The sequence below is a fragment of the Manihot esculenta genome, chromosome 10 (assembly GCF_001659605.2).
Source record: "Manihot esculenta cultivar AM560-2 chromosome 10, M.esculenta_v8, whole genome shotgun sequence".
Classification (NCBI taxonomy): domain Eukaryota; kingdom Viridiplantae; phylum Streptophyta; class Magnoliopsida; order Malpighiales; family Euphorbiaceae; genus Manihot; species Manihot esculenta.
This window is the reverse complement of record NC_035170.2, coordinates 12,440,640-12,512,728: the sequence shown is the minus strand read 5'-3', so window position 1 is coordinate 12,512,728 and position 72,089 is coordinate 12,440,640. Positions and strand designations below refer to the sequence as shown.

Here is a 72,089-nt window from a genome sequence, read left to right as displayed (position 1 = left end):
GAGAAAACTCGAAAGCACGCCAGGACTGAAAAATGCCCAGAAGCTCAACAAGGCTAGAAAAGGCCAAGGAGATCGCAAAGGCTAAAAAAGAAAAGGCTTGAAGAATGCATCCTGATTTTATAACATAACTATAAATGTAATACCCGGCTAGATTCTGGCATCGGAATCCCTACTTTCCTGGGGAATCTCCGTCAAAATCCGTAATTCAAAGATTTCAGAGCCTTCTAGAAGGGTAAAATGTGTTTTCTAAAATGTTTTCACATGATTTTATGGTTTTAATGCAAAAGAAATTGAGTTTTGAAAAGAAAAGACCAAGGAGGGAAGAACCCAGGTTCGGCCGCCGAACATGGGGCTGTTTAGGAGGCACGTTAGGCTTCCAAAAGTGGCTTTCTTTCGGCCACCGAACCCTATGTTCGGCCGCCGAACGTGGTGAGGTTTTGGAAGCAGCTTTGGCCGCCGAAGGAGGTTTGGCCGGCCACCTATAAAAGGCCTTTTGTCCGGAAAATGGGCGAGTTTTCTCTCTCTTTTCGGGCATAGGTGAGTTCATGCTCTCCTTTGATTGTTTTGATGTTCTTTCTTCAAATCCCTCAAGTTTTCATGAGTTTCATCTTTGTTTTGAAGAGTTTTGAGCTTAAGATTAAGTTTTGGAGCTTGGAGACCCAAGGAGCTAGATTTCTCCCATCTCCAAGTTAGGGATCACACCAACCCTCGATCTTCAAGAGGTAAGTGTAGATCCACACCCTTTTCTTTGTTTTAAGTAAGTTTTAAGGAGTTTTGATGCTTGTGTGTGAGTAGATGTGCATGTTAAGGTTTATGTGAGTTTTATGCCCAATGTATGTTTATGTGATGTTATGTTGGGAGGTTTAAGTTAGTTTATGCTCTATATACATGTGGGAGTGTGTATGCATGTTTGGGAGAGAGCATGTGAGGTTTTGGGTTGCTTTGGAGGGTTTGGAGGCTGTTTGTGCATGAGGAGGCTGAGTTCTGCCATTCTAGAAGAACTCAGGTTCGGCCGCCGAACCTGCCTGTAGAGGCAAGCTTTTGGCTGTCGAACCCTACCCCTGAAAGTTGGACTTTTGGCTCTAGAGGGGAGTTTCGGCCGCCGAAGGAGCCGCCAAATATGCATGAGTTTCGAATCTGGAAGGAACCTTCGGCCGCCGAAGGTGCCGCCGAAGGTGCATGGCTTTCGGCTCTAGAAGGGACTTTCGGCCGCCTAACCTGCCACCGAAAGTGCCCTGTCCAGCCTTCCTTTGCATGATTTCTATGATTGTTTTAGGATGTTTTAGGGGTTTTTGGGGAGTTGTTTAGAGTCTTGCTAGAGTGTGTTTGGTCCCTCATTTGAGTCCACCTGTGTAGGATCAGACCCGAGGAACCGAGGAGGCCAGCAGTGTTAGCTGTTGCAGAGTCAGTCCAGCATCTGCCAGAGGTGAGTAGAACTAACTCAAATGTTTTAAGCATGTTCACGCATCATGAATACCATGTATATGTATTAGGCTGTTGCATTAGATTTCACGAAGATGTTGCATTGCATAATTTGCTGTTGATGTGGATGAACCAAGGCGACCCCAATAGCCCTAGATATGATATGTTACAGAAGTCCTGAGGAGCCCCTTCGAGGGCCGGGCACTATGTTATGTTACAGAAGTTCTGAGGACCCCCTTCGAGGGCCGGGCACCATGTTATGTTACAGAAGTCCTGAGGACCTCCTTCGAGGGCCGGGCACAGACAGAGGGAGTTTTGGTGGTCATGTCCATCCGTGATGTGAAATGTTTGTGATGTGACGCATTCCATGATAGCATATGATTTATTAAACTGTTTTTTCCTGTTCTACTCACTGGGCTTTTTAGCTCACCCCTTTTCCCTAACCCCCAGGTTTGCAGGTCTGAGGTAGTGCGGGAAGTCGGCAAGGATTAAGGTTATGTTTATGTAATAGATTAGCATGTTAGCGTGGACATGTAATGTAAATTGATTTAATGTATTGATGTAATGTAAGGTAGAGTTATGTTTATGGATTAGAATGGTGCTTGGCCCTAAGGTCTGGTTAATCCCTTTTTGTACATGATGTATGTTATGTTTTTATTGATGTCATATGAGGAACCAGGCTTGACATATGTAATGTGGACCACACTAGGGCATTTGATGAGGGCTTTGGTGTGGGTTATATGTTTATAGTATGTTGTATGTTCAGGTCAAGCTTGGTATAGTAAATGTTTTAAAGTTTTATGGAATGTTTTAAAGTTTTATGGAATGTTTGATCATGTATGGGACTATACCAGTTCTACAGGATGTATGTTAGGCTTGCTATGTGTAACAGCCCGGAAATCGGACCGCTACCGGCGCTAGGATCCAGATCGGCTTAAGGCCGCCGGGACCTGTAGCAAGCCTAACATACATCCTGTGAACCTGTTTAATCCCATACATGATCAACAACATACATAAAAATTAAAACTTTTCTTTTCATTCATGAACCAAACTCAACCTGTGCATACATTAACGTAGACATTAACATTAACTCCACCATGGAGTCCTCATCAATACTCCAATGGGGTACCATAATCATGCATTAAGTTTGGTAAAACATAAACATCAATAAAAGATCATGCATTCATAAAGGGATTACACAGCTAGGGTCAAGCACACTTCTAAACCTCAATACCGTCATTACATTACATATCCATCATGTCCACTACTAGCTATTACATAACCAAAACTTTACTCTATCCGACCTCCTGCTCTATCCTGTACCTGCAAACATGGGGGTTAAGGGAACGGGGTGAGCTAAAAAGCCCAGTGAGCAGAACCATAAAATATTTTAATTATTCATGCTTTCATGAAATGCATCATAGCACAGACATTTCACATCAAGGACGGACTTGTCACCAATAACTCTCATTTCCTTAAACAATCATGCATTTGCCCGGACGCGTGCCATGGGCAGCCCGGGACTTCATAACATGGTGCCAGGACGCGTGGCATGGGCAGCCCTAGACTTCATAGGTTACATACTGAGAGCTAGTGGGTCATCCAACATCCATCCACATCAACAGTAAAAATGCAATGCATCATATTCGTGATTACTAATGCAATACAACCTACGTAAACATAGCATTTATGATGCATGGATCATGCTAAACATTTTATTAAATTTTAAAGCATAGTTCTGTTCCACTCACCTCTGGCTGATGCTCTAAGGACTCTGAAGCAGCTAGCACTGCTGACCTCCTCGGTTCCTCGGGTCCGAACCTACACAGGTGGACTCAGATGAGGGACCAAACATACATAAACATAACTCTAAAACATCCCCCAAAAACCCCCTAAAACACCTCAAAACAATCATAGAAAATATGCAAGAAATGGCTGGACAGGGCACTTTCGGCGGCAGGTTCGGCGGCCGAAAGTCCCTCCAGAGCCGAAAGTCAGGCAAGTTCGGCGGCACCTTCGGCGGCCGAAACTCCCAGACAGAGACGAAACTCATGCATGTTTGGCGGCACTTTCGGCGGCCGAAATTGCCCTCCAGAGACGAAAGTCCTCTTTCGGGGGCAGGCTTCGGCAGCCGAAGGCTGCCTCCACAAGCGGGTTCGGCGGCCGAAAGTCCATTCGGCGGCCGAACCTGAGTTTCTCCAAAGTGGCAGAAACTCAACTCCAACATGCTCAAACACCTCCCAAACCTTTCAAACATGCACAAACCTGATCTACAAACATGCACAAACCTGATCTACAACATGCATACTCAAGCATACAAGCTCCTAGGGCCTTCAAACTATCTTAAACCCCAACTACAACACATCAAGCAACCACAAACATCATACATTGCTCAAAAACTTAACATAACCCATAAAACCAACCAAAACCTAAACATGCATTTCTACCCCATAGATCAACTTAAAACTTGTTTAAAACATACAGTGAGCTCAAGATCAGCCCTTACCTGTTGAAGATCGAGAGGAAAACGACCCTAGCTCGGAGATGGGAGAGATTGAGTTTCTTGAACTTCAAAAGCTCCAAAACTTGCTTTATACTCGAAAATCTTCAAAACAAAGTGAAAACTTGTGAAAATCGTGAAAGATTTGAAGGAAGAACTCAAAAATTGGTGAGGGACAGCGAAGAGCTCACCTTGGCCGAAAATGGGGAGAAAAGCTCGCCCATTTCGGCTAAGGGACCCCTTTATAGGTGGCTGGCCAGGCCATATTCGGGAGCCGAACGTGCCCCCGCATGCATGCCATGTTCGGCGGCCGAACCTGGACTTCCCTCACACATGGTTTCGAGAGCCTAAAGTACACCCGAAACGCATGCACGTTCGGCGATCGAACCTGGGTCTTCCTCCAAGATTATTTTCATGCAAAAACTCATTTCTTACTTGATTAAAACCATAAAATACATTAAAACATTTTATGAAAACATGACTTTACCCTTCTAGAGGTTTCCGACATCCGAGATCCCACCGGATGGTAGGGATTCCGATACCAGAGTCTAGCCGGGTATTACATTCTTCCCCCCTTAAGAACATTCATCCCCGAATGTTCACCAACAAACCTGGCATGGCATAAAACATAAAACATTTTAATTATTCATGCTTTCATGGAATGCATCATAGCACAGACATTTCACATCAAGGACGAACTTGTCACCAATAACTCTCATTTCCTTAAACAATCGTGCATTTGCCCGGACGCGTGGCATGGGCAGCCCGGGACTTCATAACATGGTGCCAGGACGCGTGGCATGGGCAGCTCTGGACTTCATAGGTTACATACTGAGAGCTAGTGGGTCATCCAACATCCATCCACATCAACAGTAAAAATGCAATGCATCATATTCGTGATTACTAATGCAATACAACCTACGTAAACCATTTATGATGCATGGATCATGCTAAACATTTTATTAAATTTTAAAGCATAGTTCTGTTCCACTCACCTCTGGCTGATGCTCTAAGGACTCTGAAGCAGCTAGCACTGCTGACCTCCTCAGTTCCTCGGGTCCGAACCTACACAGGTGGACTCAGATGAGGAACCAAACATACATAAACATAACTCTAAAACATCCCCCCAAAACCCCCTAAAATACCTCAAAACAATCATAGAAAACATGCAAGAAATGGCTGGACAGGGCACTTTCGGCGGCAGGTTCGGCGGCCGAAAGTCCCTCCAGAGCCGAAAGTCAGGCAAGTTCGGCGGCACCTTCGGCGGCCGAAACTCCCAGACAGAGACGAAACTCATGCATGTTTGGCGGCACTTTCGGCGGCCGAAATTGCCCTCCAGAGACGAAAGTCCTCTTTCGGGGGCAGGCTTCGGCAGCCGAAGGCTGCCTCCACAAGCGGGTTCGGCGGCCGAAAGTCCATTCGGCGGCCGAACCTGAGTTTCTCCAAAGTGGCAGAAACTCAACTCCAACATGCACAAACGCCTCCCAAACCTTTCAAACATGCACAAACCTGATCTACAACATGCATACTCAAGCGTACAAGCTCCTAGGGGCTTCAAAATATCTTAAACCCCAACTACAACACATCAAGCAACCACAAACATCATACATTGCTCAAAAACTTAACATAACCCATAAAACCAACCAAAACCTAAACATGCATTTCTACCCCATAGATCAACTTAAAACTTGTTTAAAACATACAGTGAGCTCAAGATCGGCCCTTACCTCTTGAAGATCGAGAGGAAAATGACCCTAGCTCGGAGATGGGAGAGATTGAGTTTCTTGAACTTCAAAAGCTCCAAAACTTGCTTTACACTCGAAAATCTTCAAAACAAAGTGAAAACTTGTGAAAATCGTGAAATATTTGAAGGAAGAACTCAAAAATTGGTGAGGGACGGCGGAGAGCTCACCTTGGCCGAAAATGGGTAGAAAAGCTCGCCCATTTCGGCTAAGGGACCCCTTTATAGGTGGCTGGCCAGGCCACATTCGGGAGCCGAACGTGCCCCCGCATGCATGCCATGTTCTACGGCCGAACATAAGGTTCGGCGGCCGAACCTGGACTTCCCTCACTCATGGTTTCGGGGGCCTAAAGTACACCCGAAGCGCATGCACGTTCGGCGGCCGAACTTGAGGTTCGGCGGCCGAACCTGGGTCTTCCTCCAAGATTATTTTCATGCAAAAACTCATTTCTTACTTGATTAAAACCATAAAATACATTAAAACATTTTATGAAAACATGACTTTACCCTTCTAGAGGTTTCCGACATCCGAGATCCCACCGGAGTCTAGCCGGGTATTACATTCTTCCCCCCTTAAGAACATTCGTCCCCCAATGTTCACCAACAAACCTGGCATGGCATAAAACATAAAACATTTTAATTATTCATGCTTTCATGGAATGCATCATAGCACAGACATTTCACATCAAGGATGTAACCACCCGAAAATCGGACCGCTACCGGCGCTAGGATCCGGGTCGACTTAAGGCCGTCGGGACCCGTAGCAAGCCTAACATACATCCTGTGAACCTGATTAATCCCATACATGATCAACAATCATACATAAAAATTAAAACTTTTCTTTCAATCATTCTCTCATACACCAAACTCAACCTGTGCATGCACTGAACATAGCCATAATCATAAACTTGACCCCTCTATGGGATCTCATCAATGCTCCCAATGGGTGGCATAACATGTGTTGAGTTGGTTTACATAAGCAGTATAAAACATCTAAGATCATGTATTAAAAAGGGATTACAATAAACTATGGTCAAGCACACTTCTAACATCCTTAAACATCATTTCATAATATATCTATACTGTACTTTTACATTACATCATTCTACAATTTGTCATGTCCACATTCTAGCTATTACATGCATAAGACTTCATTACTCTTGCTGACCTCCTGGTCTACCCTGTACCTGCAAGCCTGGGGGTTAAGGGAAAGGGGTGAGCTATAACGCCCAGTGAGCAGAATAATAAAACATTTAAAATATATGATAACATGAAATGCATCACATCACAGCTAATCACATCAAGGATGAATTTGTCACCAATAGTCCTCTACATGGTCCAACTGTACCAGGGGAGTAGAATGGGCCTCACTGGTCTTTCTCTTACATAACGTAACATAACATAACATTCCATAATGCCAGGGGCGTAGAATGGGCCTCACTGGTCTTTCTCTTACATAGTGCCAGGGGCGTAGAATGGGCCTCACTGGTCTTCCGTACTGTATCATCATCATATCATAACCTATGAGGACTAAAGGATCATTCAACATTCATCCGCATCATCAATATATTATGCAATGCAGCATATTCGTGAGTTCTAATGCAAGCACCCTATTATTTCTCATGGCATTCATGATGCGTGAATCATGCTAAAATTGGTTTATTTATTTAAAAGCATAAGAGTTATTCCACTCACCTCTGGCTGAAGCTCTACTGACTCAGAAGCAGCTGAACTCACTGCTGGGGTCCTCGGTTCCTCGAGTCCGAACCTACACAGGTGGACTCAAATGAGGGACCAACCATACATGAACATAACTCTAAACTACTCCCCAAAAACCCCCTAGAACATCATGAAACAATCATGCAAAACATGCGAAAGAAGGCTGAACATGGCACTTTCGGCGGCAGGTTCGGCGGCCGAAAGTCCCTCCAGAGCCGAAAGTCAGGCAGGTTCGGCGGCACCTTCGGCGGTCGAAACTCCCAGACAGAGACGATTGTCTCCTTTTGGGGGCAAGCTTCGGCAGCCGAAGGCTGCCTCCACAAGAGGGTTCGGCAGCCGAAAGTCCCTTCGGCTGCCGAACCTGGTTTCTCCCAAAGGGCAGAAACTTGGTTCAAACATGCACAAATGCCTCCAAACTCAAACCAACATGCATTTAGCTCAACCAAAACATGCATACAAGCTCCTAGGGGTCTCAAACTACCTTAAACCCCAACTAGAACACATCAAGCAACACAAATCCAACATACATTGCTCAAGACATAACATAAACTCAAAAACCTAACTATAAGCTAAACATGCATTCTACCCCAAAGATCTTCATAAAACTAACTTTACACATGCAATGAGCTTAAGATCGGCTCTTACCTCTTGAAGATCGAGAGAGACGACCTAAAACTCGGAGGTGGGAGAGAGTGGGTTCTTGAACCTCTAAGCTCCAAAACTTTGCTCAAAAGCTCAAATCTTCAAAACAAAGTTAAAACAGGTGAAAATCTTGAAAGATTTGAAGGAAAAACTCAAGGATTGGTGAGGAACGGCGGAGAGCTCACCTTGGCCGACAATGGGGAGAAAAACTCGCCCGTTTTCGGCTAAGGGACCCTTTTATAGTGGCTGGCCAGGCCACGTTCGGGGGCCGAACGTGCCTCCGCATGCATGCTATGTTCGGCGGCCGAACCTGGACTTCCCTCACTTATGCCTTCGGGGGCCTAAGGCACACCCGAAATGCCTGCATGTTCGGCGGCCGAACTTGAGGTTCGGCGGCCGAACCTGGGTTTTCCTCCAAGATTATTTTCATTCAAAAACTCATTTTCTCTTTACTTAAAATCATCAAAAACATTAAAACATTTCATGAAAACATGGTTTTACCCTTCTAGAGGTCTCCGACATCCGAGATTCCACCGGACGGTAGGAATTCCGATACCGGAGTCTAGCCAGGTATTACATTCTCCCCCCTTAAGAACATTCGTCCCTGAATGTTCCTCAACTAACACATAGCATGGCATACACATATCATACACATAAAAAAAAACATGAAACATATAAGAAACTAACCTTAGAAAAGATAAGGGTATTGCTGGAGCATGGACTCCCGTGTCTCCCAAGTGCATTCTTCTATATTGTGGTGGTTCCACAGGACTTTCACCATCGGGATTTCCTTGTTTCTTAGCTTTCTGATCTGGGTGTCTAGGATCCGTACTGGCTGTTCAACATAGGTGAGATCCTCTTGGATCTCCACATCAGGCTCACTAAGAACCTTACTAGGATCTGACACGAACTTCCTCAACATTGAAACATGGAAAACCGGATGGATTCTTGCCATTGAAGCAGGTAAATCCAGCTTGTACGATACATTCCCAATCTTTTGCAAGACTTCAAAGGGTCCGATGTATCGTGGGGCTAGTTTACCCTTCTTCCCAAAGCGAACCACTCCTTTCATTGGAGACACCTTGAGCAATACCAGATCCTCCTCCTGAAACTCTACCTGTCTTCTGCGGACGTCTGCATAACTCTTCTGTCTGCTTGCAGCAGTCTTGATTCTCTCTCTGATTATGGGTACTACCCTGCTGGTGATCTCTACTAGCTCAGGCCCTGCCAAGGCCTTTTCTCCATCTTCCTCCCAGCAAACAGGTGACCTGCACTTCCTCCCATACAAAGCTTCATATGGAGCCATCCCGATGCTAGCATGATGGCTGTTATTGTAGGCAAACTCCACCAAAGGTAGATGCTGCCTCCAAGAACCGCCAAAGTCCAGCACACACATTCTAAGCATATCCTCGATAGTCTGGATGGTCCTTTCGGACTGTCCGTCCGTCTGGGGGTGGAAGGCAGTACTGAAATCCAACCTGGTACCCATGGCATTCTGCAGACTCCGCCAAAACCTGGAGGTGAACTGGGGCCCTCTATCGGACACTATTGAAACAGGAACCCCATGCAGCCTGACGATCTCATCAACATATACCTGCGCCAACTTATCCACAGAATAGCCACTCCTGACAGGGATGAAATGAGCAGATTTGGTGAGTCTGTCCACAATCACCCATATGGAGTCCAATCTATTGGACGTCGCCGGTAACCCCACTATGAAGTCCATAGCTATATTCTCCCATTTCCACTCTGGAATAGGTAGCGGGTTAAGCATTCCAGCCGGCTTCTGATGTTCCAGCTTCACCCTCTGACACACTTCGCAGGCTGACACAAACTGTGCCACTTCTTTCTTCATCGCTGGCCACCAATAAACTTTCTTCAAATCTTGATACATCTTGGTGGCTCCGGGGTGAACACTGTATCTTGCATTATGAGCCTCCCTCATAATGTCTCCTTTTAGCCCTATGTCATCTGGTACACACAATCGACTCCCATAGCGGAGGATCCCCTTATTGTCAAATCTGAACTCACTGTCTTTGCCTGACTGAACAGTCCTGGCAATCTTCACTAACTCTGGGTCCTCATGCTGTTTCTGAGCCACCTGCTCCAGAAACACGGGTGCCATTCTCATCTGGGCCACTAAAGCGCCTGTACCAGACAACTCCAACTGTAGACCTTTATCAATGAGCTTGTAAAACTCCTTCACCACTGGTCTCCTCTCTGCCGTGATGTGGGATAGACTGCCTAGTGACTTCCGGCTTAGGGCGTCTGCCACAACATTCGCCTTACCCGGATGATACTGAATCTTGCAATCATAGTCACTCAGCAGCTCTACCCATCTCCTTTGGCTCAAATTCAAATCTCTTTGACTCAGGATGTACTGCAGGCTCTTATGATCTATAAAGATCTCACATTTAACCCCATAGAGGTAGTGCCTCCACATCTTGAGTGCAAAGATTACTGCTGCCATCTCAAGGTCATATGTGGGGTAATTCAATTCATGCTTCTTCAGTTGCCTAGAAGCATAAGCAATCACCCTCTCATTCTGCATTAGTACACAACCCAGTCCCACACGGGATGCATCACAAAAGACTGTAAAGTCCTCATCACTAGATGGCAGAGCTAACACTGGTGCTGAAGTCAACCTCTTCTTAAGCTCTTCAAAACTCTCTTCGCACTGGTCGGTCCACACAAACTTCTGATTCTTCCTGGTCAACCTGGTCAGAGGAGCTGCTATTTTCGAGAAGTCCTGAACGAACCTCCTGTAGTAACCTGCTAAACCCAAGAAACTCCGGATCTCCGTCACTGAAGTGGGTCTAGGCCAGTTAGCCACAGTTTCTGTCTTCTTGGGGTCCACCTCTATCCCATTCTCTGACACTACATGCCCCAAGAACGAAATGCTCCTCAGCTAGAACTCACACTTAGAGAACTTGGCATACAAGCCATGCTCCCTCAAGGTCTGCAAAACCAACCGCAGATGATGGGCATGCTCCTCTGCATTCCTGGAATACACCAAGATATCATCTATGAAGACAATAACAAAGTGATCCAGGTATTGACTAAACACTCTGTTCATGAGATCCATGAATGCTGCAGGGGCGTTGGTTAACCCGAACGGCATTACAAGGAACTCAAAATGCCCATATCTGGTCCTGAAAGCTGTCTTCGGCACATCCTCCTCCCTTATCCTTAGCTGATGGTACCTCGATCTCAGATCTATCTTGGAGAAACAACCTGCTCCGGCTAGCTGGTCAAATAGATCGTCGATCCTAGGCAACGGGTACTTATTCTTAGTAGTGACTTTGTTCAACTGCCTGTAGTCGATACAAAGCCTAAGGGATCCATCCTTCTTTCTCACAAACAAAACTGGTGCACCCCAAGGTGAGGTGCTCGGTCGGATGAAGCCCTTTTCTACCAGCTCTTACAACTGTTCCTTCAACTCTTTCAACTCGGCTGGAGCCATCCTGTAGGGAGGAATAGAGATCGGTCGGGTTCCAGGCATCAATTCTATCTCGAACTCTATCTCCCTAGCAGGTGGTAAACCTGGCAGCTCGTCTGGGAAGACGTCTAGAAACTCTCTAACCACTGGCACCGAGGCGGGTTCTCTAACCTGACTGCTAAGCTCTCTCACATGAGCCAAATACCCCTGACATCCCTTCCTAAGCAACCTACGAGCCTGAAGAGCTGATATCATACCTCTAGGTGTACCCCTCCTGTCTCCCCTGAAGACAACCTCTGACCCATCCTGACCTCTGAACCTGACTACCTTGTCCCTGCAGTCCAAGGTAGCACCATGGGTAGATAACCAGTCCATCCCTAGAATGACGTCAAAATCTGTCAAATCTAGAACCACCAGGTCGGCGGACAAGCATCTTCCCTCAACAAACACAGGACTACACTGGCAGACTGACTCTGCCACTGATGGATCACACTTGGGTCCACTGACCCAGAGAGGACACTCTAACTCAGAGATCATCAACCCCAACCTCTGAACGGCTCTCGGAGCAATAAAAGAATGAGATGCACCAGGGTCCATCAAGGCATACACATCTGAACAACCAATGACTAAGTTACCTGCCACCACGGTGTTAGATGCATCTGCCTCCTGTTGAGTCATCGTGAAGATCCGTGTTGGAGCTGATGGACCTTCACCTCTGAAACCCGCTGAAGAAGAGGCTGACCCTCTCCCTCTACCTCTGCCACTGGCCTGAGTCGTGGTTGGAGCTGCTGGCTGCGCTACACTACCAGAAGCCGTCTTCTGAGACTGTGCTCCAAAAGCTGCCCTAGGACACTCCCGAGCCATGTGTCCCTCCTGCCCACATCTGAAGCAGGCTGTCGTCCCAACCAGACATACTCCCTTGTGCGGTCTCCCACACTTCTTGCATACTGCATTATCCGCACCAGAACTCGCGCCACTCCCCAGTCCCAGACTGGACTTGACCTTGTTCCAAAACTTATTCTTCCTCGAATTCTTGGTGGTACTGCTCCACCTCTTGCTGCCTGAAGCTGCTGCACTAAAAGAAGAAGAGCCTGGGGTCTTAGAACCAGAAGGCTGTGCCACAGATTACTTAACTGTCCCCTGAACGATGGCACTGGCCTCCATTTTCCGGGCCTGGAAGCTCTCCCTATCTGCTGACTGGATCAAGGAGGAATATCTGGAGTGGAGTTTCATGATATACCTCCTTGACCTTTTCTGATCCGAGTCAAGATTTTGCCCTGCAAAAGGCAACAGCTCCAAGAATCTGTCTGTGAACTCCTCTACACTCATCTCATCAGTCTGCCTTAACTGCTCAAACTCTATCATCTTCAGCTCCCTTGAACTATCTGGGAAAGCCCATCCTGCAAACTCGTTTGCGAACTCTTCCCAAGACATGCTGTCCACTCTCGGGTTCACATAATTCTTGAACCACTCTCGTGCCTTCTTGCACTTGAGTGTGAACCCAGCCATTTGTATGGCTCTACTGTCATTAGCCCCAATCTCATCTGTGATCACCTTAACCCTTTCAAGATACACAAATGGGTCATCCCCTTTTTCATACTGGGGAGCACCCAACTTCATGTAGTCTGTCATTTTGACCTTGCTCCCACTGGCTGAGCTAGGTCTAGGAGGTTGAGTAGCTGGGGCTGCTGGTTCTGCTGGGGGAGGAGGTGGTGCAACATTTTCTGAGGTAGGGTTTGCTGGATTTGGATAGTAAGGTGGGGGTGGATACATTGGGTATTGTGAATATGGTGGGTAGTAGGGTGGGTATGGCATCTGTGTGGGGTAAGGGGTGAAGCTAGGGTAATCCGATGTACCTCCCATCGAATACCGGGATCTTGTGAGAAGGGTGGGTAGTAAGGTGGCTGAACAAATCCCGAGGCCTGAGTGCCTCCTTGGGATTCCCCCATTCCCTCTTCTGACATGCTAACTCCCAAACTGCCATCCTTCCTCTGCTCTACATCCATATCATCCCCCATGTCCTCTGACGCTCCTTCCTGAACTGTTCCTCTGACTGATCTGCTTCTACCCAGATCCAAAGACCTTCTAGGGTCTCTTACTGCTCTTTCTCTGTTAGACCTACTAGACATTGCCCTAGGCAACGTAGGAGGACGGGCGCTCATGCCCTCATCCTCAGGTGGCACTCCAGTCAATCGTGCAGATCGACGAGTTCCTCTCATCCTGTTTTCTGAAAGGCAGCACACGTCACATAAACATTAGCATCATATGGTTCATGTGGGCACACATGAACCCTCATCACATACCTCACATATCATTAATGCACATGCATATAATCATGGCATTTCACATCATCATGCAAGACAGGACTCCACATCCTATCCTAGTGGACATGATCTTCCTATTGTGCTTGACCTTTTATAACATCTATGAGCCCGACACTCTAGGTCCGACCATATGAACCTAGGGCTCTGATACCATTCTGTAACGACCCGAAAATCGGACCGCTACCGGCGCTAGGATCCGGGTCGACTTAAGGCCGCCGGGACCCGTAGCAAGCCTAACATACATCCTGTGAACCTGATTAATCCCATACATGATCAACAATCATACATAAAAATTAAAACTTTTCTTTCAATCATTCTCTCATACACCAAACTCAACCTGTGCATGCACTGAACATAGCCATAATCATAAACTTGACCCCTCTATGGGATCTCATCAATGCCCCCAATGGGTGGCATAACATGTGTTGAGTTGGTTTACATAAGCAGTATAAAACATCTAAGATCATGTATTAAAAAGGGATTACAATAAACTATGGTCAAGCACACTTCTAACATCCTTAAACATCATTTCATAATATATCTATACTGTACTTTTACATTACATCATTCTACAATTTGTCATGTCCACATTCTAGCTATTACATGCATAAGACTTCATTACTCTTGCTGACCTCCTGGTCTACCCTGTACCTGCAAGCCTGGGGGTTAAGGGAGAGGGGTGAGCTATAACGCCCAGTGAGCAGAATAATAAAACATTTAAAATATATGATAACATGAAATGCATCACATCACAGCTAATCACATCAAGGATGAATTTGTCACCAATAGTCCTCTACATGGTCCAACTGTGCCAGGGGTGTAGAATGGGCCTCACTGGTCTTTCTCTTACATAACATAACATAACATAACATTCCATAATGCCAGGGGCGTAGAATGGGCCTCACTGGTCTTTCTCTTACATAGTGCCAGGGGCGTAGAATGGGCCTCACTGGTCTTCCGTATTGTATCATCATCATATCAAAACCTATGAGGACTAAAGGATCATTCAACATTCATCCGCATCATCAACATATTATGCAATGCAGCATATTCGTGAGTTCTAATGCAAGCACCCTATTATTTCTCATGGCATTCATGATGAGTGAATCATGCTAAAATTGGTTTATTTATTTAAAAGCATAAGAGTTATTCCACTCACCTCTGGCTGAAGCTCTACTGACTCAGAAGCAGCTGAACTCACTGCTGGGGTCCTCGGTTCCTCGGGTCCGAACCTACACAGATGGACTCAAATGAGGGACCAACCATACATGAACATAACTCTAAACTACTCCCCCAAAACCCCCTAGAACATCATGAAACAATCATGCAAAACATGCAAAAGAAGGCTGAACATGGCACTTTCGGCGGCAGGTTCGGTGGCCGAAAGTCCCTCCAGAGCCGAAAGTCAGGCAGGTTCAGCGGCATTTTCGGCGGCCGAAACTCCTAGACAGAGGCGAAACTCATGCATGTTCGGCGGCACCTTCGGCGGCCGAAACTCCCAGACAGAGATGAAAGTCTCCTTTCGGGGGCAAGCTTTGGCAGCCGAAGGCTGCCTCCACAAGAGGGTTCGGCGGCCGAAAGTCCCTTCGGCTGCCGAACCTGGTTTCTCCCAAAGGGCAGAAACTTGGTTCAAACATGCACAAATGCCTCCAAACTCAAACCAACATGCATTTAGCTCAACCAAAACATGCATACAAGCTCCTAGGGGTCTCAAACTACCTTAAACCCCAACTACAACACATCAAGCAACACAAATCCAACATACATTGCTCAAGACATAACATAAACTCAAAAACCTAACAATAAGCTAAACATGCATTCTACCCCAAAGATCTTCATAAAACTAACTTTAAACATGCAATGAGCTTAAGATCGGCTCTTACCTCTTGAAGATCGAGAGAGACGACCTAAAACTCGGAGGTGGGAGAGAGTGGGTTCTTGAACCTCTAAGCTCCAAAACTTTGCTCAAAAGCTCAAATCTTCAAAACAAAGTTAAAATAGGTGAAAATCTTGAAAGATTTGAAGGAAAAACTCAAGGATTGGTGAGGAACGGCGGAGAGCTCACCTTGGCCGACAATGGGGAGAAAAACTCGCCCGTTTTCGGCTAAGGGACCCTTTTATAGTGGCTGGCCAGGCCACGTTTGGGGGCCGAACGTGCCTACGCATGCATGCCATGTTCGGCGGCCGAACCTGGACTTCCCTCACTTATGCCTTCGGGGGCCTAAGGCACACCCGAAATGCCTGCATGTTCGGCGGCCGAACTTGAGGTTCGGCGGCCGAACCTGGGTTTTCCTCCAAGATTATTTTCATTCAAAAACTCATTTCCTCTTTACTTAAAATCATCAAAAACATTAAAATATTTCATGAAAACATGGTTACTCTTCTAGAGGTCTCCGACATCCGAGATTCCACCGGACGGTAGGAATTCTGATACCGGAGTCCAGCCGGGTATTACAAAGGACGAACTTGTCACCAATAACTCTCATTTCCTTAAACAATCATGCATTTGCCCGGACGCGTGCCATGGGCAGCCCGGGACTTCATAACATGGTGCCAGGACGCGTGGCATGGGCAGCCCTGGACTTCATAGGTTACATACTGAGAGCTAGTGGGTCATCCAACATCCATCCACATCAACAGTAAAAATGCAATGCATCATATTCGTGATTACTAATGCAATACAACCTACATAAACATAGCATTTATGATGCATGGATCATGCTAAACATTTTATTAAATTTTAAAGCATAGTTCTGTTCCACTCACCTCTGGCTGATGCTCTAAGGACTCTGAAGCAGCTAGCACTGCTGACCTCCTCGGTTCCTCGGGTCCGAACCTACACAAGTGGACTCAGATGAGGGACCAAACATACATAAACATAACTCTAAAACATCCCCCAAAAACCCCCTAAAACACCTCAAAACAATCATAGAAAACATGCAAGAAATGGCTGGACAGGGCACTTTCGGCGGCAGGTTCGGCGGCCGAAAGTCCCTCCAAAGCCGAAAGTCAGGCAGGTTCGGCGGCCGAAACTCCCAGACAGAGACGAAACTCATGCATGTTTGGTGGCACTTTCGGCGGCCGAAACTGCCCTCCAGAGACGAAAGTCCTCTTTCGGGGGCAGGCTTCGGCAGCCGAAGGCTGCCTCCACAAGCGGGTTCGGTGGCCGAAAGTCCATTCGGCGGCTGAACCTGAGTTTCTCCAAAGTGGCAGAAACTCAACTCCAACATGCACAAACGCCTCCCAAACCTTTCAAACATGCACAAACCTAATCTACAACATGCATACTCAAGCATACAAGCTCCTAGGGGCTTCAAACTATCTTAAACCTCAACTACAACACATCAAGCAACCACAAACATCATACATTGCTCAAAAACTTAACATAACCCATAAAACCAACCAAAACCTTAACATGCATTTCTACCCCATAGATCAACTTAAAACTTGTTTAAAACATACAGTGAGCTCAAGATCGGCCCTTACCTCTTGAAGATCGAGAGGAAAACGACCCTAGCTCGGAGATGGGAGAGATTGAGTTTCTTGAACTTCAAAAGCTCCAAAACTTGCTTTATACTCGAAAATCTTCAAAACAAAGTGAAAACTTGTGAAAATCGTGAAAGATTTGAAGGAAGAGCTCAAAAATTGGTGAGGGATGGCAGAGGGCTCACCTTGGCCGAAAATGGGGAGAAAAGCTCGCCCATTTCGGCTAAGGGACCCCTTTATAAGTGGCTGGCCAAGCCACATTCGGGAGCCGAACGTGCCCCCGCATGCATGCCATGTTCGGCGACCGAACATAAGGTTCTGCGGCCGAACCTAGACTTCCCTCACTCATGGTTTCGGGGGCCTAAGGCACACCCGAAGTGCATGCACGTTCGGCGGCCGAACCTGGGTCTTCCTCCAAGATTATTTTCATGCAAAAACTCATTTCTTACTTGATTAAAACCATAAAATACATTAAAACTGTAACAGCCCAGCCCCGTACGACCGGCCCTGTTACCGCTCACAGCCCGTTACACCTCCTGGGGGCGGCCACTGTGAGCAGCTCTTAACATCCCTTCACCCTCACGGGTTCCAGGCAGGATTTGTCCCTCGGGGGAGCCAGTACGGTCCTCCCTAGCCCGAGTGGATTTGGCCCAATTCCTTCCTCTGGGAATTAGGTCGCCTCCCCCACTGCTCGAACCCTTGACCTCCCACTTTAAGGGAATAGTCTGGTGATACCAATCTGTAACGACCCCAAAATGGACCGTCACCGGCGCTAGGATTCAGGTCGGCTTAAGGCCGCCAGAACCCGTAGCAAGCCTGCTATACTCTCTGTGTACCTGTAAATCTCATACATGATCATACATTTTCTGTGAGAATAAAAAAACTCTTTGCTGAACCAAGGCTTAACCTGTGCATGCACTATCTCTGTACTCTGTACTCTTGTACTCTGTACCCCTGACTAGAGCTTGCTCTAGATGGGTTCATTCATACCTGTTAAGCCTGGTTTTTCACATACAATAAAACATATACATATATCGATCATGTACATAACCATGGATTTACTACACAAACGACTAAGTCAAGCACAACTATAACTATTACATTTCTTTAACATTACATGTCCACTTTTTACTATTACATTTCTCTTTACTCTTTCTCTGACCTCTGCTGGACTGTCCCTGTACACTGTACACTGAACCTGCAAAACTGGGGTTAAGGGAGTGGGATGAGCTCTATAGCCCAGTGAGTAGAACAGTAAAACATCTCAGTAAAATATGATCTCATGGAATGCGTCACAACACAAACATTTCACATCACGAGTAAACCTGTCACCACATAGTCCCAGTAACTCTGTGCCAGGGCGTAGTCAGAGGCTCCTGGACTTCCTGTCATATATGTATATGTGTATACAACACCATGGTACTTACCATTGCCAGGGCGTAGTCAAAGGCTCCTGGACTTTACTATATACCTGCCAGGGCGTAGTCAAAGGCTCCTGGTCTTTGCTATACTTGCCAGGGCGTAGTCAAAGGCTCCTGGTCTTCCTGTCTGTGACTATGGGATCATTCAGCATTTACCCACATCAACATATAACAATGCAATGCAACATATTCGTGGATACTAATGCAATCAACTTATTGTATAATCATGATGCATGAGATATGCTAAAACATGTCTTTGATCAATTCAAAAGCATTAAGTTTAGTTCCACTCACCTCTGGCTATCTGGACTGACTGACTCTGCAGGCTCTGAAAACTCTGGAGCAGTACTCACTGCTGCTCTCTCTGGTACCTCTGGTCTGTACCTATACAGATAGACTCACATGAGGGACCAAACTAGCGTATGAACAACTCACTTAACCTTTCCCAAGAATCCCCTTAACCTTACTCAACTAGCCATGCAAAGCATGCAAAAGAAAGCTGGACAGGACATTTTCGGCGGCAGGTTCGGCGGCCGAATGTCCTCTCCAGAGACGGAACTCAAGCACCTTCGGCGGCCGAATCTCAATCTTCGGCGGCCGAACCCTTTCGGGGGCAAGCTTCGGAGGCCACAAGGCACTCCAGAGACGAAAGTCTCTAACCTTCGGCGGCACCTTCGGCGGCCGAATCCCCCAGACAGAGCCGAACATGCAAAAACACTCGGGGCAAGCTCTGGCAGTCAAGGCTACCATGCAGGAGGTTCGGCGGCCGAATGAATGGAACAATTGGTACTCACTCTCACCAGACTATTCCCTTAAAGTGGGAGGTCAAGGGTTCGAGCAGTGGGGGAGGCGACCTAATTCCCAGAGGAAGGAATTGGGCCAAATCCACTCGGGCTAGGGCGGGCCGTACTGGCTCCCCCGAGGGACAAATCCTGCCTGGAATCCGTGAGGGTGAAGGGATGTTAAGAGCTGCTCACAGTGGCCGCCCCCAGGAGGTGTAACGGGCTGTGAGCGGTAACAGGGCCGGTCGTACGGGGCCGGGCTGTTTATGTAAGAGCCCGGCCCCGTACGACCGGCCCTGTTACCGCTCACAGCCCGTTACACCTCCTGGGGCCGGCCACTGTGAGCAGCTCTTAACATCCCTTCACCCTCACGGGTTCCAGGCAGGATTTGTCCCTCGGGGGAGCCAGTACGGCCCGCCCTAGCCCGAGTGGATTTGGCCCAATTCCTTCCTCTGGGAATTAGGTCGCCTCCCCCACTGCTCGAACCCTTGACCTCCCACTTTAAGGGAATAGTCTGGTGAGAGTGAGTACCAATTGTGCCATTGGAACAATTGGTACTCACTCTCACCAGACTATTCCCTTAAAGTGGGAGGTCAAGGGTTCGAGCAGTGGGGGAGGCGACCTAATTCCCAGAGGAAGGAATTGGGCCAAATCCACTCGGGCTAGGGCGGGCCGTACTGGCTCCCCCGAGGGACAAATCCTGCCTGGAACCCGTGAGGGTGAAGGGATGTTAAGAGCTGCTCACAGTGGCCGCCCCCAGGAGGTGTAACGGGCTGTGAGCGGTAACAGGGCCAGTCGTACGGGGCCGGGCTGTTACATAAAAAGGCGCCTTTTTATGTAACAGCCCGGCCCCGTACGACCGGCCCTGTTACCGCTCACAGCCCGTTACACCTCCTGGGGGCGGCCACTGTGAGCAGCTCTTAACATCCCTTCACCCTCACGGGTTCCAGGCAGGATTTGTCCCTCGGGGGAGCCAGTACGGCCCGCCCTAGCCCGAGTGGATTTGGCCCAATTCCTTCCTCTGGGAATTAGGTCGCCTCCCCCACTGCTCGAACCCTTGACCTCCCACTTTAAGGGAATAGTCTGGTGAGAGTGAGTACCAATTCTTCTAATTTTTTATGTAACAGCCCGGCCCCGCACGACCGGCCCTGTTACCGCTCACAGCCCGTTACACCTCCTGGGGGCGGCCACTGTGAGCAGCTCTTAACATCCCTTCACCCTCACGGGTTCCAGGCAGGATTTGTCCCTCGGGGGAGCCAGTACGGCCCGCCCTAGCCCGAGTGGATTTGGCCCAATTCCTTCCTCTGGGAATTAGGTCGCCTCCCCCACTGCTCGAACCCTTGACCTCCCACTTTAAGGGAATAGTCTGGTGAGAGTGAGTACCAATTCTTCTATTATGTAACAGCCCGGCCCCGTACGACCGGCCCTGTTACCGCTCACAGCCCGTTACACCTCCTGGGGGCGGCCACTGTGAGCAGCTCTTAACATCCCTTCACCCTCACGGGTTCCAGGCAGGATTTGTCCCTCGGGGGAGCCAGTACGGCCCGCCCTAGCCCGAGTGGATTTGGCCCAATTCCTTCCTCTGGGAATTAGGTCACCTCCCCCACTGCTCGAACCCTTGACCTCCCACTTTAAGGGAATAGTCTGGTGAGAGTGAGTGGGGGAGGCGACCTAATTCCCAGAGGAAGGAATTGGGCCAAATCCACTCGGGCTAGGGCGGGCCGTACTGGCTCCCCCGAGGGACAAATCCTGCCTGGAACCCGTGAGGGTGAAGGGATGTTAAGAGCTGCTCACAGTGGCCGCCCCCAGGAGGTGTAACGGGCTGTGAGCGGTAACAGGGCCCGGCTAGATCAGGCATCGGAATTCTTACCATCCGGTGGAATTCAGGGATGTCAGAGGTTCTAAACGGGTAAGAGTGAAGGTTTTCTAAAATGTTTTTAAGTGTTTAAAAGGTTTGCTTCAGAAAAGAGTTGAGTTTTGTGGAGAAATGGCCAAAGGAGTTTCTGTCATGTTCGGCCCCCGAATGTTAAGTTCGGCCGCCGAAAGTGCCCAATGTTCGGCCCCCGAAAGTAGCATGGTTTTGCATGCGATTCGGCAGCCGAAGCTGAGTTGGCCAGCCAATGTGTGGGCACTCCTTAGTCATTGTTTTGGGACAGATGTTACCTCCTAAGTTTCCCAGAGGTTATGCCACGTCTCCCATGACTCATCTATAAACTTTTAATCACTCATGCACAGGTTTGAGGGTGGTAAAGTGTTTAGAACGTTTTGAAACAAAAGAAGAGAGTTTTGGTGTTTTGGTGAAGGAAAAGAGGTGTTGGTGCATAGCTTGGTGTTCAGGTTGTCCAGCTTCTGATTTCAGGAGGTAAGGGAAGTCTTTATACTTGTTTTAATGATTTCTAATAGCTTTTTAAGAGGTTAAGGGTAGAGTTATGTTTATAGGTTTAGTTGTAATGTTTTAATGGTTTATGCATGATTATGTGTTATGTGTGTTGATTGTTGGGGTTGATAGGTAGTTTTGGACCCCTTGGAGCATATACTTGAGTATATGTAAGTTGAGGTTTGGAGTTATGCATGGTTAGAGAGGAGGAAAAGATGGAGGAGCTAGGTTGCGGATGACGCTGAGTTCTTAAAGAACTCAGGTTCGGCAGCCGAAGAAGGATTCGGCCGCCGAACCCCTTGCATGGTGGCTTAGACTGCCACAGCTTACCCCTGAATGTCTTGAGCTTCGGCTCTGTTTAGGGGATTCGGCTTCCGAAAGTAGCCCCCGAAAGGGTTCGGCCGCCAAAAGAGGATATTCGGCCGCCGAAGGTACTTGAGTTTCGGCTCTGTTCAGGACATTCGGCCGCCGAACCTGCCGCCGAATGTGTTCTGTCCAGCCTTCTTTTGCATGTTTTGTGTGATTGTTTTTAGAGGTTCAGAAGGGGTTATGAGGGATTGGTTAAGAGTTGATAAGAGTATGTTTGACACCTCATTCGAGTCCATTTGTGTAGGATTGGACCCGACAGTTCAGGGAGGTCGTCAGGATTAGCAGTTGCAGAGTCAGTCAGGTTTCTGCTTGAGGAGTCGAGGTGAGTAGAACTAAACTTAATCTTTTATTAAAGAAACAAAATGCTTTTCAGCATAGTTCATGCATCATGAATGCTATGATATATATTAGGGTGATTGCATTAGAATCACGAAGATGGTGCATTGCATTATTTACTGATAATGAGGATTGGACCAAGGCGACATCAATAGCCCGTCGAGGGAGTTTTGAGGTCATGTCTAATCCAAGATGTGGAATGTCTGTGTTGTGACGCATTTCATGACAGAGTGTATTTAATGAACTGTTTTCAGTGTTTCTACTCACTGGGCTTTAGAAGCTCATCCCTTTCCCTTAATCCCAGTTTTGCAGGTACAAGGTTAGCTGGGAAGGTTAGAAGCAGCAGGGTATTGGCTACAGTATTGCTTGTGTAATAGAGTAATGGACATGATGTAAACTAAAGAGATATTTATTACAGATGTATAGATGGTCAGTTAAGGTGCTTATGGATTAGTATGTGCTTTGCCTATAGTATGTTTTATCCCTTGTCTATGCATGTATCCTGTTTTCAGTTTCATGATGAGCAATGAGTCAAACCAGGCTTAATACATGTTGTGTTTCGAAAACCCAGTGAATTATAACTGTGAGGGAAGACAGGGTTTAATTCCCTTGACCCAAGACCAGTGCAGAGGGAAGATCAGGTTTGATTCCTGTGACCCATAGAGAGGCCAATAGAGAAGACCAGGTTTGATTCCTGTGACTCTATGGTAGCCAAGTTAACTTATGATATGCTGACCCTTCAGAGTGGGTTCTATGACACAGCGCATAGTGCATGGAGGTTACTTGGTAGAGTATCACTGGTGTATTACAGCTAGCCCTAAGGGCTATTTCAGATTTGTATATCTGAGTGGTTTTTAACGTTAAGTCTGGTAATGTTTTAAGAAAAGTTAGGAGTCGAGTTGGATCATGTATGGGATTTTATCAGGTACACAGAGTTCATAGCAGGCTTACTACGGGTCCCGGCGGCCTTAAGCCGATCTGGATCCTAGTGCCGAGCAGTTTGGGCCGTTACAAAGAGGGTACCGGTTTCCGGGCTGTTACAGATATGGCACAATTGGTACTCACTCTCACCAGACTATTCCCTTAAAGTGGGAGGTCAAGGGTTCGAGCAGTGGGGGAGGCGACCTAATTTCCAAAGGGAAATTTGGGCCAAATCCACTCGGGCTAGGGCGGGCCTTAATGGCTCCCCCGAGGGACAAATCCTGCCTGGAACCCGTGAGGGTGAAGGGATGTTAAGAGCTGCTCACAGTGGCCGCCCCCAGGAGGTGTAACGGGCTGTGAGCGGTAACAGGGCCGGTCGTACGGGGCCGGGCTGTTACATAAAAAGGCGCCTTTTTATGTAACAGCCCGGCCCCGTACGACCGGCCCTGTTACCGCTCACAGCCCGTTACACCTCCTGGGGGCGGCCACTGTGAGTAGCTCTTAACATCCCTTCACCCTCACGGGTTCCAGGCAGGATTTGTCCCTCGGGGGAGCCAGTACGGCCCGCCCTAGCCCTAGTGGATTTGGCCCAATTCCTTCCTCTGGGAATTAGGTCGCCTCCCCCACTGCTCGAACCCTTGACCTCCCACTTTAAGGGAATAGTCTGGTGAGAGTGAGTACCAATTGTGCCAATAACTCTACCCTTAACCTCTTAAAAAGCTATTAGAAATCATTAAAACAAGTATAAAGACTTCCCTTACCTCCTGAAATCAGAAGCTGGACAACCTGAACACCAAGCTATGCACCAACACCTCTTTTCCTTCACCAAAACACCAAAACTCTCTTCTTTTGTTTCAAAACGTTCTAAACACTTTACCACCCTCAAACCTGTGCATGAGTGATTAAAAGTTTATAGATGAGTCATGGGAGACGTGGCATAACCTCTGGGAAACTTAGGAGGTAACATCTGTCCCAAAACAATGACTAAGGAGTGCCCACACATTGGCTGGCCAACTCAGCTTCGGCTGCCGAATCGCATGCAAAACCATGCTACTTTCGGGGGCCGAACTTAACATTCGGGGGCCGAACATTGGGCACTTTCGGCGGCCGAACTTAACATTCGGGGGCCGAACATGACAGAAACTCCTTTGGCCATTTCTCCACAAAACTCAACTCTTTTCTGAAGCAAACCTTTTAAACACTTAAAAACATTTTCTAGGAATGCTTAACCCATTACCGATTCCAGAGTGGAAATGGGAAAACATAGCTATGGATTTTGTAGTGGGTTTACCAGTAGTGTCCAACAGGATAGACTCGATATGGGTGATTGTGGACAGACTCACGAAATCTGCTCATTTTCTTCCAGTACGGAGTAACTATTCTGTGGATAAGTTGGCACAGGTCTATCTGGATGAGATAGTGAGATTACATGGAGTTCCAGTGTCTATAGTTTCAGACAGAGGACCTCAGTTTACCTCTCGCTTTTGGCGGAGTCTGCAAAGTGCGATGGGCACGAGATTGGATTTTAGTACTGCTTTCCACCCACAGACTGACGGACAGTCAGAAAGGACCATCCAGACCATAGAGGATATGCTTCGACTATGTGTGTTAGACTTTGGCGGTTCTTGGAGGCAGCATCTACCTTTGGTGGAGTTTGCCTACAATAACAGTCATCATGCTAGCATAGGGATGGCTCCTTATGAAGCTTTGTATGGGAGGAAGTGCAGATCCCCTGTTTGCTGGGAAGAGGTAGGAGAGAAGGCTCTTGCAGGGCCAGAGTTAGTAGACATTACTAGTAGAATGGTGCCCATAATCAGAGAGAGAATCAGAACAGCTCAGAGTAGACAGAAAAGTTATGCAGACGTTCGTAGAAAACAGTTAGAGTTTCAAGAGGGTAATTGGGTATTGCTGAAAGTGTCTCCAATGAAAGGAGTGGTTCGTTTTGGAAAGAAAGGTAAATTGGCTCCACGGTACATTGGACCCTTTGAGGTGTTGCAGAGGATCGGAAATGTGTCGTATAAGCTGGATTTACCTGCTTCTATGGAGAGAATTCACCCGGTATTTCATGTTTCTATGCTACGACAGTTTGTGTCAGATCCGAATCAGGTTCTGAGTGAGCCTGAGGTGGAGATTCATACGGATCTCACCTATATAGAGCAGCCAGTGCGGATTCTGGACACACAGATCAGACAGCTAAGGAACAAGGAGATTCCGATGGTGAAAGTTCTATGGAACCACCATAATCTAGAAGAGTGCACCTGGGAGACGCGGGAGTCTATGCTCCAGCAGTATCCACATCTGTTTTGAGGTTCGTTTCCTCCTTTTATTATGATTGTTGTGTGTTTTAGGAACATTCGAGGACGAATGTTCTTAAGGAGGGGAGAATGTAATACCCGGCTCGAGTTCGGCACCGGAATTCCTGTTGTCCGGTGGAATTCGGGGTGTCGGAATTCTAAAAAGGGTAGGATTTGTGTTTTACTAGGTGTTATGATATGTTTAAATGTTTTAAGGTTAAAGGAAGTGAGTTTTGAGTTGAAATAACCTAAGGCAGTTGAGCCAAGTTCGGCCGCCGAAGGTAAGTTCGGCCGCCGAAAGTGTTTGGCTTCCGAAGGGAAGTTCGGCCCCCGAATGTTGCATGGTGTTGCATGCGATTGGGCAGCCGACATTGAGTTGGCCAACCAGCTTTTGGACATCCTTAGTCAGCATTTTGGACAGGTGTTAGCACCAGCTCATGTCCAGACGTTGGCCACGTCTCCCTTGGTTTATTTGCTGCGTTTGAGCAGCTCATGCAGAGTATTGCACAAGGGTTTGAATGGTTTGAAGCAAAAAGCTAAGGTTGTGAGAGTTTGAGAGTTTGAGGAGAGTTGGTCCGTTTTTCTTGTTCAGAGTATTCATCTTCGTGTTATAGGAGGTAAGAGATGCTCTTGAACATGTTATTAAGTTTTCTGAAAGTTTTATGGGACTTGGGGAGAGAGAGATGCATGTTTAGGTTTTAAATGGGAGTTTTGATGATTTATGCATGTATACATGATTATGTGTTATGTTTGATTTGTTGTTTGGGGTTATTAGATAGTTTTGGACCCCTGTGACCATATACTTGAGTATATGGGAGCTGAGTAGAGGAGATAAGCATGTTTGGAGAGATTGAAGGGAAGGAGGAGATGGTTTGCCGTTGAAGCTGAGTTCTGGATGAACTCAGGTTCGGCAGCCGAAGGTTCATTCGGCCGCCGAACCTCCTGCATGGTAGCCTTGACTGCCAGAGCTTGCCCCGAGTGTTTTTGCATGTTCGGCTCTGTCTGGGGGATTCGGCCGCCGAAGGTGCCGCCGAAGGTTAGAGACTTTCGTCTCTGGAGTGCCTTGTGGCCTCCGAAGCTTGCCCCCGAAAGGGTTCGGCCGCCGAAGATTGAGATTCGGCCGCCGAAGGTGCTTGAGTTCCGTCTCTGGAGAGGACATTCGGCCGCCGAACCTGCCGCCGAAAATGTCCTGTCCAGCTTTCTTTTGCATGCTTTGCATGGCTAGTTGAGTAAGGTTAAGGGGATTCTTGGGAAAGGTTAAGTGAGTTGTTCATACGCTAGTTTGGTCCCTCATGTGAGTCTATCTGTATAGGTACAGACCAGAGGTACCAGAGAGAGCAGCAGTGAGTACTGCTCCAGAGTTTTCAGAGCCTGCAGAGTCAGTCAGTCCAGATAGCCAGAGGTGAGTGGAACTAAACTTAATGCTTTTGAATTGATCAAAGACATGTTTTAGCATATCTCATGCATCATGATTATACAATAAGTTGATTGCATTAGTATCCACGAATATGTTGCATTGCATTGTTATATGTTGATGTGGGTAAATGCTGAATGATCCCATAGTCACAGACAGGAAGACCAGGAGCCTTTGACTACGCCCTGGCAAGTATAGCAAAGACCAGGAGCCTTTGACTACGCCCTGGCAGGTATATAGTAAAGTCCAGGAGCCTTTGACTACGCCCTGGCAATGGTAAGTACCATGGTGTTGTATACACATATACATATATGACAGGAAGTCCAGGAGCCTCTGACTACGCCCTGGCACAGAGTTACTGGGACTATGTGGTGACAGGTTTACTCGTGATGTGAAATGTTTGTGTTGTGACGCATTCCATGAGATCATATTTTACTGAGATGTTTTACTGTTCTACTCACTGGGCTATAGAGCTCATCCCACTCCCTTAACCCCAGTTTTGCAGGTTCAGTGTACAGTGTACAGGGACAGTCCAGCAGAGGTCAGAGAAAGAGTAAAGAGAAATGTAATAGTAAAAAGTGGACATGTAATGTTAAAGAAATGTAATAGTTATAGTTGTGCTTGACTTAGTCGTTTGTGTAGTAAATCCATGGTTATGTACATGATCGATATATGTATATGTTTTATTGTATGTGAAAAACCAGGCTTAACAGGTATGAATGAACCCATCTAGAGCAAGCTCTAGTCAGGGGTACAGAGTACAAGAGTACAGAGTACAGAGATAGTGCATGCACAGGTTAAGCCTTGGTTCAGCAAAGAGTTTTTTTATTCTCACAGAAAATGTATGATCATGTATGAGATTTACAGGTACACAGAGAGTATAGCAGGCTTGCTACGGGTTCTGGCGGCCTTAAGCCGACCTGAATCCTAGCGCCGGTGACGGTCCATTTTGGGGTCGTTACAAAAACATTTTATGAAAACATGACTTTACCCTTCTAGAGGTTTCCGACATCCGAGATCCCACCGGACGGTAGGGATTCCGATACCGGAGTCTAGCCGGGTATTACACTACGGGTCTCGGCGGCCTTAAACCGATCTGAATCCTAGCGTCGGTAGCGGTCCGATTTTCGAGTCGTTACAAATTAGTATTAGAGCCCTAGGTTCACATGGTCGGACCTAGAGTGTGTTGGGCTCATAGAGGTCATAGAAGGGCAAGCACAATAGGCAAAATCATGTCCACTAGGATAGGATGTAGAGTCCTGTCTTGATTGATGATGTGAAATGCCATGATTTTATGCATGTGCATTAATATTATGTTATGTATATGATGCAGGTTCATGTGTTTCCACATGAACCGTATGATGCTAATGTTTGTATGCTTGTGTGTTGTTCTTCAGAGGAGCTAGGATGCGAGGCACTCGTCGATCTGTGGAATCGACTGGAGTTCCATCTGAGAGGGAAGGTATGGACACCTTTCCCCCTACTCTGCCAAGAGCGCAGTCGTGTAGAGTCGACAGATGGGGAACATCAAGGGACCCTGGAAGATCTTTTGATGTGAGCAGAGAAGGAATGGATCTAAGGAGAATGTCAGCTGATGCGAGAGAAGTAGAGATGGATGTTTAGAGGAGAGATGGAGGTCTGGATGTGAGCATGTTTGAAGAAGGCATGGGAGAGTCTCAAGAAGACGCTCAGACTCAGGATTCCAGAATCTCGGGTTCAAGAGGAATTGATCCCTCCACTCTGAGTACAGTTGCCACGAGAAGTAGAAAGTGGGGGAACACCACTAAAAAAGGAGGCAAAGGCCTCAGAAGATTGAAGAAGAGTAAGTTTTGGAATCGGTTGAAGTCCAGTCTGGGTTTTGGTAGTGGCTCAAGCTCTGGCTCAGGCAGTTCAAGATGCTTGAGGTGTGGAAGGCCGCACAAGGGATTCTGTCTAATTGGGACAACAACATGTTTTAGATGCGGTCAGGAAGGGCACATGGTACGTGAGTGTCCCATTGCGCCCTGGTTGGCACAGTCCCAGCGGGCAACTCCAGGTAGAGTGGCTGTAACGACCCCAAAATGGACCGTCACCGGCGCTAGGATTCAGGTCGGCTTAAGGCCGCCAAAACCCGTAGCAAGCCTGCTAAACTCTCTGTGTACCTGGAATACTCATACATGATCATACATTTTCTGTGAAAATAAAAAAAACTCTTTTCTGAACCAAGGCTTAACCTGTGCATGCACTATCTCTGTACTCTGTACTCTGTACTCTGTACCCCTGACTAGAGCTTGCTCTAGATGGGTTAACTCATACCTGTTAAGCCTGGTTTCCACATACAGGAACACATATATACATATACAGATCATGTACAAAACATACATTACTAGGTCAAGCACATTTTTAACTTTACACACAACTATTACATCTCTTTAATATTACATGTCCACTCTAAGCTGTTACAAATCTCTTTACTCTTCCTGTACTCTGCTGAACTGTCCCTGTACACTGTACACTGAACCTGCAAAACTGGGGTTAAGGGAGTGGGATGAGCTCTATAGCCCAGTGAGTAGAACAGTAAAATATGATCTCATGGAATGCACCATAGCACAGACAAGCCACATCAAGAGTAAACCTGTCACCACATAGTCCCAGTAACTCTGTGCCAGGGCGTAGAATCGAGCACCTGGTCTTCCTGTCATATATGTATATGTGTATATAACACCTCTGTACTTACCATTGCCAGGGCGTAGTCAAAGGCTCCTGGACTTTACTATATACCTGCCAGGGCGTAGTCAAAGGCTCCTGGACTTCTCTATACCTGCCAGGGCGTAGTCAAAGGCTCCTGGACTTCCTGTCTGAGACTATTGGATCATGCAGCATTTACCCACATCAACAAAGAACTATGCAATGCATCATATTCGTGGTTACTAATGCACTCAACCTAAGGCATAATCATGATGCATGAGATATGCTAAAACATTCCATTGTGTGCAAGTCAAAGAGTTAAGTTTAGTTCCACTCACCTCTGGCTATCTGGACTGACTGACTCTGCAGGCTCTGAACCTCTGGAGCAGTACTCACTGCTGCTCTCTCTGGTTCCTCTGGTCTGTACCTATACAGATGGACTCAAATGAGGGACCAAACAAGCGTATGAATAACTCTCTAAACTCACTCAACTATCCATGCAAAGCATGCAAAAGAAAGCTGGACAGGACACTTTCGGCGGCAGGTTCGGCGGCCGAAAGTCCTCTCCAGAGACGAAACTCAAGCACCTTCGGCGGCCGAATCTCAAGCTTCGGCGGCCGAACCCTTTCGGGGGCAAGTTTCGGGGGCCAAAAGGCACTCCAGAGACGAAAGTCTCTAACCTTCGGTGGCACCTTCGGCGGTCGAATCCCCCAAACAGAGCCGAACATGCAAAACGCGCGGGGGCAAGCTGTGGCAGCCTAAGCCACCATGCAAGAGGTTCGGCGGCCGAATGAACCTTCGGCTGCCGAACCTGAGTTCATCCAGAACTCAGCCCCGACGGCAAACAAGCTCCTGAATGCCCTTCAATCTCGCAAAACATGCAAACTCAACTTCTCAACACACATATACTCATGTATATGTCCAAAGGGGTCCAAAACTACCTAAAACAACCCCAACAAACACATCAAACAGAACACATAATCATGCCATCAAACACACCCTTTGTCACCTAAGCATGCATCTCTACCCAACCCTGCATAACACTTCTGTAAACCAGGAAAACATGTTCAAGATCTTCACGTACCTCCTGTAAACACGAAGATGAACGATCTGAACCAAAAAAATGGATCACCTTCTCTTCACACTCATAAACACTCAAAACTAAGTTTGTTTTCACTTCAAAACTTTCCACACCTGTGAAAACCTTAGCCTGAGCAGCTAAAAGCGTGCAGATAAATCATGGGAGATGTGACCAACTTTTGGACATGATCTGGTGATAACACCTGTCCAAAATGCTGACTAAGGGATACAAAACTGTTGGCTAAGCAACTCAGCTTCGGCTGCCGAATCGTATGCAAAACCATGCAACATTCGGGGGCCGAACCTGAATTCGGAAGCCGAACATTGGGCACTTTCGGCGGCCGAACTTACCTTCGGCGGCCGAACTTGGCTCCTCTGCCTTGGTTCATTTCAACTCAAAACTTGGTTCCATTTACCTGTAACACAGTAAACCCCACAACATTTCTTGAGAAACTCATATCTCCTACCCTCTAGAGGATTCCGACATCCCGGAGTCCACCGGTCGACAAGAATTTCGGTGCCGGACTCTAGCCGGGTATTACAGTGGCTCAGCCAGTAGCTCCAGCCATGTCTCAGGGCAGTGGTCGAGGCAGAGGGAGAGGGTCAGCCTCTTCTTCAGCAGGTTCCCGTGGAGAAATTCTGTCAGCTTCAGCTCGGATCTTCACCCAGGCTCAGCAGGAGGCAAACACATCGAACACGGTGGTGTCAGGTACGCTCACTTTTAACTATTCTGATGTGTATGTGTTGTGAACCCTGGTATTTCTCTTTCTTTAGTTGCTCTAGGAGCCGTCGAGAGGTTGAGTTGATAACTTTTGGGCTAGAGTGTCCTCTTTGAGTCAGTGGACCCAAGTGTGATCCATCTGTGGCAGAGTCAGTCTGCCGGTCCAGTTCAGTGTCAGTTGAGGGTAGATGCCTTCCACCCGACCTTGAGGTCCTAGACTTGACTGTCTGGACATCATTCTAGGGATGGATTGGGTTTTTCTACTCGTGGTGCTACCTTGGGTCGTAGAGACAAGGTAGTCAGGTTCAGAGGACAGGATGGGTCAGAGGTAGTCTGTTGAGGGGACAGTGTAGGGATGCCTAGAGGTTTGATGTCAGCCTGTCAGGCTCGTAGGGTGCGTAGGAGGGGTTGTCAGAGGGTTCAAGCTCTTGTTGAGAGTTTAGCAGTCAGGTCAGGGAACCAGCCTCCGTGTCTGTTGTTGAGAGAGAGTGCTTAGATGTTTTCCCAGGCGAGCTGTCAGGTTTACCACCTGCTAGGGAGATAGAGTTTGGACATAGAAGTGATGTCAGGAATTAGGTTCATCTCTATTCTTCTCTACAGAATGGCACTTGCAGAGTTGTAGGAGTTGTAAGAGCAGTTGCGAGGCTTGGTAGACAAGGGTTTTATCCGACCTAGTACCTCACCTTGGATTGCTCCAGTGTTGTTGTGGGAAAAGCAGGATAGATCCTTGAGACCCTGTGTCGACTTTGGGCAGTTGAACAAGGTCGCTACCAAGAACAGGTATTCTCTACCTGTCGAGGGTCAGCAATGAAGTCAGTTTAGTAGAGAAGAAGGAAGAAGAGAAAGGATCAGAGTGTGCAGCGAAAGCTTGTGGAGTTCAGGAGAAGGTTGGGGTATTGCTTATGGTGTCTCCAATAAAGAGGTGATTCGTTATGGGTCGAAGGGTAAAGTAGCTCCAAGATACATCGGACCCTTTGAAGTCCTGCGAAGGATTGGGGATGTATCTTATAAGCTAGTTACCTGCTTTAATGGAGAAAGCCCATTCGGATTTCCATGTTCCTGTGTTATGAAAGTTCGTGTCAGATCCAAGTGAGGTTCTTAAAGAACCAGAGGTGGAGATCTCAGGGAGTCTCACCTATGTTGAGCATCCAGTGCGGATCATAGACACACAAGTTAGGAAGCTAAGGAACAAGGAATCCCGATGGTGATAGCCCTTTGGAATCACCACCAATGGAAAAGTGTGCCTGTGAGACCCGGGAGTTCATACTCCAGCAGTACCCGTATCTCTTTTAGGAGAAGTTTTTAGGCTTTGTCTGCTTGCTTGCTTGCTTGCTGCTTGTTTGTTTGTTGTTTGAACATTCGTGGATGAATGTTCTTAAAGGGGGGAAGAATGTAATACCCGGCTAGATTCTGGCATCGGAATTCCTACTTTTCGGTGGAATCTCAGTCAGAATCCGAAATTCAAAGATGTCGGAGCCTTCTAGCAGGGTAAAATGTGTTTTCTAAAATGTTTTCACATGATTTTATGGTTTTAATGCAAAAGAAATTGAGTTTTGAAAAGAAAAGACCAAGGAGGGAAGAACCCAGGTTCGGCCGCCGAACATGGGGCTGTTTAGGAGGCACGTTAGGCTTCCGAAAGTGGCTTTCTTTCGGTCGCCGAACCCCATGTTCGGCCGCCGAACGTGGTGACGTTTTGGAAGCAGCTTTGGCCGCCAAAGGAGGTTTGGCTGGCCACCTATAAAAGGCCTTTTGTCCGGAAAATGGGCGAGTTTTCTCTCTCTTTTCGGGCATAGGTGAGTTCATGCTCTCATTTGGTTGTTTTGATGTTCTTTCATCAAATCCCTCAAGTTTTCATGAGTTTCATCTTTGTTTTGAAGAGTTTTGAGCTTAAGATCAAGTTTTGGAGCTTGGAGACCCAAGGAGCTAGATTTCTCCCATCTCCAAGTTAGGGATCGCACCAACCCTCGATCTTCAAGAGGTAAGTGTAGATCCACACCCTTTTCTTTGTTTTAAGTAAGTTATAAAGAGTTTTGATGCTTGTGTGTGGGTAGATGTGCATGTTAAGGTTTATATGAGTTTTATGCCCAATGTATATTTATGTGATGTTATGTTGGGAGGTTTAAGTTAGTTTATGCTCTATATGCATGTTGGAGTGTGTATGCATGTTTGGGAGAGAGCATGTGAGGTTTTGGGTTGTTTTGGAAGGTTTGGAGGTTGTTTGTGCATGAGGAGGCTGAGTTCTGCCATTCTAGAAGAACTCAGGTTCGGCCGTCGAAGGGACTTTTGGCCGCCGAACCTGCCTGTGGAGGCAAGCTTTTGGCTGCCGAACCCTGCCCCCGAAAGTTGGACTTTCGGCTCTGGAGGGGAGTTTCGGCCACCGAAGGAGCCGCCAAACATGCATGAGTTTCGGATCTTGAAGGAACCTTTGGCCGCCGAAGGTGCCGCCGAAGGTGCATGGCTTTCAGATCTGGAAGGGACTTTCGGCCGCCTAACCTGCCGCCGAAAGTGCCCTGTCCAGCCTTCCTTTGCATGATTTCTATGATTGTTTTAGGATGTTTTAGGGGTTTTTGGGGAGTTGTTTAGAGTCTTGCTAGAGTGTGTTTGGTCCCTCATTTGAGTCCACCTGTGTAGGATCGGACCCGAGGAACCAAGGAGGCCAGCAGTGTTAGCTGTTGCAGAGTCAGTCGAGCGTCTGCCAGAGGTGAGTAGAACTAACTCAAATGTTTTAAGCATGTTCACGCATCATGAATACCATGTATATGTATTAGGCTGTTGCATTAGATTTCACGAAGATGTTGCATTGCATAATTTGCTGTTGATGTGGATGGACCAAGGCGACCCCAATAGCCCTAGATATGATATGTTACAGAAGTACTGAGGAGCCCCTCCGAGGGCCGGGCACTATGTTATGTTACAGAAGTCCTGAGGAGCCCCTTCGAGGGTCGGGCACCATGTTATGTTACAGAAGTCCTGAGGAGCCCCTTCGAGGGTCGGGCACCATGTTATGTTACAGAAGTCCTGAGGAGCTCCTTTGAGGGCCGGGCACAGACAGAGGGAGTTTTGGTGGTCATGTCCATCTGTGATGTGAAATGTTTGTGATGTGACGCATTCCATGATAGCATATGATTTATTAAACTGTTTTTCCCTATTCTGCTCACTGGGCTTTTTAGCTCACCCCTTTCCCCTAACCCCCAAGTTTGCAGGTCTGAGGTAGTGCGGAAAGTCGGCAAGGATTAAGGTTTTGTTTATGTAATAGATTAGCATGTTAGCGTGGACATGTAATGTAAATTGATATAATGTATTGATGTAATGTAAGGTAGAGTTATGTTTATGGATTAGAATGGTGCTTGGCCCTAAGGTCTGGTTAATCCCTTTTTGTACATGATGTATGTTATGTTTTTATTGATGTCATATGAGGAACCAGGCTTGACATATGTAATGTGGACCACACTAGGGCATTTGATGAGGGCTCTGGTGTGGGTTATATGTTTATAGTATGTTTTATGTTCAGGTCAAGCTTGGTATAGTAAATGTTTTAAAGTTTTATGGAATGTTTGATCATGTATGGGATTATACCAGTTGTACAGGATGTATGTTAGGCTTGCTACGGGTCCCGGCGGCCTTAAGCCGATCTGGATCCTAGCGCCGGTAGCGGTCCGGTTCCCGGGTCGTTACAATAAATCACAAATATTTCTCTAAGGATAAAATAAAAGACTCATTCGTCTAACTTAATCAATTTTAAAACTCAGAGTTTAACCCACGAGCTGGACATTTGTGACATTGCCCCTATTGTCACCCCTAGTAACACTCGGTCCTCCTACAACCACATGAATAACCCTAAGATTCACTGTCAGGGGTGGTTTCAAAAATTGTTACTCTTTCTGATGAACTTTCAAAGTGTGTCATTTCTTATTAACCTCTCGATCTCATCTTTCAGATGCCAACACTCCTCCATTGTATGTCCGTGGTTTTCATGAAAATGGCAGTATTTGGTCCTGTCTCATTTTTTAACTTTTTTAGGGTTGAGTTTGAGAGACCACATGATCTTCTTATCGTTTTTCCTAATTCATATTAGAATATGTGTTCTTGAGTCATTCAATGGGGTATATTTCTTATACTTACCTCGGCCATTCCTTTCTTGGGAGACCGAGTAACTTCTTGGTCTCCCTCATATCCTTACTTTTTTAGCTTTTGGCCTTACTCCTGACCCATCCTTTTGTCCTCTTTTCATCCTTCCTAGCACCTTTAGGCAATTCGTACCAGCTTCTAGCCCGCGTCCTTGGGAATATCATCTGATGGCTCCTCTTTCTCAAACTTGTCCTTCCCTTTGGACTGAGTCTGGATTGCCTCTGTCTGAGTCCTTGAGATCTCCATGGAAACTTCCTCCATGTCCCTATGAGCCATGAGTGACGCTTGTTCCTAAGATTTGTATTGCTAAAAAATAACTTGTAACCTTTTGAAGTACTGGAGCATTTGCTCGATGCTCAGATTGTTGAAATCTGCCTCGTTGACCATAGTAGAAGAAATGATAATATCCTCATCGGTAGCAACCTTAGCAGCAGCTCGTGAATTGTCAGCCATTTCTGAAGATAAAAGAGAGATTTTTTAAGAGAAAAGGGATAAGAGACTAGTTTTAATCCAAATGAATAGAGAGAATTCAATAGATTTTTCAGTAACGGAACCAAATGATATTGCTGAAAATAAACTGATGACGTGGCTGAAATGGAGCTGTCCTGTGATTGGCTAATCCTGCAAGACAGAGAAAGTGAAATAGTGGATGTAATACCAGGCTAGACTCTGGTGTTAGAATTTCAACCTTCCGACGGAATCCCTGTTGGAATCCAAAATCTCGGATGCCGGAACCTCTTAGAAGGGTAAAATATGTTTTTACAAAATGTTTTTCATGGTTTTATTGTTTGGTTTTGAGTTAAAGTTTTAAAATGAAAGAAAAATGTTTTTGAGGGACAAGCGCAGGTTCGGCCGCCGAACCTTATATTCGGCCGCCTAACATGGTGCTGCCGCGGGAGCTCTCCTTTCGGCCCCCGAAGGTGGTCTAGCCAGCCACCTATAAGAGGCCTCCAGTTCGAAAATGGGGGAATTTCTCTCTCCATTTTCGAGCAAAGGTGAGTTCTTGTCCTCCCTTTGATGATTTTATGTTTTTTCTTCAAATCTTTCAGATTTTCATGAGTTTCCTCTTGTTTTTGGAAGTTTTAAGCTTGAATCCAAAGTTTTAAAGCTTGGAGACCTCCGGAGACCGTTTTCCTCCTCATCGCCAAGTTTGGGTCACATTTAACTTAGATCTTCAAGAGGTAAGTGTAGATCTTTGCCTTTTTATATATGTTTTAAGTAAGTTTTAAAAATGATTAATGGTTAAAAATGCATGATATGGCTAGATCTAAGGTTATAGGCTTTGAGTTGGGTCTTGGTGAATGTATGCTCTATCTTGTGTTTTGTTGTTGTTTGTTGGGGTTTTAGGCTAGTTTTGGTGTCCCCTATGCTTGCTGAGTGTGTATGCATGTTGTGAGAAGTTGGGTGTGAGGATTTGAGAGTTTTGGGGCTAAAATACATAGGGCAGAATCGGGCTCTACCATCCTGGAGAATCCAGGTCCGGCCGCCGCACCTGCATGGGAGGCAGCCTTTTAGCCGCCTAACCTGCCCCCGAAAGCATGCACTTTCGGATCCATAAGGGAGTTCGGCTGCCGAACCCGCCCCCGAAAGTCCCTAACTTTCGAATCTGTGGAGGACCTTCGGCCGCCGAACCTGCCCCTGAAGGACCCCAACTTTCGGATCTGTAGAGGACCTTCGGCCGCCGAAGGTCCTCTACCCAGCCTTCCTTTGCTTGTTTTACATGTATGTTTTGTGATGTTTTAGGGGGATTTTTGGGGAGTTGTTTAGAGTCATGTTTTAGCTATGTTTGGTCCCTCATGGAAGTCCATTTGTGTAGGATCAGACCTGGGAGACCGTAGAGGCCAGTAGTGAGTCTGCTGCTTCAGTTTTAGTCAAGCATCAACTAGAGGTGAGTAGAACTAAACTAATCTATTGCTTTTAAGTAATCAAACTTTTGAGCATGTTCATGCATCATGATTGCCATGTTTATAGGATGTTTGCATTAGAATTCACGACTATGATGCATTGCATAATTTACTATTGATGTGGATGGATGTTGGATGACCCACTAGCCCTCGAGCAGGTTATGATATGATATGGATATGGAAGACCAGGGCTGCCCATTCTACGCGCCCTGGCACTATGTAAAGAAAAGACCAGGGCGGCCCATTCTATGCCCCTGGCACAGTTGAATATATTATGTTATGTTTAAGAGAAAGTCCTGAGGAGCTCCGTCGAGGGCCGGACATTATTTGGATATGTAGAGGGTTACTAGTGACAAGTCCATCCTTGATGTGTATTGTTTGTGTTGTGATGCATTTCATGAGAGCATACGTTTATTAAAATGTTTTTATGTTCTGCTCACTAGGCTCTTGTAGCTTATCCCTTTCCCCTAACCCCAGGTTTGCAGGATCAGAGATAGAGCGGGAAGTCGGCATAGTAGCTGGTATAAGTTTATGTAATAGAATAGTAGTGGACATGTACTATGTAATGGTTTAGTTTTGTGCTTTGCCCTAGTTTATGTTTTTGTAAGTCCCTGTGAACATGATTTTTATGTAAAAGTTTTAATGATAAGTTATGTTGAACCAAGCTTGAGGCATGTGATGTTTACCGTACTAGAGCATTTGATGAGGGCTCTATTGTGGGTTTTAAGCGTAAAGTTTATGATGCATGCACAAGTCAAGCTTGGTATATGAAAAGTTTAAATTTTTATGCAAATGCATGATCATGTATGGGATTTTATCAGGTACACAGGATGCATAGTAGGCTTGCTACGGGTTCCGGCGACCTTAAGTCGATCTGAATCCTAGCGCCAATAGCGGTCCGGTTTTCGGGTCATTACAGAGTGGTATCAGAGCCCTAGGTTCATATGGACGGACCTAGCGTGTAGGGCTCATAGATGTTATAGAAGGGCAAGCACATTAGAAAAAATCATATCCACTAGGATAGGATGTAGAGTCCTGTCTTGATGATGATGTGAAATGCCATGATAGTATGTATATGCATTAATGATATGTTATGTATATGTTGTGGGTTCATGTGTATCCACATGAACCATATGATGCTAATATTTATGTGTTGTATGTCGTTTTTTCAGAAATCAGAATGCGAGGCACTCGTCGATCTGCACGATTGACTGGAGTTCCACCTGAGAATGAGGGCATGGGTGCCCTACCCCCTGCTCTGCCAAGAGCACGGTCGAGTAGAACCAGTAGAGGAGAAACATCGAGGGACCCTAGAAGGTCTTTTGATGTAAACAGGAGGAGAACAGATCGGGGTAGAATGTCTGCGGATGTGAGGGAAATAGTGGAAGATGATCAGAGGAGAGATGGAAGCTTGGGTGTTAGTATGTCAAAAGAGGGTATGGGAGAATCACAAGGAGGCACTCAGGCCTCGGGTTTTGCTTACCCACCACAGTACCAACCCTACCCACAGGGACCGGGGTATCCGATGGGAGGCACATCGGATTTCTCTAGTTACAACCCATATCCCTCATTCATGCCCTATCCTCTCTACTACCCTCCATATCCACCCTACCCGATGTTTTCACCCCCACCTTTCTACCAGAACCCAGCAAACCCTAACCCAGGGAATGTTGCACTACCTCCTCCTCCCGCAGTAGAATTGGTGGTTCCTGAAATCCAATCATCCAGACCCAACCCATCAGATGGGAGCAAGGTAAAAATGACAGACTATCTGAAGTTGGATGCTCCCAAGTTTAAAATAGGTGATGATCCGTTTGAGTATCTCAAGACGGTGAAAATGATAACTGATGAGTTGGGGGCTAGTGATAGCAGAGCCATTCAAATGGCGGGGGTTCACTCTTAAATGTAAAAAGGCTAAGGAGTGGTCTAAAAACTATATGGACCCGAGACTGGACAACCTATCATGGGAACAGTTTGCTAATGAATTTACAGGATGGGCTTTTCCAGACAGTTCAAGGGAATTGAAGGTGATAGAGTTTAAGCAACTGAGGCAGACTGAAGACATGAGTGTAGATGAATACACCGATAAATTTCTGGAGTTGCTTCAGTTTGTGGGGCAAGCATATGATACTAATCAGAAGAAAGCCAGGAGGTATACCATGAGAGTCCACTCAAGGTATTCCTCCCTGATCTTAGCAGCAGAGAGGGAGAGTTTTCACACCATAGTGGATACAGCTAGATAGATGGAGGCTAGTGCCATTATTCAGGGGACAGTAAAATAGCAGGTGGCACAATCCTCGGGTTCCAAAACCCCGAGAATAGGAAATATTGATCTCTCCTCTCTGGGTGCAGCCGCCACAGAAGGTAAAAAGTGGACCAGGTCCACTAAGAAGCCCAAGAAGAACAAGTTATGGAACAGGTTAAAGGCTGGTCTGGGAATGGGTGGTGGTTCGAGCTCTGGTTCGGATAGCTCCGGATGTATGAGGTGCGATAAGCCGCACAAAGGGGTTTGTCGGTTTGGGACTACAGCATGTTTCAGATGCGGACAGGAGGGGCACATGGCACGTGAGTGTCCCAGTGCAGTTATGATGGCTCAGTCCCAGCCAGCAGCTCCAACCATGTCACAGGCAGAGGTCGAGGTAGAGGAAGAGGGACAACCTCTTCTTCAGCAGGTTTCCACGGAGAAGGTCCATCAGCTCCAGCACGGATCTTCACCCTGACTCAGCAGGAGGCTAACACATCGAACACGGTGGTGTAAGGTAATCTCACTATTGGATGTTCTGATGTGTATGCTCTTATGGACCCTAGTGTTTCTCATTCTTTTGTTGCTCCGAGAGCCGTAGACAGAGTGGGTTTGATAGCTTCTGGGCTAGAGTGTCCTCTTTGGGTCAGTGGGCCCAAGTGTGATCCATCTGTGGCAGAGTCAGTCTGCCGGTTCAGTCCAGTGTTTGTTGAGGGTAGGTGCCTTCTAGCCGACCTTGTAGTTCTAGATTTGACTTATTTTGACGTCATTCTAGGGATGGATTGGCTCTCTACTCATGGTGCTACCTTGGACTGCAGAGACAAGATAGTCAGGTTCAGAGATCAGGATGGATCAGAGGTAGTTTTCAGAGGGGACAGGATAGGGATGCCTAGAGGTTTGATATCAGCCCTTCAGGCTCGTAGGTTGCTTAGGAGGGGTTGTCAGGGATTTCTTGCTCATGTCATAGAGCTAAACAGTCAGGTTAGGGAACCAGGTTCAGTGCCCGTAGTTAGAGAGTTCCTAGATGTTTTTCCAGACGAGCTGCCAGGTTTACCACCTGCTAGGGAGATAGAGTTTGAAATTGAAGTGATGCTAAGAACCAGACCCATCTCTATCCCTCCCTATCAGATGGCACCTGCCGAGTTAAAGGAGTTAAAGGAGCAGTTGCAGGAGTTGGTAGATAAGGGTTTCATCCGACCTAGTACCTCACCTTGGGGTGCTCCGGTCCTGTTTGTGAAAAAGAAGGATGGATCCCTAAGACTTTGTATCGACTACAGAAAGTTGAACAAGGTCACTACCAAGAACAAATATCCGCTACCCAGGATTGATGATCTATTCGACTAACTATCAAGAGCCGGTTGTTTCTCGAAAATAGATTTGAGATCCGGGTACTACCAGTTGAGGGTCAGAGAAGAAGATGTGCCAAAGACAGCTTTTAGGACTAGATATGGGCATTTTGAGTTCCTAGTGATGTCGTTTGGGCTGACCAATGCCCCTGCAGCATTCATGGACCTCATGAATAGAGTTTTTAGTCAGTTTCTGGATCACTTCGCTATTGTCTTCATTGATGATATCTTAGAGTATTCCAGGAATGCAGAGGAGCATGCCTATCATCTGAGGACAGTGTTGCAGACTCTGAGAGAACACGACTTGTATGCCAAGTTCTCTAAGTGTGAGTTCTGGTTGAGGAGCATTTCTTTCTTAGGGCATGTAGTGTCAGAAAAGGGAGTTGAGGTAGATCCCAAGAAAGTGGAAGCCATAGCAAACTGGCCTAGACCCACTACAGTGACAGAGATTAAAAGCTTCTTGGGTTTGGTGGGTTACTACAGGAGGTTTGTCCAGGACTTCTCCAAAATTGCCGCTCCTATGACCAGGTTGACAAAAAAGAATCAGAAGTTTGTTTGGTCAGAATAGTGTGAGGAAAGCTTTGAAGAGCTGAAAAGGAGACTGATGTCAGCACCGGTGTTAACTTTGCCTACGAGTAATAAAGACTTCACAGTGTTTTGTGATGCATCCCGAGTGGGACTAGGTTGTATGTTGATGCAGAATGAAAGGGTGATTGCTTATGCTTCTAGATAGTTGAATTACCCTACACACGACCTAGAGATGACAGCTATGATCTTTGCACTCAAGATGTAGAGGCATTACCTGTATGGGGTAAGATGTGAGATCTTTATAGATCATAAGAGTTTGCAGAACATCTTGAGTCAGAAAGAGTTGAACCAGAGGTAGAAAAGATGGGTGGAGCTGCTTAGTGATTATGATTGCAAGATCCAGTATCATCAGGGTAAGGCAAATGTAGTAGCAGATGCTCTCAGCCAGAAATCACTTGGTAGTTTATCCTATATTACAGCAGAGAGGAGACCGGTGGTGAGAGAATTTTACAAGCTCATTAATGAAGGTTTACAGCTAGAGTTGTCTGGTACAGGTGTACTTGTGGCTCAGATGAGAGTGACACCCGTTTTTCTGGAGCAAGTGGCATAGAAACAGCATGAGGACCCCGAGTTGGTGAAAATTTCCAAGACTGTTCAGTCAGGCAAGAATGAGGAGTTTAGATTTGACAACAAAGGGATCCTCCATTACGAAAACAGGTTATGTGTACCAGATAACGTGAGTTTGAAGGGAGACATTACGAGAGAAGCTCATAATGCCATGTACTTCATCCTGGGGCCACTAAAATGTACCAGGACCTGAAGAGAGTTTATTGGTGGCCAGCTATGAAGAAGGAAGTGGCGCAGTTTGTGTCAGCTTGTGAGAGCTGTCAGAGGGTGAAGCTGGAACATCTGAAGCCAGCTGGGATGCTCAACCACTACCGATTCCAGAGTGGAAATGGGAAAGCGTGGCTATGGATTTCATGATGGGATTGCCAGCAACGTCCAACAGATTAGACTCTATATAGGTAATAGTGGACAGATTGACCAAGTCTGCTCACTTTATCCTTGTCAGGAGTGGCTGCTCTGTGGATAAACTGGCACAAGTATATGTTGAAGAGATTGTCAAGCTTCATGGGGCTCCAGTTTCAATAGTGTCAGATAGGGGACCCCAGTTTACCTCGAGGTTTTGGCGGAGTCTGCAGAACGCAATGGGCACAAGGTTGGACTTTAGCACTGCTTTCCATCTACAGACTGAAGGACAGTCAGAGAGGACCATCCAAACGATAAAAGACATGTTGAGAATGTGTGTGCTAGGTTTTGGCGGTTCTTGGAGGCAGCATCTACCACTGGTGGAGTTTGCCTATAATAACAGTTATCATGCTAGCATAGGGATGGCTCCTTACGAAGCTCTATATGGGAGGAAGTGCAGGTCACCTGTCTGCTGAGAAAAGTGGGAGAAAGGGCCTTGGCAGGGCCAGAGTTAGTTGAGATCACCAGCAGAATAGTGCCTATTATCAGAGAAAGAATCAGACCTGCTGTGAGTCGGCAGAAGAGCTATGCTGATGTCCGTAGGAAACATGTTGTGTTCTAGGAGGGAGATATGGTGTTGCTCAAGGTGTCTCCTATGAAAGAGGTGATTCGTTTTGAGAAAAAGGGTAAACTAGCTCCAAGGTACATCGGACCCTTCGAAATCTTGCAAAAGGTTGGGAATGTATCTTATAAGCTAGATTTGCCTGCTTCTATGGAGAGAATCCATCCGGTTTTCCATGTTTCCATGTTACAAAAGTTCGTGTCAGATCCAGGGTTCTTAACGAACCTGATGTGGAGATCCTAGGAGATCTCACTGACGGAGCGGTTGTCGAAGCCGGTCAAAATAATCAATTCAATTGCCAACAATAATAAAACTGTAGACAGTGGTGAAAGGATCGTATCCACAGGGAATTGATACTTATTTACCTTCCTTGAGTAGACCAAATTAAAAAGAGCAGAAAAGAAAAGAAAGTGCAAGTAAAGTAAAAAAAAGGGGTTTTGAGATTGATTCAATTAATCTAATGATGAAAGCAAATAAATAAAGCAAATAAAAATAAAGAGGAAACAATAATGATAAAAGCTCTAGTTGAAGATTCAGATTCACTTTAGTTGATAGGATTGATCATTGACTCATATGTTCCTTTGTTGATTCAATAAATTGGCCATGGAGATTGAAGAAGCTTCTCACATCCATTGTCTCTCTTTAAGATTAAATCAATTAGGGAAAGTCCTCCAATTAATTACTAATTAACAATTGCCAAAGAACGTCTTTGAGCCTTAGGCCTTTTACAATAGTCAATTGCATAAAGATATAGAGAGAACCAATTCTAGTCACCCACATGCATGGAGACAACACTAGATCATGCAATTTCCTTGGTTGTGCACCAAGTGTTCTTATGTTTAAACAATTTAAGCAATTACGGACTTAAAATCATTCAAACCAACAATATATCACTTTGCAACAAAAATCAATGGAGATCTTAAATAACAAAGCAATAATGTCCTTAAGCATCAAATCACAAGAATACTGAATAACAAAAGATAAACAATGTAGTCCAAGTCTCTCAATCCACAATACAACTAAAGCTTCACTTGATCTTCAACTAGAAAAGAGGTTTCAGCCTCTCATGGCTGAAACAAAAACCAAAAATAAAAGAAAAGAAGAAAGGTAGAAGAAGAGATGTGAATTTCGTAGGTGTCTCCCAAGGGGAGCTTAAAAACCCTGTAGAGGCTTCTTATGTGTCCTTTTATAGTTGAAAAGTGTTGCCCTAGGTCATACTTACTGCCTAAGAGGTATTTTCTGCCCAAGATGTGTCTAAAAAGGAAAGAATCGCGTTTTTCGGCTTCAGAAGAAAGGCTGCGCGAAAATGCTCTGCGGAAGGAAGTTGGTGCGCGCGGTTTGGTCTCAGAAAGGGAAGGAGGCGCAGATTGTGCTTCCTAAATAAGTTTAGATGCTGACCTTACTTCCTAATTAGTGTAGAGGCTGCCCATATTGTTGCAGAAGAGGAAAGAATCGGACTGCAAGCTCTTCAGAAGGTAGTTGCGCGCGGATGGCTTTCAGAATAGGAAAGGATCGTACCTTGTGCTTGAAAGGAGGAAAGAATCATGCATTAATGCTTCCAGAAGAGGAAGGAGTCATGGCTGGAGCTTCAGAAGGAAAGAGACACGTTCCAAGGCTTTCAGAAGAGGAATGACGCGTGCCTTGGTCTCCAGAAGGCAGGTGGTGTGCGCATGGACTACAGAAGAGGAAGGAGAGCGTAGTCATTAATGTGCAGAGATGGAAAGATATCTGTCCAGTCTTTCCTTTTTAGGTGGAGCCTTCGTTTGAATTTTAAATGCTGAACACAGAAGAGGCAAGTGTGCCTTCATGAGGTCTTGCTGCCTAAACTGGAAGATATGACTGCTGCAGTGTGTGCACATCTTTGAACAAGGAAAGAAATATCTGCGATTCGTATTTCAAATAATCTTCTAACTGAGCTTTCCTTATTTGCTTTTGCCTCTGCACTTTCCTCATTTGAAGACTTTCCTTTTCTGAAAACTTGCCTTATTTGAAAACTTTCCTTTCTTGGCACATGTTCTAAATAAGGCAAAAAAGATTCTGTAGTTCGAATTTCGGACAGTTTGCTGACTGTGCTTTCTGACACTTTCCTTATTTGGCACTTTCCATATATGAAAACTTTCCTTATTTGGAACTTTCCATATATGAAAACTTTCCTTTTCTGGAACTTTCCATATTTGGCACTTTTTGGTAGTTTTAAGAGCATTTTCTCCAGATTGTCTTTTCACACCTAGTTTCTGCAAAACATGAACAAAACAACCAAATTAGGCAGAAAAGGTGCAAATAAACATCATTAAGATCATGATAATATGGCCTAAAATACGCTATGTCACTCACCTATGTTGAGCAGCCAGTACGAATCATAGACATTCAAATCAGAAAGTTGAAGAACAAGGAAATCGCGATGGTGAAAGTCCTTTGGAATCACCACAATATGGAAGAGTGCACCTGGGAGACCCGGGAGTCCATGCTCTGTAACAACTCGGAAACTAGACCGCTACTGGCGCTAGGATTCAGATCGACTTAAGGTCGCCGGAACCCTTAGCAAGCCTAACATACATCCTGTACATCAGATAAAATCCCATACATGATCATACTTTTGCATAAAAATTTTTAAACTTTTCATATACCAAGCTTGACCTGTGCATGCACCATAAATGTAAACATAAAACCCCACACTAGAGCCCTCATCAAATGCTCTAGTTGGGTCAACATAACATACATCAAGCTTGGTTCAATATTTTTCATCATTAAAACATTTCACATAGATCATGTACAAAAAGGAATTACAACTACTGATAGGGCCAAGCACAATACTAAACCATAAAATATATCTCTACATTACATTACATTATACCATTTTACATTACATGTCCACTACTAAAACTATTACACTTAACACAACCTTCAACCTTGACGACTTCCCAGTCTATCATTGTAATACCCGGCTAGAGTCCGGCATCGGAAGTCTACTTTCCGATGGAGTTTCAGATGTCGGACGTCTCTAGAAGGGTTCGAGTGATGTTTTTCTAACATGTTTTGGTATGTATCATAGTGTTAAAGCATAAGGAAATGAGTTTTTGAGTGAAATGAACAAAGGCAGAAAAGCCAGGTTTGGCCGCCGAAGTTGAGGTTCGGCCGCCGAACATGCATGGCTTTCGGTTTCACGTATGGCCGCCGAAGGTGGTCTGGCCAGCCACCTATAAAACGTCCCTCAGTCGGTTGAAAGGATAAGCTTCGCCGTTTCTTTCACGTTCTGAGGTGAGACCCTGTCCTTTGTGAGTATTCTTTCATGTTTTCATCCAATCTTGCAAAGATTTGATTAGTTTTTATGGTATTTTGAAGGTTTTAAGCTAAAAACTCAAAGTTGTGAGGTTTGGAGAGTTTGAAGGAGAGTTGCTCCAAAACTCCACGTTAGGATCGTTCATCTTCTTGGTTTCAAGAGGTAAGTGAAGATCCTGAGCTTGTTTTTATGTTTTCTGAAGGTTTTATGTGGTTTTGGGGGAGAGTTGCATGAGTAGGGTTATTTGTGAGGTTTTAATGATTTTGTGAGTAAAGCTTGTTTCTGTGTTGTTTGTGTTGTGTATTTGGGGTTTTAAGGTAGTTTCTGACCCCTTTGAGCATATACATGAGTGTATGCAAGTTGAGGAATTGAGGTGTTTGCGTTTGAGAGAGTTTTGGTGCTTTTGGCGAGAGGCAGAGCAAGTTTCTGCCTTGCGGATGAACTCAGGTTCGGCCGCCGAAGGTACATTCGGCCGCCGAACCCATGAGGAGGTGGCTTCGGCTGCCCAAGCTTGCCCCCGAGCTTTTGGACTTTCGGCTCTGGAGGGGAGTTCGACCGCCGAAGGTGCCGCCGAAGGTTAGAGACTTTCGTCTCTGGAGTGCCTTTCAGCCTCCGAAACTTGCCCCCGAAAGGGTTCGGCTGCCGAAAGTAGAGATTCGGCCGCCGAAGGTGCTTGAGTTTTGTCTCTGTAGAGGACTTTCGGCCGCCGAACCTGCCGCCGAAAGTGTCCTGTCCAGCTTTCCTTTGCATGCTTTGCATGGATGTTAGAGTGAGTTTAAGGGGATTCTTGGGGAGTTTAATAGAGTTGTTCTTGAGTTCGTTTGGTCCCTCATTTGAGTCCATCTGTATAGGTACAGACCAGAGGAACCAGAGAGAGCAGCAGTGAGTACTGCTCCAGAGTTTTCAGAGCCTGCAGAGTCAATCCAGTTAGCCAGAGGTGAGTGGAACTAAACTTAATACTTTTAATTGAGACATAAACTGTTTTCAGCATAGTTCATGCATCATGAATATACAGTAGGTTGTTTGCATTAGAATTCACGAATATGCTGCATTGCATAGTTAATTGTTATTGTGGGTGAATGCTGAATGATCCAATAGTCTCTGAGAGAAGTCCAGGAGCCTTTGACTACGCCCTGGCAGGTATAGTAAAGTCCAGGACCCTTTGACTACGCCCTGGCAATGGTAAGTACAGAGGTGTTATATACACATATATATATATGACAGGAAGACCAGGTGCTCAATTCTACGCCCTGGCACGGCAGAGTTGTTAGTGTATATGCCCTAGGCCATTATCTTGGACCTTTTTGTATGTCATTTTGGTTATTAATAAAAGAGGTTTTTATCATTATTATTTGTTTGCATGTTACATAATAATGATTATCATCCCTGGTTACTTATTATTATGTTGATAATAATAAAATATAACTAGTATGATTATTGATTGATAATCATGAGATGATTATGTATATGTTGATATAAATCAATAATCATAAATACTTGTTGGAGAACAAAGTATTGGATGGACCCGCATTGAGATCACTACATGGGTCATTGTCATAAGTGAATCTCAAAGTAGTTATGTCTTAATCCTTTGACTTGAGATTGTCATAGTTTCCAACATAAGGACTGTTATGTTTTGACATAATCAAACGTTGTCTTTAATCGGACAATCATAAAGGTTATGATTGAGCATAATAGAAATTATGTAGAGGAAAATGAACAATCAAGATAGGATTTGTCCCTCTCTATGAGAGAGATATCTTCTGGGCCCCTCGATGAGTGAGACTGAGAAATGCATGGCCGTGCTCAAATGAATTGATAGTGTGATCAATATCATTTGAATTTATCAGTCTACTTGGAGATCGAGAAATCATAAGTTTGAACATTATAAGTTTGACATTGACCATGACTTATGTTCAAACTAGATATCGTGTGACAAAGGGATTAATTCATGTTCTACTTAATAGGCTTTATCGGACTATTGATCCTCATATTAGTTGGGTAGTCATAATGTCTTGCTAGAGGCCACTTATGACTTATAGGCCTTGTTGGACTGGGCCTATTGCCAATTAATATGAGCCTATTGGGTCACACACAAGAACGTTGTTGATGTGCTATATTAATGGGCTAAAAACCCATTAGTATAATTAATAATAATAAAGTGTTATTATTATTAATATTAATTATTAATTATTTATTATTATGAGATAATAATATTTAAAAAGATCTGCAGTCTATCTGTAAGTGTTACAGATAAAGGACTCTATCACATAAAGATATTTGAGTATCTGTGAGATTGTGATAGTGGGTTCTAAGCACAACTCTTTTAGGAAAAGAGTTGTGGGAAAATAAAAAGACTGAGGCCTATAAATACTCCTACAGATTGAGTAGGTGGTTGTAAAAAGTTTTGAGAAAACTCAATCTAAAAGATTGTAGATCATAGAGCACATAATCTATCCATCTTGAAAAGAGCTAGCACTCTAGAAGGATAGAAGACGTTCGTGTGGATACCATAGAGGGTGTTCGTTTGAAAAGGCAGCACCATCAGTCCGCCAGTGTATCTTCACTACGAGATTAACAGGTTAGTCTCACATCTTTCTTATGATTTAAACGGAGCACTCGGATTCTGGGAAAGGAAATCCAAAATTTTATTTTTCCGCTGCGCAATTAGATTGCAATTAATCTCGGGATTTCCCAACAGTGGTATCAGAGCCTACCTGTGCTTGTCGTTTAAATTAATTATGCTATGATTGATATTATATATGTGATATATGTTTATAAGAATGGCATGATAGTTACATATAAATGATTAGATCATTTAAATAATTTTAATTTTGTTAGAAAATTAAATTAATTAAATAAAAATATTTGCAACTGGATTCACGATGAACAGTCATCGTGAACCCAGAAATTGGCGAGGCTGATGGGCGGACGTGGAGGGCGTGTGACGCTCGCGACCACCTGCAGAGAGTGTCTTTGCCGCCGCCGGCGAGGAACGACTGATTCTTCGGCCGTCAATAGCCTAGCCGGCGTCACTGCCTGGAACGCAGTGACTGAGAAGGCCGGCCCCGGAGGATCGCGCCTCCCCGCAGGTCGCGCGACCGGTGGGTCGCGCAACCCGAGGGGTAGCACGACCGGAGGGTCGCTCCTCCCAGTGGGTCGCGCCTTCCCGTGGGTCGCGCGACCCAAGGGGTAGCGCGCCCGGGGATCGCTCGACCAGTGCCTCGCGCGCCGGTGGGTCGTGCATCTGTGGATCGCCCGCCGATGAGTCGCGCGACGGTGAGCGCAACGGCCGGAAAGTCCGGCGGGCTTCTGGACCTTCGGGCAGAAGCTGGGGGAAGAAGATGATGCCCCAAAATTACGATTTTGCCCCTGAAAATAATTAATAAAAAATAATAATAATAATAATAAGAAAATAATATTTTAAAATTATTTTCTTTTAGTCTTTAAATTAGATTTAAAAGACTATATTTTATTATTATTATTTGTAGTCTTTAAATTAGATTTAAATGACTATATTTTATTATTTTCTTTTAGTCTTTAAATTAGATTTAAATGACTATATTTTGTCATGTGTTAGTATGAGATACTATGCATTATTGTCTATATATATATATATGCATATAGGATGCTATAATATATATATGCAAGACAAAATAATTATAAGAAAATAGAAAATAAATTATTTTAGTCTTTAAATCAGATTTAAATGACTATATAAAATAATTTTATTATTTTGTCATATATTAGTATGAGATACTATAATATATATATATGCAAGACAAAATAATTAAAATTAAAAGTTAAACCCTCACTCTAAAATTTTAAGTTTTAATGCCACCCATATATTAAAAACCTATAAAGACTAAGATCACCAAAATGCAGGTTTTGCCAAAGCAAAGTGCATTAGGATTATCCTAGTAAGGTAGGATGAGTAATGGTTACTCATTTATTTAATTTTGGTTGAGCTTAATTAGGCTATCAAAACGGTTTTGGGCCTAAGGCATTAGATGAGGTATAACATGCATTTGACATATGATGTCAATACCTCATAATTTAAGAGTTACATTAGATGTAATTGGTAAGGGGTTACCTACCTAAATAACTTAATTCTAAGCGTCATGCCAAAGCTGACTTAGAATTAGGTGAAATATGGATCTTAGCCCACTAAAATATTATTATTATTTTGAGGGTTATATTTTAGTGGGAGATTATTATCACCTCAATATTAATTTGTTTATTAAATTAATTATATTTGCATATTTTTGTAGATTATTATGGCTGCTAATAACAATTCCACCTTATCACTGCGATCCATCCTTGAGAAGGATAAACTGAAAGAAAATGGGACTAATTTTATTGACTGGTTTAGAAACTTGAGAATTGTTCTCAAGCAAGAGAAAAAGTCCTACGTGCTTGATGAAGCTGTCCCTGAACCACCTCCTGCTGATGCTACTAATGCTGTTAAGAACAAGCATAAGAAGCATATGGATGATTCTAATGACATTGGATGTCTTATGTTGGCGACTATGTGCCTAGAACTTCAGAAAGATCTGGAGCACCTTGAGGCCTATGAGATGAGTGTCCATCTCAAATAAGCTTTCCAACAACAAGCTAGGCAGGATAGGTATGAAACTACCATTGCATTGCATGATTGCAAAATGGCTGAAGGTGATTCAGTTAGTGCTCATGTTTTAAAGATGAAAGGCTACATTGATCACCTTGCTAGGCTTGGCTATCCTTTGAGTTTAGAACTTTCTACGGATCTGATCCTACATTCTTTACCTAGCAGTTTTTCTCAATTTGTCATGAACTATAACATGAACAATATGGAGAAATCCATTCCTGAGTTGCATGGGATGCTAAAGACAGCTGAGGTAAATATTAAGAAAAGGCCTACCCAAATTTTGAATGTCAATAAGGGTAAGCCCATGAAAAATAAGGGGAAGCCCAAGTCTAAAGGTGGAAATGGGCCTAAGGGACGAGGCAAACCTAAATGGCAATCCAAGGCAAAAGTTCCTAAGGAAATAGTTCCTAAGGAAGGAATCTGCTTCCATTGCAAGGAACCAGGGCATTGGAAGAGAAATTGCAAACTCTATTTGGATGAGTACAAGAAGAAGAAGAGTAGTGAGACTACGACTTCATGTATTTATGTTATAGATATTAATTTATCTATTTCTACTTCATGGGTATTAGATACCGGATATGGTTCTCATATTTGTACAAATGTGCAGGATCTCAAAAGGAGTAGAAAATTGTGAAAGGGCAAAGTGGACCTACGTGAAGGCAATGGAGCAAGAGTTGCTGCCATAGCTGTAGGGACTTATTTTGCCCGATGGGCTTTTGTTAGTTTTGAACAATTGCTTTTATATTCTTACTTTGAGTAGGAATATTATTTCAATTTCTGTTTTGGACGATGAAGGTTTTTCATTTCTCATTAAGAATAAGAAATGCTCCATTAATAAAGATGATTTGCTTTATTGTATTGCAAATTCATATGATGGCCTTTATGTCCTTTATCTAGATGATTCTAGAGACAGCAATATCTATAACATAACTTCTATGAAAACTAAGCCAAATGAGTTAAACCCAACATATTTATGGCACTGTCGTCTTAGTCATATAAACGAGAATTGCATATCTAAGCTCCATAAAGATGGTTTATTAGATTCATTTGATTTTGAATCATTTGAAAATTGTGAATCTTGTTTGCTAGGTAAGATGACAAAGGACCCTTTTACTGGACAAGGTCAAAGGGCTTCAGACTTATTGGGCTTAGTACATACAGATGTATATGGCCCACTAAGCATTAGTGTCAGGGGAGGTTATCAGTACTTCATTACATTCACTGATGATTTCAGTAGGTATGGCTATGTCTACCTAATGAAACATAAGCATGAATCTTTTGAAATGTTTAGAACTTTTCAAAATGAAGTACAAAATCAACTTGGTAGAACTATTAAGATGCTTCGATCTGATCGAGGTGGTGAATATTTGAGCCAAGAGTTTGACGAATATCTTAGAAACTGTGGAATTGTTTCACAATTAACTCCTCCAAGAACTCCACAATGGATTGGTGTTTCTAAAAGGAAAATTCGAACTTTATTAGATATGGTTCAATCTATGATGAGTCAAACAGATCTCCCTTTATAGTTTTGGGGTTACGCCTTGGAAACAGCTGTATTCATTCTGAACCGAGTACCATGAAAGCGGTTGAAAAGACACCATATGAGTTATGGACTGGGGAAGTGCCCAGTTTGTCTTTCCTTAAGATTTGGGGTTGTGAGGCTTATGTGAAACGCCCAGTTTCAGATAAGTTAGCTCCAAAATTTATCAAGTGCAATTTTGTGGGGTATCCTAAGGAAACCAAAGGATACTACTTCTATACTCCCTCAGAGAACAAAGTGTTTGTTGCTCGAAATGGTACCTTTTTGGAAAAGGAATTTATCTCTCAGAGATTCAGTGGGAGTACAGTGCGACTTGAGAAAACTCAAGCACCACAAGAGAGCATTGAACCGCCAGTAGAACCACTTCCAGTACCACAAACAGTTGTGGAGACTGAAAGGGTGACACAAGTCCCATGCAGATCTGATAAGACACGTCATCAGCCTGAGAGATATGGATTTCTCATGACTGATAATCGTGAACTTTTACTCATTGATGAAGATGAATTTTGTGTTTACAAGATGGTTAGTGGGAGTGCAGTTGTGTTACTAGTTCTATATGTGGATGACATATTACTCATTGGAAATGATATCCCTACCTTGCAAAAGGTTAAGACTTGGTTAGGGAATTCTTTTTCAATGAAGGACTTAGGTGAGACTGCATATATCCTTGGTATTAAGATCTATAGGGATAGATCCAAGAGGATAATCGGTCTGAGTCAAAGTACTTATATTGACAAGGTGCTGAAAAGGTTCAGCATGCAAGATTCCAAAAGAGGATTCTTGCCCATGTCTCATGGTATTCATCTTAGCAAGAATCAATGTCCTATGACATCTGATGAGCGAGAACATATGAATAAGATCCCTTATGCTTCCGCTATTGGATCTATCTTGTATGCCATGTTATGTACTAGACCAGACGTCTCATATGTCTTGAGCACAACAAACAGATATCAGACAGATCCCGGTGAGAGTCACTGGACAGCTGTTAAGAATATCCTAAAGTACCTTAGAAGGACTAAGGATGCATTCCTAGTTTATGGAGGATTGGAAGACGAGCTAGTTGTAAGTGGTTACACAGATGCTAGTTTCCAAACCGACATAGATGACTTCAGATCGCAGTCAGGATTTGTATTCATTTTAAATGGTGGAATTGTTAGTTGGAAGAGTTCCAAGCAGAGCACTATAGCAGATTCTACAATAGAAGCTGAGTATATAGCAGCATCAGATGCAGCTAAAAGGGCAGTTTGGTTGAAGGAATTCATCTCAGAGTTGGGAATGGTTTCCAGCATTGCAAAACCTATGGACCTTTATTGTGATAATAACGGTGCCATAACACAGGCAAAGGAGCCCAGATCTCACCAGAGATCTAAACATATACTCAGACGATATCACCTTATTCGAGAGATCATTGATAGAGGAGATATCAAAATATGCAAAGTAGACACAAATGACAACATTGCAAATCCACTGACCAAGCCTCTTTCACAGATCAAGCATGATCAGCACGCTAGGTCTATGGGTATTAGATACTTATATGATTAGGCCTAGTGCAAGTGGGAGATTGTTAGTGTATATGCCCTAGGCCATTATCTTGGACCTTTTTGTATGTCATTTTGGTTATTAATAAAAGAGGTTTTTATCATTATTATTTGTTTGCATGTTACATAATAATGATTATCATCCCTGGTTACTTATTATTATGTTGATAATAATAAAATATAACTAGTATGATTATTGATTGATAATCATGAGATGATTATGTATATGTTGATATAAATCAATAATCATAAATACTTGTTGGAGAACAAAGTATTGGATGGACCCGCATTGAGATCACTACATGGGTCATTGTCATAAGTGAATCTCAAAGTAGTTATGTCTTAATCCTTTGACTTGAGATTGTCATAGTTTCCAACATAAGGACTGTTATGTTTTGACATAATCAAACGTTGTCTTTAATCGGACAATCATAAAGGTTATGATTGAGCATAATAGAAATTATGTAGAGGAAAATGAACAATCAAGATAGGATTTGTCCCTCTCTATGAGAGAGATATCTTCTGGGCCCCTCGATGAGTGAGACTGAGAAATGCATGGCCGTGCTCAAATGAATTGATAGTGTGATCAATATCATTTGAATTTATCAGTCTACTTGGAGATCGAGAAATCATAAGTTTGAACATTATAAGTTTGACATTGACCATGACTTATGTTCAAACTAGATATCGTGTGACAAAGGGATTAATTCATGTTCTACTTAATAGGCTTTATCGGACTATTGATCCTCATATTAGTTGGGTAGTCATAATGTCTTGCTAGAGGCCACTTATGACTTATAGGCCTTGTTGGACTGGGCCTATTGCCAATTAATATGAGCCTATTGGGTCACACACAAGAACGTTGTTGATGTGCTATATTAATGGGCTAAAAACCCATTAGTATAATTAATAATAATAAAGTGTTATTATTATTAATATTAATTATTAATTATTTATTATTATGAGATAATAATATTTAAAAAGATCTGCAGTCTATCTGTAAGTGTTACAGATAAAGGACTCTATCACATAAAGATATTTGAGTATCTGTGAGATTGTGATAGTGGGTTCTAAGCACAACTCTTTTAGGAAAAGAGTTGTGGGAAAATAAAAAGACTGAGGCCTATAAATACTCCTACAGATTGAGTAGGTGGTTGTAAAAAGTTTTGAGAAAACTCAATCTAAAAGATTGTAGATCATAGAGCACATAATCTATCCATCTTGAAAAGAGCTAGCACTCTAGAAGGATAGAAGACGTTCGTGTGGATACCATAGAGGGTGTTCGTTTGAAAAGGCAGCACCATCAGTCCGCCAGTGTATCTTCACTACGAGATTAACAGGTTAGTCTCACATCTTTCTTATGATTTAAACGGAGCACTCGGATTCTGGGAAAGGAAATCCAAAATTTTATTTTTCCGCTGCGCAATTAGATTGCAATTAATCTCGGGATTTCCCAACAAGAGTTACCGGGACTATGTGGTGACAGGTTTACCCTTGATGTGGATTGTCTGTGATATGGTGCATTCCATGAGATCATATTTTAATGAGATGTTTTACTGTTCTACTCACTGGGCTATAGAGCTCATCCCACTCCCTTATCTCCAGTTTTGCAGGTTCAGTATACAGTATACAGAGGAGATCCACAGAGTACAGAAAGAGTAAAGAGATTTGTAATAGCTTAGAGTGGACATGTAATATTAAAGAGATGTAATAGTTGTGTAAAGTTAGAAATGTGCTTGACTTAGTGATGTTTGTGTTGTAAATCTTTTGTTATGTACATGATCTGTATATGTATATATGTTTTACTGTATGTGAAAAACTAGGCTTAACAGGTATGAGTAAACCCATCTAGAGCAAGCTCTAGTCAGGGGTACAGAGTACAGAGTACAGAGTACAAAAATAGTGCATGCACAGGTTAAGCCTTGGTTCAGAAAAGAGTTTTTATTTTCACAGAAAATGTATGATCATGTATGAGTTTTACAGGTACTCAGAGAGTATAGAAGGCTTGCTACGGGTTCTGGCGGCCTTAAGCCAACCTGAATCCTAGCACCGGTGACGGTCCATTTTGGGGTCGTTACAATCATGAACCTGCAAACCTGAGGGTTAGGGGAGAGGGGTGAGATACAAAAGCCCAGTGAGCATAACAGTAAAAATAATTTAATAAACATATGCTTTCATGAAATGCATCACATCACAAACAAATTATATCACGGATGGACTGATCCAAAAATCCCTCTACTCTGTGCCCGGCCCTCGGTGGAGCTCCTCAGGACTTCTATTACATACATAAGCTCTGTGTCCGGCCCTCGGTAGGGCTCCTCAGGACTTCTGTTACATAACATAATATCTAGAGGGCTAATGGGTCGTCATGTTGTCCATCCACACCCACAATGAATAATGCAATGCGTCATATTCGTGAATTCTAATGCAAACAACCTGTTATATATCATGATGCATGAACATGCTTAAAACATTTGATACTTTGAAATAAAAGATTAGTTTAGTTCCACTCACCTCTGGCTGACTCTAAACTAACTCTGAAGCAGCTATCTCACTGCTGATCACCTCGGATCCTCAGGTCCGATCCTACACAGGTGGACTCAAATGAGGGACCAAACATACTCTAACATGACTCTAAATATCTCCCCAAAAACCCCCTAAAACATCATAAACATGTATGGAAAAACAGGCAAAGGAAGGGTGGGCAGGGGACTTTCGGCGGCAGGTTCGGCGGCCGAAAGTCCTTCCAGAGCCGAAAGTCACCAACCTTCGGGAGCAGGTTCGGTGGCCGAAACTCCCCTCAAGAGCCGAAAGTCCTTGCTTTCGGGGGCAGTTTAAGCGGCGAAAGGTGGCCTCCCCAGGCAGGTTCGGCGGTCGAACATGGCTTCGGCAGCCGAACTTGGGTTCTCCAGAATGGCAGAACCCGATTCCGCCTCATGCATACAGCCATCCAAAAACCTCACACATGCATTCAACTATTCTAAAACATGCATAAACACTTATTCAAGCATATAGGGGCATAAAACTAGCCTATACCCCAACAAACATCACATTAAGCATACATTTACCATCTAACGAACATAAACCCTAACATTTTACAACTAGCCTAAACATGCATTAAAACCCCCCTTAACCCTTCATAAAACTTACTTAAAACATAAGAGAAGATGAGGATCTACACTTACCTCTTAAAGATAGAGAGGAGATGACTTACTTAAAACATAAGAGAAGATGAGGATCTACAAACTTACCTCTTGAAGATCGAGAGGAGATGCGATCCCAAACTTGGAGATATGGACGAGCTCCAGGGGTCTCCAAGCTTCAAAACTTTGATCTTAGCTTAAAATCTTGAAAACATGGTAAAAACTCATAAAAATCTTGAAGAATTTGAGGAGGAAACACAAGATCAGCAAGGGGGTGGCGGAGACTCACCTTGCCCGAAAATGGAGAGAGAAAACTCGCCCATTTTTGGATAGGGGACCTTTTATAGGTGGCTGGCCAGACCACCTTCGGGGGCCAAAAGTGCCTCCGCAACTCCACCATGTTCGGCGGCCGAACATGAGGTTCGGCGGCCGAACCTGGGTTTCTCCTCCAAAATATTTTCTTTTGAAACTCAATTTTCTTTCTTCGTTAAAACCATAAAAACTTATAAAAAATTTTAGAAAACCTCTATTTTACCCTTCTAGAAGGCTCCGACATCCGAGAAATTCCGGATTCCAACGGAGATTTCGCCAAAAGGTAGGAATTCCGATGCCGGGGTCTAGTCGGATATTACATTCTTCCCCCCTTAAGAACATTCGTCCACGAATGTTCAACAAACAAACATAGCATGGAACAAACATAAACACATCAAGGAAGCACATAGAAACAAAGACACTAACCTTAAAAGAGATAAGGGTATTTGTAACGACCCGGAAATCGGACCGCTACCGGCGCTAGGATCCAGATTGACTTAAGGTCGCCGGGATCCGTAGCAAGCCTAACATACATCCTGTATACCTGTTAAATCCCATACATGATCAAACATACTCATAAAAACTGTAATCCTTTTTCTTTCATGCACCAAGCTTTACCTGTGCATACACATACTCATATACATAAACATCACACTGGAGCCCTCATCAAATGCTCCAATGGGGTAACATATCATACACTAAGCTTGGTTAAACATAAACATCATAAAAAAACATTTCATGGATCATGTGCAAGGATTAACTATACATACTAGGGTCAAGCACAATACTAAACCTCAATATACATCATTACACAATACTTTACATTACATTGTCTTTCAGGTCCACAACTAATCTATTACATACATAAACTCCTATTCCTGGTGACTTCCTGGTCTAGCCCGCATCTGCAAACCTGGGGGTTAAGGGAAAGGGGTGAGCTACTAGAGCCCAGTGAGCAGAATAGTAAAACATTATATTAAAATTCATGCTTTCATGAAATGCATCACATTACAAACAAATCACCTTAAGGATGAACTTGTCACCAATAGCCCTCTACATATACAATCGTGCCAGGACGTAGAATGGGTCTCTGGTCTTTCCCTTACATAACATATCATAACATTCCAATGTGCCAGGGACGTAGAATGGGTCTTCCTGGACTTCCATACCATATCATCATCATATCATATCATTCCATACGAGGGCTAATGGATCATCCAATGTTCATCCACATCAACATCATATTATGCAATGCAACATATTCGTGAATTCTAATGCAAACAACCTAATATATCTCATGGCATTCGTGATGCATGAACATGCTCAAAATTTATTTATTTACTTTGCAACATAAAGAGTCATTCTACTCACCTCAGGCTAGCTCTGAAAAGACTCTGAAGCAGCTATCTCACTGCTGGGGTCCTCGGTTCCTCGGGTCTGAACCTACACAGGTGGACTCAAATGAGGGACCAAACATACATGAACTTGACTCTAAAAATCTCTCCAAAAACCCCCTAAAACACCTTAAAACAATCATAGAAAAATGCAAAGGAAGGCTGAACAGGGCACTTTCGGCGGTAGGTTCGGCGGCCGAAAGTCCCTCAAGAGCCGAAAGTCATGCACCTTCGGTGGCACCTTCGGCGGCCGAAAGTGCCTTCCAGATCCGAAACTCATGCATGTTCGGCGGTAGGTTCGGCGGCCGAAACTCCCATCCAGAGCCGAAAGTCCAACTTTCAGGGGCAGGGTTCGGCAGCCAAAATATGCCACCACAGGCAGGTTCGGCGGCCGAAAGTGTCTTCGGCTGCCGAAAGTGCCTTCGGCTGCCGAACCTGAGTTCTTTTAAAGTGTCAGAACTCAGCCTCCTCATGCACATTTTGTGTAACGACCCCAAAAAGGACCGTCACCGGCGCTAGGATTCAGGTCGGCTTAAGGCCGCCAGAACCCGTAGCAAATGGAACAATTGGTACTCACTCTCACCAGACTATTCCCTTAAAGTGGGAGGTCAAGGGTTCGAGCAGTGGGGGAGGCGACCTAATTTCCAAAGGGAAATTTGGGCCAAATCCACTCGGGCTAGGGCGGGCCGTAATGGCTCCCCCGAGGGACAAATCCTGCCTGGAACCCGTGAGGGTGAAGGGATGTTAAGAGCTGCTCACAGTGGCCGCCCCGGAGGAGGTAACGGGCTGTGAGCGGTAACAGGGCCGGTCGTACGGGGCCGGGCTATTACATAAAAAGGCGCAACCTAAACATGCATCTCCTTCCTTTCTCCCCATAAACCCGTCCGAAAACATATAAACAGGTTCGAAATCTTCCCTTACCTTTGAAAACAGGAAGATGCACGTTCTGAACAAGGGAAAACGGCTCAACCTCTCAAAAACTTAACTTTAGTTTCTCTCAACTCTCAACAACTTTGCAAGCACCTCAAGCTTCTGTATGATTACCCACAAGATGTATAGATGAGTCATAGAGACGTGGCCTGTTCCAGGGCAAGAATCTGAGGCCAACATCTGTTAAAAACCATGACTCAGCTGGCTGGCCGACTCATCTTTGGCTGCCCAATCACATGCAAGACCAGGCAACGTTCGGGGGCCGAACTTGACCTTCGGAAACCAAACCTTGAGCACTTTCGGCGGCCGAACTTACCTTCGGCGGCCGAACTTGGCTCCTCTGCCTTGGTTCATTTCAACTCAAAACTATTGAATGTAAACCAGAAAACACATCATAACATGTAGAAAACATAACTCCTACCCTTCTATAGAATCCCAACACCCCGAATTCCACCAGACAACAGAAATTCCGGTGCCGGATTCTAGCCGGGTATTACATTCTCCCCTCCTTAAGAACATTCGTCCTCGAATGGTCCTAAAAAAACAACAAAAATAAAACACAAGGAGGAAACGAACCTCAAAACAGATGTGGATACTGCTGGAGCATAGACTCCCGCGTCTCCCAGGTGCACTCTTCTAGATTATGGTGGTTCCATAGAACTTTCACCATCGGAATCTCCTTGTTCCTTAGCTGTCTGATCTGCGTGTCCAGAATCCGCACTGGCTGCTCTATATAGGTGAGATCTGTCTGAATCTCCACCTCAGGCTCACTCAGAACCTGATTCGGATCTGACACAAACTGTCGTAGCATAGAAACATGAAATACCGGGTGAATTCTCTCCATAGAAGCAGGTAAATCCAGCTTATACGACACATTTCCGATCCTCTGCAACACCTCAAAGGGTCCAATGTACCGTGGAGCCAATTTACCTTTCTTTCCAAAACGAACCACTCCTTTCATTGGAGACACTTTCAGCAATACCCAATTACCCTTTTGAAACTCTAACTGCTTTCTGCGAACGTCTGCATAACTTTTCTGTCTACTCTGAGCTGTTCTGATTCTCTCTCTGATCATGGGCACCATTTTACTGGTAATGTCTACTAACTCTGGCCCTGCAAGAGCTTTCTCTCCTACCTCTTCCCAGCACACAGGGGATCTGCACTTCCTCCCATACAAAGCTTCATAAGGAGCCATCCCGATGCTCGCATGATGACTGTTATTGTAGGCAAACTCCACCAAAGGTAGATGCTGCCTCCAAGAACCGCCAAAGTCTAACACACAGAGGCGAAGCATATCCTCTATGGTTTGGATGGTCCTTTCTGACTGTCCATCAGTCTGTGGGTGGAAAGCAGTACTAAAATCCAATCTCGTGCCCATCGCACTTTGCAGACTCCGCCAAAAGCGGGAGGTAAACTGAGGTCCTCTGTCTGAAACTATAGACACTGGAACTCCATGTAATCTCACTATCTCATCCAGATAGACCTGTGCCAACTTATCCACAGAATAGTTACTCCGCACTGGAAGAAAATGAGCAGATTTCGTGAGTCTGTCCACAATCACCCATATCGAGTCTATCCTGTTGGCCGCTACTGGTAAACCCACTACAAAATCCATGGCTATGTTCTCCCATTTCCACTCTGGAATCGGTAATGGGTTAAGCATTCCGGCTGGTTTCTGATGCTCTAATTTCACCCTCTGACAAACCTCACAAGCTGTCACGAACTGCGCCACCTCTTTCTTCATGGCTGGCCACCAATAGACCCTTTTCAGATCCTGATACATCTTGGTGGCTCCTGGGTGAACACTATACCTCGCATTATGAGCTTCCCTCATAATGTCTTCCTTCACACTGCCCCTATCTGGTACACAAAGTCGACTCCCATAGCGAAGGATCCCTTTGCTGTCAAATCTGAACTCTGCACTATTGCCTGACTGAACAGTCCTGGCAATTTTCATCAACTCAGGGTCCTCATGCTGTCTCTGAGCTATCTGCTCCAGAAACACAGGTGTCACTCTCATCTGTGCTATCAACGCACCTGTACCAGACAACTCTAGCTGTAATCCCTCGTCAAATAGCTTATAAAGTTCCATCACAACTGGTCTCCGCTCTGCTGCTATATGGGATAAACTGCCTAGTGACTTCCGGCTGAGGGCGTCTGCTACAACATTCGCCTTACCCGGATGATACTGGATCTTACAATCATAATCACTGAGCAATTCTACCCATCTTCTCTGCCGCAAATTCAGCTCTCTCTGACTTAAGATGTACTGTAAACTCTTATGATCGGTGAAGATCTCGCATTTAACCCCGTAGAGGTAATGCCGCCACATCTTAAGTGCAAAGATAACGGCTGCCATCTCTAGATCATGGGTCGGGTAATTCAACTCGTGCTTCTTCAACTGTCTAGAAGCATAAGCTATTACCCTATCACTCTGCATCAATACACAACCCAATCCCACTCGAGATGCATCACAGAACACTGTGAAATCCTCATGACTCACAGGCAGAGCTAACACTGGTGCTGTGGTCAATCTCTGCTTGAGCTCCTCAAAGCTCTCTTCACACTGGTCTGACCAGATAAACTTCTGGTTCTTCTGAGTCAATTTGGTCATAGGAGCTGCTATCTTTGAGAAGTTCTGAACGAACCTCCTGTAGTAACCTGCCAGTCCCAGAAAGCTTTTAATCTCAGTCATTGTCGTGGGTCTGGGCCAGTTAGCTACAGCCTCTATCTTCTTGGGGTCTACCTCAATACCCTCTGCTGATACCACATGTCCCAAGAAGGCAATGCTCCGCAACCAAAACTCACACTTCGAGAATTTGGCATACAAACCATGCTCTCTCAGTGTCTGCAAAATGATCCTCAGATGCTGGGCATGTTCCTCTGCATCTCTGGAATACACTAAGATATCATCGATAAACACAATGACAAAGTGATCCAGAAACTCACTGAATACCCTGTTCATGAGATCCATAAATGCTGCAGGGGCGTTAGTCAACCCGAACGGCATCACTAAGAACTCATAATGCCCATATCTGGTCCGGAAAGCTGTCTTAGGCACATCTGCCTCTCTGACTCTCAACTGATGATACCCAGATCTCAGATCTATTTTCGAGAAACAACCTGCTCCAGCTAGCTGGTCAAATAGATCATCAATCCGAGGTAAGGGATACCTATTCTTGATAGTGACCTTGTTCAACTGTCTGTAGTCGATACAAAGTCTGAGGGATCCATCCTTCTTTCTGACAAAAAGCACTGGAGCACCCCAAGGTGAGGTACTAGGGCGGATGAAACCCTTATCTACCAAGTCCTGCAACTGTTCTTTCAACTCTGTTAACTCAGTTGGCGCCATCCTGTAGGGAGGAATAGAGATAGGTCTGGTACCTGGCAGCAATTCAATTTCAAACCCTATCTCCCTATCAGGTGGTAGTCCTGGCAAATCGTCTGGGAACACATCGAGAAACTCTCGGACTACTGGTACTGTGGCTGGTTCCCTCACCTGACTGTCTAGCTCTCTCACATGAGCTAGAAACCCCTGACAACCCCTCCTAAGCAAACGACGAGCCTGAAGGGCTGAAATCATACCTCTGGGTGTACCTCTCCTGTCTCCTCTGAAGACACACTCTGACCCATCCTGGTCTCTGAGACTCACTAGCTTCTCTCTACAGTCCAACGTAGCACTATATGTAGATAACCAATCCATCCCTAGAATGACATCAAAATCCGTCAAATCTAGAACCACAAGGTCAGCTGGAAGGCATCTACCCTCTATGAACACTGGACTGAAACGACAGACTGACACTGCCACTGATGGGTCACATCTAGGTCCACTGACCCAGAGAGGATACTCTAACTCAGAACTGATCAAACCCAATCTCTCTATGGCTCTCGACGCAACAAAGGAATGAGAAGCACCGGGGTCCATCAAAGCATACACATCTGAACACCCAATGATGAGATTACCTGACACCACTGTGTTCGACGTGTTAGCCTCCTCCTGTGTCACTGTGAAAATCCGTGCTGGGGCTACCGGATTTCCACCTCGGGAACCTGCTGCTGAAGTAGAGGCTGCCCCTCTCCCTCTACCTCTGCCACTAGTCTGAGGCATGACTGGAGCTGCTGGCCGTACAACTGGCTGTACCACACTGCCTGAACTCATCTGCTGGGATGGTGCAAAAGTCATCTGCGGACAATCCCGAGCAATATGCCCTTCCTGTCCACATCGAAAACAAGCTGTAGATCCCAACCGACAAACTCCTCCATGTGGTTTTCCACATCGTCTGCAGATTGGAGCTGTGCCAGAGCTTGAGCCACTACCTATTCCCAGACCTGACTTGACTTTACTCCAGAACTTACTCTTCGTTCCTTTTGCTCTATCCCATCTTTTACTGCTTGGTGTGGGGGCTTTAGAACCCGAAGCCTGTGCCTTTGACTGTTTCTGAATATTGGCACTAGCTTCCATTTTCCTGGCTGCGTCTACGATGGTATGGAAACTCTCCTTTTCTGCTGGAAGAATCAAGGAAGCATACCTGGGATGCAATCTCATCGTATATCTTCTTGCTTTCTTCTGATCAGTATCATAGGCTTGACCCACGTACTGAAGCAGATCCAGGAACTTATCTGTGTATTCATCAACACTCATCTCATCTGTCTGTCTCAACTGTTCAAATTCAATTACTTTCATCTCTCTCGAACTGTCAGGAAAAGCCCACCCTGCAAACTCATTGGCGAACTCTCCCCATGACATACTGTCCATTCTAGGCTCCACATAATTCTTAAACCATTCTCTGGCTTTCTTGCATTTTAGTGTAAACCCCGCCATCTCAATGGCTCTCCTATCATCTGCTCCCAATTCACTGGTTATCATCCTAACTGCTCTGAGGTAATCAAATGGATCATCTCCCGTATTGTATTTAGGAGCATCCAATTTCAAGTACTCCGTCATTTGGACTTTACCTCCAGATGAGCTAGGTTCATGTCTGTCAACAACAGGGGCTATTGGTTCTGGTGGTAGTACTGGTTCATTTGGCTCTAGGTGTGCTGCACTTGGATGGGTAGGGGAAGATGGATACATAGGGTATGGTGGATAATAAGGAGGATAAGGCATATACGGCATGTAAGGAGGATATGGCACAAAACTCGAGTACTCCGACATACCTCCCATCGGGTACTCTGGATAGCCAAAACCTGAGGTCTGAGCACCTCCCTGCGACTCTCCCATACCTTCCTCAAAACTGCCTATACCCATGCTGCAATCTCTCGACTGGTCAATCTCCATAGCTTCCTTTGATCTTCCTCCTCTCGCTGTTCCTCTTCTGCTCTCGTCAACAGACCTTCGAGGGTCTATGGACGTACCTTCCCTGCTAGATCTCTGAGACCTTGCCCTTGGCAATGCAGGAGGACGAGCAGCTGATCTCTCATTCTCTGGTGGGACTCCAGTCAATCGAGCTGATCGACGAGTTCCTCGCATCTTTACTCTGGAAACACAACATATAACATACCACTTTAGCACATAAACATCACATATCAATCATATACATACAACACTCATGGCATATCATAGCAGATAGGACTCAAGACCCTATCCTAGTGGACATGATTTCCTATTGTGCTTGACCACTTCTAAACCTGTCTGAGCCCAACACTGTCTCTATAGGTCCGATCATGTGAACCTAGGGCTCTGATACCAATCTGTAACGACCCCAAAAAGGACCGTCACCGGCGCTAGGATTCAGGTCGGCTTAAGGCCGCCAGAACCCGTAGCAAGCCTGCTATACTCGTTGTGTACCTGTAAACCTTATACATGATCATACATTTTTTTGTGAAAATAAAATTCTTTTCTGAACCACGGCTTAACCTGTGCATGCACTCTCTCTGTACTCTGTACTCATGTACTCTGTACTCTGTATCCCTGACTAGAGTTTGCTCTAGATGGGTAACTCATACCTGTTAAGCCTGGTTTTCACATACAGGAAAACATATAGACATATACAGATCATGTACAAAACATACATCACTAGGTCAAGCAACAACTATTACATCTCTTTAAGATTACATGTCCACTCTAAGCTATTACAGATCTCTTTACTCTTTCTCTGACCTCTGCTGGACTGTCCCTGTACACTGTACACTGAACCTGCAAAACTGGGGTTAAGGGAGTGGGATGAGCTCTATAGCCCAGTGAGTAGAACAGTAAAATATCTCAGTAAAATATGATCTCATGGAATGCGTCATAACACAAACATTTCACATCAAGAGTAAACCTGTCACCACATAGTCCCAGTAACTCTGTGCCAGGGCGTAGTCAAAGGCTCCTGGACTTCCTGTCATATATGTATATGTGTATATAACACCATTGTACTTACCATTGCCAGGGCGTAGTCAAAGGCTCCTGGACTTTACTATATACCTGCCAGGGCGTAGTCAAAGGCTCCTGGACTTCTCTATACTTGCCAGGGCGTAGTCAAAGGCTCCTGGACTTCCTGTCTGCGACTATTGGATCATTCAGCATTCACTCACATCACCAAATAACGATGCAATGCAACATATTCGTGAATACTAATGCAATCAACCTATGGCATAAACATGATGCATGAGATATACTAAAAGCAGTTTGTGGTTCAATTAAAAGTCATAAGTTTAGTTCCACTCACCTCTGGCTATCTGGACTGACTGACTCTGCAGGCTCTGAACCTCTGGAGCAGTACTCACTGCTGCTCTCTCTGGTTCCTCTGGTCTGTACCTATACAGATGGACTCACATAAGGGACCAAACAAGCGTAGAATAACTCTCTTAAACTTCCCCAAGAATCCCCTGAAACTCACTCAACTATCCATGCAAAGCATGCAAAAGAAAGCTGGACAGGACACTTTCGGCGGCAGGTTCGGCGGCCGAATGTCCTCTCCAGAGACGAACCTCAAGCACCTTCGGCGGCCGAATCTCAATCTTCGGCGGCCGAACCCTTTCGGGGGCAAGCTTCGGGGGCCAAAGCTCACTCCAGAGACGAAAGTCTCACCCCTTCGGCGGCACCTTCGGCGGCCGAATCCCCCAAACAGAGCCGAACATGCAAAACAAGCTGTGGCAGCCAAGCCACCATGCAAGAGGTTCGGCGGCCGAATGAACCTTCGGCTGCCGAACCTGAGTTCATCCAGAACTCAGCTTCAACGGCAAACCATCTCCTCCTTCCCTTCAATCTCTCCAATCATGCATACTTCACCTCCTCAACACACATATACTCGAGTATATGAACAAAGGGGTCCAAACCTACCTAATCACCCCAAACAACAAAACAAATATAACACATAAACATGTATACATACATATAAAACATCAAAACTCCCTTATTAACCTAAACATGCATCTCCTTCCTTTCTCCCCATAAACCCGTCCGAAAACATATAAACAGGTTCGAAATCTTCCCTTACCTTTGAAAACAGGAAGATGCACGTTCTGAACAAGGGAAAACGGCTCAACCTCTCAAAAACTTAACTTTAGTTTCTCTCAACTCTCAACAACTTTGCAAGCACCTCAAGCTTCTGTATGATTACCCACAAGATGTATAGATGAGTCATAGAGACGTGGCCTGTTCCAGGGCAAGAATCTGAGGCCAACATCTGTCAAAAACCATGACTCAGCTGGCTGGCCGACTCATCTTTGGCTGCCCAATCACATGCAAGACCAGGCAACGTTCGGGGGCCGAACTTGACCTTCGGAAACCAAACCTTGAGCACTTTCGGCGGCCGAACTTACCTTCGGCGGCCGAACTTGGCTCCTCTGCCTTGGTTCATTTCAACTCAAAACTATCGAATGTAAACCAGAAAACACATCATAACATGTAGAAAACATAACTCCTACCCTTCTATAGAATCCCAACACCCCGAATTCCACCAGACAACAGAAATTCCGGTGCCGGATTCTAGCCGGGTATTACATTTTGCCTCCTAAAACTTTCAAACATGCATTTAGCTATTCTACAACATGCATACTCATGCAAACAAGCATATAGGGGTCTCACACTCTTCTAAACCCCAACAACAACACATATGGCAACTCATACAACATACATTATCCATAAACTCAACATTAACCCTAACAACAATCAACTAACCTAAACATGCATTTCTACCCCATAAACCTCATAAAACTTGTTTAAAACATGGAATGAGCTAAAGATCTACTCTTACCTCTTGAAGATTGAGAGGGGAGGGACCTAAACTTGGAGAAATGGAGGAAGAGAGCTCCGGGGTCTCCAAGCTTCAAATCTTGATCTTAGCTCCAAAAACTTCAAAAACCAAGTTAAAACTCGTTAAAACTTGAAAGATTTGAGGAAAATCATCAAAACCAACCATGGGAGGGCATGGACTCACCGTTGACCGAAAATAGGGGAGAAAACTCGCCCATTTTCGGCCATGGGGCCTTTTATAGGTGGCTGGCCAGACCACCTTCGGAAGCCAAAGGTGACTCCAAAACTCCACCATGTTCGGCGGCCGAACCTGGATTTTCCTCTATGGTCATTTTCATTCAAAACTCAATTTCTTTCTTACTTAACCATAAAATACATGAAAACATTTTATAAAAACATGATTTTACCCTTCTAGAGGGTTCCGACATCCGAGATTCCACCAGACGGTAGGAATTTTGATACCGGAGTCTAGCCGGGTATTACATTCTCCCCCCCTTAAGAACATTCATCCCCGAATGTTCACCAAACAAGCATAAAATATAAACATACATACAAAACACATAAAACTCACCTTAGAAGAGATGAGGGTACTACTGGAGTATAGACTCCCGTGTCTCCTAGGTACACTCCTCGATGTTGTGGTGATTCCAAAGGACTTTCACCATTGGGATTTCCTTGTTCCTCAACCTTTTGATCTGTGTGTCTAGGATCCGTACTGGCTGCTCAACATAGGTGAGATCTCCAAGGATCTCCACATCAGGCTCACTAAGAACCTTGTCCGGATCTAACACGAACTTTCGTAACATGGAAACATGGAAAACCGGATGGATTCTCTCCATTGAAGCAGGAAAGTCCAACTTGTACGATACATTCCCGATCTTTTGCAAGATTTCAAAGGGTCTGATGTACCGTGGAGCTAACTTACCCTTCTTCCCAAACCGAATCACCCCTTTCATAGGAGACACCTTGAGCAATACCAAATCCCCCTCCTGAAACTCTACTTGTCTTCTGCGGATATCTGCATAACTCTTTTGCCTGCTCACAGCAGTCTTGATCCTTTCTCTGATAATTGGTACAACTCTGCTGGTGATCTCTACTAGTTCAGGCCCTGCCAAGGCCCTTTCTCCAACTTCCTCCCAGCAGACAGGTGACCTGCACTTGCTTCCATACAAAGCTTCATATGGAGCCATCCCTATGCTAGCATGATAGCTGTTATTGTAGGCAAACTCCACCAAAGGTAGATGCTGCCTCCAAGAACCGCCAAAATCTAGCACACACATTCTGAGCATATCTTCTATTGTCTGGATGGTCCTCTCTCATTGTCCGTCCGTCTGAGGATGGAAAGCAGTGCTGAAGTCTAGTCTGGTACCCATAGCACTCTGCAGACTCCGCCAAAATCTGGAGGTAAACTGGGGTCCTCTATCAGACACTATTGAAACAAGAGCCCCATGCAGCCTGACCACTTCATCAAAAAATACCTGCACCAATTTGTCCACAGAATAGCCACTCCTAACAGGGATGAAGTGAGCAGATTTGGTCAGTCTGTCCACAATCACCCATATGGAGTCCAATCTGTTGGACGTTGCCGGTAACCCCACCACGAAATCCATAGCTATATTCTCCCATTTCCACTCTGGAATCGACAATGGGTTAAGCATTCCAGCTTGCTTCTGATGTTCCAGCTTCACCCTTTGACATACCTCGCAGGCTGACACAAACTGTGCCACTTCTCTTTTCATAGCTGGCCACCAATACACTCTTTTCAGATCCTGATACATTTTGGTGGCTCCAGGGAGAACACTGTATCTGGCATTATGAGTGATAGAGCATATTTTAGCCCATATTTTCATGATCCTATTGATGTTTATTTGCACCTATTCTACCTAATTTTGTGGTTTTAATCATGTTTTGCAAGTATTAGGTGTGAAGAAACAATTTGGAGAAAATGCTCTTAAAAATGCCAAAAGAAGCCAAAATTAGAGAAGCAACCTTCGGAGGCAACTTTCGGAAGCCAAAAATCAGTCACCTTCGGTGGCAACCTTCGACGGCCGAAAGAGGACTCCAGAGACGAAAGTGGACCACCTTCGGCGGCACCTTCGGCCGCCGAACCATGCAGGCAGAGACGAAAGTCCACTACCTTCGGCCGCCGAACCTTCAGAACACAGACGCAAGTCCAGCCTCCGAAACTCAACTTAGGCAGCCGAAAATTCGCTCTATTGCACTATTTCCTTGTTCAAGAAGCCATATCCCAAGTTGCCATATTTGAGGAGCCAAATAAGGGAAATATCTTGAGATCCAAATCTTCAATATTCACATTCAATTATTGGATTTCAAGATCCCTCTTATTAAGGAAGGAAAATCCAAAGATCACATGCTTCCTACTTGGTGCCATGCACATTCAAAATTCAAAAGGAGTCTCCCCCTTCCTTATTAGTGCATGGGCGGCCTCTTAACTCTTAAGGTAACATCTTGAAGACCTAGGGCAGCAATTGAAAAGACCAAAGTGCCCCCACTTGCCTTCCATCACATGCAACTCGTTTTTGCCTTCATACATACACAAACAAGGCACATGCAACACCAAGGACACTTTGGACAGCCTCTAAAAGTCTCCTGGACTTCCATGAAACCCTAGGCAGCCTCTCAAGATCTATTTAAAGGCTTCAAGAAGACAAGAAGACAGCTTTTTCATCCTCCCAAAAATCGGCAAGGCTCCAAGCCTCTCTCTCCACCTTAGTTCTCCATCTTTTGCTTTCTTCTCTTTTATTTTCTGTTTGGTTCAGCCATGAGTGGCTGAAACCCTCTTTCTAGTTGAAGTTTGGTTGAAACTAAGGTTGTTTAAAGGGTTGTGAGATCTGAACAGAAACTATTGTCTTTGATTTTATTCAATATTCAAGCAATTGTGCTTTGATTCCAAGATTGCTTTGTTGTTTTGATCAAATTGGCCACTTGATTCTTGATTGCAAAGTTAATTAATTGTTGGATTAGGGTATTTGTTAGTCCGTAATTGCTGGAAATATTTTGTCCATAGAACACTTGAGGTAAAAACCCAAGGAATTGCATGATCTAACATCATCTCATGCGTTTGAGTAGTTAGGGTTTGGATCTTTCTTGTTCTTCATGCAATTGGCAATTGTTTTGATGCCTATGGCCCAAGGACGTTCCTTGGCAATTTGTTGATTAGTAATTGATTAGAGGACGTTCCCTAATCAGTTTGTTCATAAGGAAAGACATGGTGGTGAGAAGCGTCTTCCACCCCCATAACCAACCTATTGAATTAATCAAGATAACCATGTTTCAATGATCAACCCAAACAACTAAAGTGGATCCATATCTTCAACTAGACTTTTCTCTTATTGATTTCTCTCTTATTTTAGACTACTTACTGTTTTAATTGCTTTTATTAGTTGTTAATCAAATCATCTCAAAACCCCCCTTTTTACTTTTATTGCACTTTACTTTTGTTCTGTTTGCAATTACTTGCTTTCTATTGTGTTTTCAATTGGTTTTATTCGTCTTGATTGAGATAAATAAATAGGTAATCAATTCTCTGTGGATACGATCCTTCACCACTATCTGCAGTTGTAATTGTAGGTGACCTAGAAGGTTATTTTTGACCGGCTTCGACAACCGCTCCTGTCAATGAGCTTCCCTCATAATGTCTCCCTTCAGACCCACGTCATCTGGTACACACAATCTGTTCCCATAGCGAAGGATCCCCTTGCTGTCAAATCTGAACTCTTCGTTCTTAC

The 72,089-nt window shown here is 44.8% G+C and overlaps 1 long non-coding RNA gene across 1 annotated transcript; it reads left to right on the top strand.

Moving 5' to 3' along the window:
- Nucleotides 1–32,576: 32,576 nt before the first annotated feature.
- Nucleotides 32,577–47,992, top strand: LOC122724897. Its single transcript, XR_006352301.1, has 3 exons — nt 32,577–32,670; nt 34,207–34,209; nt 47,939–47,992. It is a non-coding gene; the product is annotated as an uncharacterized LOC122724897 (long non-coding RNA).
- Nucleotides 47,993–72,089: the final 24,097 nt, after the last annotated feature.